Source organism: Muscardinus avellanarius (assembly GCF_963383645.1).
Source record: "Muscardinus avellanarius genome assembly, chromosome: 12".
NCBI lineage: Eukaryota > Metazoa > Chordata > Mammalia > Rodentia > Gliridae > Muscardinus > Muscardinus avellanarius.
Genome location: NC_137798.1, coordinates 79847308 through 79919146, shown reverse-complemented (window position 1 = coordinate 79919146; position 71839 = coordinate 79847308). Strand labels below are relative to the sequence as shown.

At 49.2% G+C, this 71839-nt stretch overlaps 1 protein-coding gene across 1 annotated transcript; it reads right to left on the bottom strand.

Annotated features, from left to right (window-relative positions):
* Positions 1-14064: 14064 nt before the first annotated feature.
* On the bottom strand, positions 14065-45325 carry JDP2 (Jun dimerization protein 2; the record flags this gene model as incomplete). Its single annotated transcript, XM_080708255.1, has 3 exons — positions 14065-14250; positions 22044-22148; positions 45125-45325. The coding sequence occupies 3 exons, from the start codon at positions 45323-45325 to the stop codon at positions 14065-14067; spliced, it is 492 nt and encodes a 163-aa protein (XP_080564381.1).
* Positions 45326-71839: the final 26514 nt, after the last annotated feature.

Genomic DNA, 71839 nt, shown 5'->3' with positions numbered 1-71839 from the left:
AGTCTGCTGTTGGACATAGCAGAAACTCAGACTCAGGCTCTGCATCAGTGGAAAGAGTGGGGGAGACCCACACTTAACACTAGATCTAACTCGTAGGACCTCAGGGATTACCACCACAGACCACCCAATCGTGGTGAACAGGGAGAAGTCAGACCAGACCGGCCCTAGCTGTGGAGAACAGAGACTCTTACATTGAGTTTGGTCTCAGAGACATCTGCCACCTATGGAGGCAGGGAGAGACTGAGACTCCACATCTGTGGAAAGTGTGGAGGATGACCCGCACTTAACACTAGATCCAGCCCCATTGATACCGGTCATCTGCATAGATTGAGAAAGACTCAGAACCAGGCTTATAGCAGGAAAGGTGCCGGAGGCATTCAGTGTCTGCACAGAGAGAGACTGCAAAGGCAGTCTGATGAATATTCATATATTTGTAGAGTTGCACTAATTTGTTGTTGGTATTATTTTGGTCTTTTGTTCTTTGTGTGTTTGTGTGTTTGTGAGTATGTATGCCCATTTGTTTACTCTCTTCCCAACCCCCTCCCAAGCTTCTTCCCCTATACATACCTACTCTCTTCTCTCTATCCCTTTTCTTTCTTTTTTCTTTTTTCCTTTCTTCTTTTCTCTTCCTTGTCTTATATTAAATATACTTCATATCACTATGCCAGGAACTCTACATTGGTCATTAGAATACTACTACATACTCACTATCTCTAATCTCTACTATATACTACCTTACCATACTCATACTCATTCTACTCGATCCTATCTGAGTTTCTACCCTATTCTTGGATTTACAACTTTACTTCCCTCCTCAACCTTCACTGTAAAAACAAGAACAAGACAAGATGTCCATTATCACCACTTCTTTTCAATATAGTACTTGAGACTCTAGCCAGAGCAATAAGGCAAGAAAAGGAAATCAAAGCAATACAAATAGGAAAAGAAGAACTCAAACTTTTACTATTTGCAGATGATATGATACTATACTTAGAAGACCCAATAAACTCAACCAAAGGCTTATAGAACTGATCAACAAATTTAACAAAGTGCCTGGATACAAAAATTAATCTTAAAAAATCAGAAGGCTCTCTGTATATCAACCATAAATCTACTGAAAAAGAAATCCAGAAGCAACTTCCACTCAGGATTTCCCACAAAAAATAAAATACTTAGGAATAAACTTAACCAAGGAGCTTGAGACCTCTACAAAGAAAATTATAAACATTGAAAAAAAGAAATCAAAGAAGACCTTAGAAGATGGAAAGATCTTCCATGTTCATGGATAGGCAGACTATATCATCAAAATGAGTATACTTCCAAAAGTGATCTACAGATTCAACACAATACTCATTAAATTACCAAGGTCATTCCTCACAGACATAGAGAAATCAGCCCATAAATTTATTTGGAACAACAAAAAAACTAGAATAGCCAAAGTAGTTCTTAGCATCAAAAAACATGCAGGAAGAATCACAATACCTGACTTTAAACTATACTACAAAGCCATAATAATAAAATCATGATACTGGCAAAAAAAAAAAAAAAAACAATTACATAGACCAATGGAGCAGAATAAAAGACTCAGAAACAAATCTGCACACTTACAGCCAAATGATTTTTGACAAAGGGACCAAAACATACACTGGAAAAAAAGATAGCCTGTTCAACAAATGGTGTTGGCAAAACTGGTTAACCATATGCAGAACTCCACTTTCTTACCCTGCACAAGAGTCAATTCAAGATGGATCAAAGACCTGAAAATTAGACCAGAGACTTTGAGGCTCCTTGAAGAGGGCACAGGTCCAATACTGCAATACACAGGCATAGATAAAAACTTTCTCAACAAGATCCCAAAGGCACAAGAAACTAAAAGGAAAATCAATACATGGAATTTCATTAAACTGATGAGCTTCTGTACAGCAAAGGAAACTATCAAGAACCTCAACCAAGAGCCAACAGAATAGGAGAAGAGTTTTACCAACTACTCCTCCAATAGAGGACTAATATCTAGAATAAACAGAGAACTCAAGAAACTCAGCAGTAAGAAAACAACCAAATAAAAAATGGGCAAGTGAACTAAATAGACATTTCATGAAAGAAGAAATTCAAATGGCCAATACATGCATGAAAAAATGCTCAATCAGAGAGGTGCAAATCAAAACTATCCTGAGATTTTACCTAATTCCAATTAGAATGCCAATCATTAAAAACACAAACAACAAATGCTGGCAAGGATGTGGAGAAGTGGGGACTCTAATACATTGTTGGTGGGATTGCAAATTAGTGCAATCACTTTGGAAAACAGCATGGAGAATCCTAAGAAAAATGGGAACAAACTTACTACATGACCCAGCACTACCTTCTGGGTATCTACCCAAAAGAATAGAAACCAAGCTGGGCATGGGAGGCGGAGACAGGAGGATCACACAGGTTCGAAGTCAGCCTTGCTGGCTTAAGAAACCCTGATTCTAAATAAAAAATAAAGACGCGGCAGCAGCGCCATACTGCCGGAGGCACCGGCGAATTCACGGGATGGCCACAGCAAGCCGAGGGGAGCCGCTGCGGAACAGCCAGGTGGGATTTCTCGGCGCAGAGGACATCTAAAGTTCCCAGTGTCTGAACTCAGCACACGCTGCAGGGATTCAGAGTGGAAATCAAAACCAAGAAAAAAAAAAAACGCCAGCCCAACAGCCGAGGGCAGAGCAGCGGCGCCATATTGCCACCGGCGGCAGCAGCACCGAATTCAGTACAGCTACATCTGCGTACTCAAGAACAGTGAGTCAAATTACGGGCCACAGCGGAGAAATCCCAGTACTGTACTCACTGGGACTTGACCCAGTGGGAGAGGGGCGGTGGCAGTGATATCACACCATAGGAGAACGTGCAACCTGGCACCCCCCACAGTCTAAAGCAGCCTCTATCGACTCTCTGGGTCGGAGACTCTGTGATAAAACCCAGTAAAGGAGTAGTGGGGTCTGAGATACTACTGACTCGAGATCCAGAGCACCTTAAGTGAAGTCATAGTGACCCAAGGGAAGAACCCAGAGAAGGCACAAACTTCCGAAATCATGGGAAAGAGGAATAATACTGGAGCAATGAATGCTCACAACCCCACAACATCAGAACCCGATAAAACAGAAAATCAGAGATGTCTAGAAGATCAAATCAGGAAAATAACTGTAGAAATAATAGAGGTGCTTCGAAAAGAACTCAGAGAGAGCCAAAAAGAGATAAAGGATGCAATTAATGAAGTAAAGGCCTCAATTCAAAGCACAAACAACCGATTAGAACACATGGAGAACAGAATCTCGCTCTTAGAAGATGATCAATCCAAAAATGAACGCATAGTTTCTAATCTAGGAAAAAATATCCGACAGCAGGAATCTGATATTGAAGAAATATGGGCCCATTTTAAGAGAGCTAACCTAAGAATAATTGGAATAGAGGAGGGAAAAGAAAGTGAAACCAAAGGGATCAACAATCTCTTCAAGGAAGTAATAGCAGAAAATTTTCCAGACATAGAGCAAGAGGTTGATACGCAGGTCCAGGAAACTTATAGAACTCCCTTTAGACAGGATCGGAGAAGAGGATCCCCACGCCACATAATTGTCAAAATGACCAATGTGGAAGCCAAGCAGAGAATCTTAAAGGCAACAAAAGCAAAGGGCCAAGTGACATTCAGAGGCAAACCAATTAGAATCACTCCAGACTTCCCAAACCAAGTTATGAGAGCCAGAAGGGCTTGGAGTAACATATTCCCAATTTTGAAAGAAAACAACTTCCAGCCAAAAATTTCCTACCCAGCAAAACTTTCTATCAAATTAGATGGAGAAATAAGAAGCTTCCATGACAAACAGAAACTGAAGGAATTTATGTCTTCAAAACCAGCACTAGAGAAAATACTCAAAGAGATTAACTACAAAGAAGAAATAGGTAACACACATCAGAACCAGAGAAACAAGATTTTCCATCCAACAGACAACTAAGATTGGTTATCTGTGGAGATTCATTATTTATGTTAGTCTGTTACCTATCTCTAAAGGGTATTGTTTGCCTTTATTGTTGTTAATTTTTAGGATTTCTAGTTGGAATATTAATATACCTGCAGATATAGCATTTGGAAATATTTTATCCCATTCTATTAGTAACTGTTAACTATGTTTACATTGTCTTTGGATATACAATATGTTTTTTATTTTTTAGGGAGTTTGTATACTCTTCTATTGCCTGTGCCATTGAAATCATAACCAAGAAATCACTGCCAATTTCAATGTTGTGAGGTTTTATGACCCAGATTTTCTCCTAAAAGTTTATAGTCTTAAGATTTATATTTAGGTCTTTTATCTATTTTGAGTTAATATTTGTATATGGGACTAGGTAAGGGTCCAATTTTATTGTTTTCCATGTAATTATTATTTTTCAACAATATTTAGTTAAAAGATTATTATTTCTACCACCAAATGTTTGTGGAATCCTTGTCAAAAATAACTTGACAATATAGGGAAGAATTTAGGTCTAGGCTTTTATTTAACTCCAATGGTTTATATATCTGCCTTTAGAATAGTACTACACTGTTTCAATTATTGTAGCTTTATATGGTTTGAAATCAGAAAATATATATCTTCTAGCTTTGTTCTTTTCAAGATCGTTTTGGGTACCTAGAGTCCATATTCCATGTTAGGATAGATTTTTTTTTCTGAAAAATAAATATATAAATATATGATAGTTTCACCTAAAAAATAGAAAAAAATAGATTCTCTGGTAAGAAAGAATGCAAAAAGAAATATTGAATTGTTATCTTTAAGTCATCAAAAGCTTGGTATCAGACAAATGAAACTGTTATGTGAGATTATCATTTTTAATTTTGGATAAATTGCTATAATACTAGATGTCAACTACTAAGCCAAGCATAGGAGGGGGGGATAGGGAGAGAACGGGGTGGGGATCGGGTGGGGGCTGACTGGGCAATGTGTGCATGTATGTCTACAAAAGTATGTATCCCACTATGATGTATGAATACAGTGCACCTATTAAAAATAAATATGAAAAAAAAGAAAAAATAAATAAATAAATAAAAAATAATATAAAATAGGTCTGGGAGTGTAGCCCAGAAGTAGAAGGGTTTCTAGGAACCCCGGTACCACCAAAAAAAAAAAAAAAAAAAAGACTGGAAACCAAACTACCAAACTAATGCATGCATATCTATCTTCATAGCTGCACAATTCACTATTGCCAAAGTATAGAACCAGTCAAGATGTCCATTAACAGATGGATTACAAAACTGTGGGATATGTACACAATGGATTCTTACTCACCCATAAAGAAAACACAATTACATCATTTACAGGGAAATGGATGGAAGTGGAGGACATTATGCTAAGTGAGATTATTCAGTTACAAAAAAATGAGAAATCAATGCTCTCCCTAATCTGTGGGAGCTAAAGAGAAAATGGGTCATAGGAGGAACTCTAGATGAAGAAGGAGATACTAGAGATGAGCAAATAAGGTGACCCAACTGAAGGAATGAGGGGCAGAGGGAAATTCTCTAATGCACAAGATGTGCTTTAACAAACATATCAATGTCAATCACTAAGCCAAACATGAGAAGGAGGAAGGGAGAGGGAATGGAGCGAGAATTGGAGAAGGGCTAACTGGGTGATGTGTGCATGTATGTCTCCACCATCTTGTACCCCATTAAGATGTATGACTACAAAGCACAAAATAAAAAAATGTTAAAAAGATCTAGGAGAGATAAGGACTGCACTGTTTGTGGTGTGACCCTGTCTGTCTTGCTTCTACCAAGTACCAACCATTCTGGAATCCACAATCCTCACTGGTCCCAGGAGCCCAGTTCTATGCAGCTTCTCCTCCTGCTCTGGCTGCAGAGGTGGCCAGTGCACAGCTCCTCCAAAGCCCTGGTGACATCCTCCCCAGCACATCACATCACTGTCATCTGAGTGGAAACTCCTCTTGCCTCTTGAAGAGCAGGGGCAGATGACAAATCCTTCAGCATCAGAAAGTAAACCCAGCCTGGACCTTCTGATTGCAGCTTAGCTCCAGCATCTCCCTCTCATTTACTATAACTTAGTATCATACATAAGCTTTGAGAAGCAATGCCTGCAATACTGGCAATGTCTAGATACATTTAAGATACATCCCAAGGCTGGGGGTGTATGTAGCTCAGTGGTGGAGAGCTGGACTAGCACATACAAGGTTCTGGGTTCAATCCCTAGCACTGTGAGTGTATATGTGCGTGTGTGTGTGCGCACACACACACACACACACACACACACACACACACATTCCAGGCATCAGTGCCATGACAATAAACCTTGAGTCACAGGTAAGTGCTCCCAAGTAAAAGAACTCTCTCCTTTCTAGGCTTTGGCCCAATATCTTCAAGATCGAACATTTCCATGTGTCTTCCCTTAGTTCTTGCTAATGTATTCAACCAGCACTTGGTGTTCCTCCAACAAATAAGCTATTTCTTTCTAGAGCAGAACTGTATTTCTCTGACTCAGACCTTGCTTATCTGCCTGGAGGTGAGTGTGGTTGAGATGGGTCCTGAGGATAAACATTGCTATAAGGCACCTTTTTATTGGGGGGGGGGGTGGAACTCAGGGGCATTTGACCTCCCAGATACACCCCCTGCCCTATTTTTATTCTTTATTTTGAAATAGGGCCTCACTAAGAAGCTGAGGCTGTCCGCCTCCCAAATGCTGAGATTACAAGTGTGCACCACCATGCCCAGCTGGCACTTGTTTAAGTGCAGTATATAGGGTCTCCAAACGAGGGGAGGCTGATCCCCTTAGTAAAGGATAGAGGGCTTTTTCCAACAGTCCAGAGGGTTCATGGGATTCTGGGGGTTCAAGATTCTCACTTAGCCAAATGTATTTTGGGTTTTGGGGTAGTACAGTATTCTCTTTTAGGGCCCTGACTTTAGCATACAAAATTCCCTGGGGTTGTAGGAGGTAAGTGTCTCCTTAAGTACTTCTAGAGGTGCATTCTGGTTTTAGGTTTTCACAGCACCCTTGAATTTACAGTTGGCTGAACTTTGATTAAAGCAGTTAACAAAGGGTAAACAAGAATTTGGGCCTTGTAACTTGCCCCCAGACCATTTGAGTGCCAAAGATACCACTTGACTTTCTACCTATGTCCTATCTCAATCGACATGGGAAACTGAGCATCCTTGCTGCTCTACAGGCCAGGCATTATGCCCACGCCACTGATCATCACTGTCGTCCAACCAGCGAGTCGGAGCTCAGACAGCCCCTTCTGAGGGTCTGCTTTCTAGGGACACTTCTGAATGTCTAGCCAGGGTTCCTTCAGAAGCAGAGCTCGAGGTGAACGCTTATGCTCAGGTAGCTTACTTGCGAGGAAGATCCTGCCTTGGGACTACCAGAATGAGATCATTCTCGCACACCTCCTCTAGCTCACCCCTCACAAAGGTCCCTTATAAGAAGAGAGCCCTTCACCCTAGGCATCTCGCTTCTTCTTGAGATGGCCTGATTCTTCCTTGAATGTGTATTTCCTACTTTCCTAGATAAACATCTGTTTGTGTCACTGACTGGTGCGTGCTGAAGTTCTTTTCCATCACCTTAGCCCAGGACCCAGCTGAGCCTGAGTTCCTAAGCTGAGGAACCAAACCATTGCCCCTGACTATCCCGGAGAGCAGAAAGAACAGGAGGCACAGACCAGGGAAGGAGAGAAAACCAATACAAGATGTGTCATTGAGCTGGGCTACCCCTGCAGCTCACCTCTACAAGTCTTTCTTGCTCTTGCAAGCCCTTTTAAGGGACCTTAGGAAACACATCTCAGAATTATCCCCCTGGAAGATAGAAAGCAAACCATTTAACCAAAGTCTACCTTGACACCAATTAGTCACAGAAGGCCCATTAACTCCGAGTCTCCAGATTGCATATGTGTGCCTGGGATGACCTTAGATGTCCCCTAAGATAGGAAGTGGTAGGTACAGGCTGTGCACCTGCCCAAAAGCCCTGTCAGGTTGCACCTGTTGCTCACTCCTGTTCAGAGCTGGTCATGTTATAAAGCTGGAGTTAGGGCATCATAAATGGAGTGTGATGGGTGTGCTTAACAGCCCACCCAGGTGAATATTGTCTTTCAGGGTGGTAGAGGCTGAGGCTTTAATGTAATTTTACTGCCCATGGTCCAAAGCATTAGAAGTTGCTTCTTTAGGAATTCTTTATTCAGACAGAAAGTAGCCACACCAGGGATGTCAACATTCTAATTCCTGACACTTGTGATTGTGTCACATGATCCAGGGAGGATCAAGGCAGCAGACTGAATTAAGGTTGCTAATCAGTTTCCTTAGAGAAATCATACTGAATTATCCTGATGGGCCCAGAACTAACACAAGAGTCCTTAAAATACAGAAGAGAGCTGGACCCAGTGGTGTAGGCTTATAATCCCAGATACTTGGGAGGCGAAGGCAAGAGGATCACAAGTTTGAGGCCAACCTGAGCAATTTAGCAAGACCTTGTCTCAAAAATAAGGGAGCTAAGCCGAGCGTGGTGTCGCACGCTTATAATACCAGTACTTGGGAGGCCGAGACAGGAGGATCGCACAGGTCTGAAGCCAGCCTCAGCTACTTAGTGAGGCTCTCAACAACTTAATGAGACCCTGTTTACAAATAAAATAGGTCTGGGAATGTAGCCTGGAGGTAAAAAGCCTCTGGTTCCACTCAGTACCACAAAAAGGGGGGCCTAGGGGGCTGGGAATGTTGCTCAGTAGTAGGACACATCTGGGTTCAAATACCCCCAAATACCCCCAAATAAATGTAAAAATAAAAATAAGAGAGAGGCTGAAGGGTCAATGTCAGGGTGATGGGATGTGAGAGTCTTGAGGGGCCATTGCCAACTTTGAAGATGGAAGGGGCCATGAATCAAGAGATGTGCAGGCCCTAGAAGCAGGAACAGGCCAGGCAATGAACTCCCTCCCCCCAGAGCTGCCAAAGGAACGCAGTCTTGCCAACACCATGATTTAGGCAGATGAAAACCATGCTAGGCTTCTGATCTCCAGAGCTGCAAGATAATTCAATGTGTGTTGTTTTAAGGCATTAAATCTGTGATAATTTGTTAGCAGCAACCGGAAACAAATACACCCACGACAACTGGGTTCGTGTCTTCTGCTCCTGCCCTTAGAGCACAGCACAGTGGGGCTGCGTCTCACACGGAGGCTGCTGAAAAGTCAGCAGGGGAGGTGGAAGTCTACAGAGTCCAAATTTACCTTGAACTGGCTTTAGGTGCTTATTAGTAGAGCTCAGGTGCCAGCAGCCACCAGGGAGCACATCCTCACTCCCCAAGATGTCCTCCCCAGCGAGCCCCCCCCCCGGGGGGGAACAGACCAACTCAGCTTCTTCACACCCTTTGAATTCTTTCTCTCTCCCTCTAGGCATATAATTAATTTTGCATAAACTCAGAGAGCATATGCTGCAATCCACTGTAATTTCAGATTGATTTTTATATCTTGAGTTTGCTAAGAGTAGATAAAACAATACTATTTGTACTAAGGCTTGCTCTCTTTTATTAGGAAATACACCAAACGTACAAGGAGTGTAAAGGAGAATACAACCCTCACCCATGTGCATGTTGCCCGCCCCTGGCCAATTCTGACGTTATGCTACATTTAATGATGATTTATGTATTGTATTTTATTTATTTGGTGGTACTGGGGTTCCTGGAAGCCCTTCTACCTCCGGGCTACACTCCCAGACCTATTTTTTATCTTTTATTTGGAAACAGGGTCTCTTAAGCCAGCGTGGCTAACTTCGAACCTGCGCGATCCTCCTGTCTCCGCCTCCCAAGCACTGGGATTACAAGCGTGCGCCACCATGCCTGGCTGATGATGATTTTTTAAATAAGTGAAATGTCACAGCTAGAGTTGAAATCCAGTATCTTACTTATTCCTTGTGAATGCCATCCCCAATATCCACTCACTCCAGGAACACACTCTGGCACTGATTTTGATATTTATACCATTCTTGAGTTTTGTTTTTTGTTTTTTTTTTTTCAATACTGGGGTGGAACCCAGGGGGGTTCTACCTCTGAGCAACACTCCAAGTCCTATTTTTTATTCTTTATTTTAAAACAGGGTCTCACTGAGTTACAAAGGGCCTCACTAAGTAGCTGAGGCTGTCTGCAAACCATGATCCTCCTGTCTCAACCTCTCGAGTGATTACATGTGCTCCACCATACCAGGTGATATTTATAGCATTCTTGCACATGCTTTTACACCTCTATTACCCAAATCTCTGTATACTCTTAAATAATAAAGTGTTAACTTACATATTTAGAAATTTACATAAATCGTATTCTCCTTTTGCAATTTGCTTCCTGGCTCTCCAGGTCCTAAGTAGATTTCTGAGATTTATTTGCATTGGTTCTTTTATTTTTGGGAGGTGGTACTAAGGATGAAACTCAGGGGCATTCTATCTCTTGAGCTATACCCCCAGCCCTATTTTGGTTTTTATTTTTAAAACAAGTCTCACTAGGTTGTTGGAAGTCTTGCTACATTGTTTGGGTTGTCCTCAAACCAGCAATCCTTTTGTCTCAGCCTCCCAAGTACTGGGATTACAGGTGTGCGCCACCACGCCTGGCTCTGGTTCCTTCTTTTAACTATTGAATAGTACTCAACTTCATAAAAACACCAGAGTTTGTTTTATCTGTTCTTATATTCACAGGTGTCGAGGTTGTTTCTGATTTTTCTTTACTGCAAACAAAAAATCTTTAATCCTTACTGCACATTGTCCTGTGCTCTGTGCTAGAATTTCTCCCATGTCTATACGTATGAGGGAATTGCTAAGTCAAAGGATGTGTTTGGCACTCCTGGTTATTGCCAAATTGCTTTACATGGTCGTCATGCCAATGTCCCACTGGCAGCATATATAAGTTGCCTTTAATCCACATCCTGACCAACACACATTAGTTTCTGCCCCCTGAAGGCTAAAAGGTCTTACACCTTTCAGGCTACAGTTGCACACATCACCTCAATTGGTTCTAATGAACCCTGGGCAGAAGTGGCACAGGTCTTGTTTACCACCACCTCGGGGTGGGGGGTACACCGAGGCCTAGGGAGGGGGCGACAGGTTCAACAAAGCTAGGGACCAGATATATGGTCAGAGCACATATTCTGCAGATAAAAAATAGTCAAGCTATACCATGTAATAAATACCAATAACTCTCCCCTGCAACAGAGGGCAGGATTATTAAAAATTTTAAAACTTCCATTCATTCTTTGATCCTGGCAACACCTCCAAAAGACCTGGGTTATTACTGTCTGCACTTTACAGATAAGACTGGATCTTGAGCCCCTCTCCTTCACGGTATGTCTATTTACGTACACTTGGAGGTGGTGTCTAAGGGCTGGGGATGCCGGTATGTACTGTAAGTGCGGGGGTGTCTGTGCCATCTCTCCCAGCCCCTGCCACCTCCCCTGGCAACTGAGGTCACACCACAAACTCAGCATTTCCTTACCTGGTGACACCTGTTGTCAACTTGCAACAGCATCCTGACTCTGCCACCTGCCAGGTCTGTGACCCTGGGTGAGGTGCCTCCTGTCTAGGCCTTGGTTTTCTCACCGACCTCCCAGCGAGGTGTCAGCCAGCTGAAGTAACACACGTACGGAGAGTGCCAGGTGCACAGAAAGCCCTCCAGTGCCAGCTGCTAGGAGGAAGACTCCAACTTGCGACTGTCCACAGGAAGGGCGGTGATCCTGGAGGAGGAAGACGCCATGGCAGTCATGGTCCAGTGAAGCTGCTGATTCTGGGAGCCAGTTCACCCACATCACCTGTGAAGTGTTCTATTGTGAAGGGCTGGCTCTTGGTACTCACACAGGGGACCAGAGGATCCACAGCCGGGGCAGCCAGTGGTCTTGCAAGAACATCCACCAGGTCGCTGGAGGGCCTTGTAAATTCAGGATGTCAAATGTAGGAGGGTTACAGCTTCCCGGGTGGGGCTCGGGGTGACCTACAGAGCAGAGCAGGTTGGGTGGAGGAGCCCGAGACGAGAAAGTGAAGAACTAAACTTCTAGTAATGGCCTAGTTTCCATTTCCATCCATCCCAGTAGGCCTGGTCCATGATTGGGGAAGTAATCCAAGGTCACCGGTGCTCTTGACACAATCCTTGGCATCAACTAGTTATCTGGCCCCAGTGATGGACAGAAGAAAACACACGGCAGGTAGAAGTGCTGGGGTGTGCCTCTTGCTAGCTGGGTGAACTGCAAGCTTCATAAGCCTCAGTGTACCAGGGAGCTAAAAACACCTTTCCTCTGCCTCTGAGGGTTGTAACAGAAAATGAGGACACACATGCTGGGGTCTTGGGAGCTGGGAATGCCAGGTGGATAGCAGTAGCTTCGTAAGGAGTTGGTCCACCCTGTGGGGCAGGTGAGGGATAGACATGTCCCTGTGTCAGAAACATATCCGCAAGGAAAGCTGGCTCACTCCACCAGACTTTATCCAGCCTTCTCAGAAATTAGACCTATAACCATGGCCTCCAAGCTTCCCATTCCAGTCTGAATCAGGTGAGCTATTCAGCCAAGGGACAATCACAGTCAATGGGTGACGGGCAGAGTTACACGTCTCTGGAGACAGAGTACAAATACCCGCTCTGACCCTAGCTACCTGCATGACCCTGGACAAGTTATCTGCCCTCCCTGAGTCTCAGCTAAGCCACTGGTAAGATGAAAGGATGATACCTATTTGGTGCTGCTGTGGGAAGTAAGTAATGTGCTTACTTAGCACACAGTAGGTCAGCGAGTGGCAGCTGCAAGTTTCATCTCCAGGGGCTTCAAATCCCGCACCTGTGAACTGGGAACAATCGCTGGTCCCTGGCCAGGCTGCTGTGTGGATGAGATGGGACGGTCTGAAGCAAGTCCATGATCATCACCATTGGGTCCATGGGGGCAAGACAGGTTTGGCGTGCCCGGCACACTCATGGTAGCACTGAGCAAACATCTGTCGAGTGAATGAATGAAATAAGAGCTCTCCAAGGGGTTAGTGTGCATTGCTTAACTTCTCTCAGCCTTGGCGTCCCCTTGTGTAAGATGGACATGTTGATACCTACCTGGGAGGCCGATGTGGAAACTGATGCCTAGGGCAGATGCTCCAACATCCTTGGGGCCCACTCCCCTGGCAGACACCACACGAGGCGGCGGAGTAAGTATGAGCTATGTTTACTGAGCGATACAGGACTGACTACTAGGAAGGGTTTACAAGGATGGAGTGCACCCCAGCCCGCCCCGGCCACCCCGACACCCAGACTACAGTACTTAGGAGTCACACACAATGGCCATAACTGGTGGCTGTCTGTCCATAACAAATGAACCATAGCATATTTATACTGTATCACATCGAGTGATTATAGAAATCCATATATATATTGCTTGTATAAAATCTTTCTTTTTGTAAAAAATATTAAAAAAAAAAAGTATAAAAAACATGTGCAGTTGAAGGCCCTGCCAGGACAGCCAGTCTGTAAACATTCAGTGAGTATGTGCTTTGGAAGGGCGCCCGCGCCTCAGTGCCCACAGCAGACTCCCGCAGGGCCGCCTCCGCGCTGGGGCCTCGCCCTGCAGCCAGCCCCTCTGCACCTTCGCCTCCGGGTCGGGGCAGGTGGGTTGCAGTTTCATGCTGAGTTCCATCCTCAGCTGCATTTTGGTTACAACTCATGGCTTTTCCTGGCTGCTCGGTGGTCCCTCGGGTGGGCGTCTGGGCCGAGAAGCGGGAGAAGCGCCCAAGGTGTCTGTTTGGGCCTCTCTCGGGCCCAGATGCCTCTGTCCTGCCTCCTTCAAGCTGGGCCCCAGGCAGGACAGCCCTACCCAGGTCAACTTTGGTCTCAGCGCTTGGTCCCTCTGGGTTTCTTCAGCTTGCTCTCCCCCTCGCGCGGCCCATCTGAGTGTCACAAAAAAGCCCGCCCCACGCTGGCAGTGCTTGTACAGTTTCTCATGCACCGAGGAAGGGCCCTGTGGAGCCCCCTCCTCCTCTCTCTTCTTCCCTCCTCCTCCTCCTCCTCCTCCTCCTCCTCCGCGTCCTCCTCCGGCCCAAGGTCACTTCTTCTCCAGCTGCTCCAGCAGCGGGTTGCCTTCGGACTCAGGAGTCCTGACGCTGTCGGTCCTCACGATGCAGGTGGGCCGGTGGCGGTTCAGCATGAGGATGAGCTGCTGCCGCTCCTGCTTCAGCTCCTCTATCTGGCTCTTCAGCTCGGCGTTCATGAGCTCCAGCCGCTCCGACTCCTGAGCAAACACAGACACACACGTCAGCCTTCAGGGCCGCGCTGGGAGAGGCTCTCGTGGTTGGCTGCAAGGCATCTGGGCTGGCGTTAGCACTGCCCGTGTGGGTTTCTGTCTGCCAGAACCGAGCCTCTGGGTTCGCTGACCCTGGCAGGCAGTGCCCCTCCACCTGTGACGTGGGCTTCTGCCACAGTGGGATGCGTCTGGGGGATGTTCTGGCTCATGTCCCCTCACACGCAGCAACCTCCCCCTTACTGCACAAATATGCCAAATATTCTCCTGCCTCGGGGCCTTTGCACAAGAACCAAAAGGTGGGCAAAGAATGGAGGCCTGGTGGATCGAGACAGGTGTGAGGGGCCCCAGGTGGCCGGCAGGGGCAGTGCCATGGCTAGTGTTTGGGCATGTGAATATTTTGGTGTTGTCATGTCATTGCTCCTGAATTATAAATTTGTTTAAACAATCTTTCCCATATTTCTTATAATCTAGAAAATTTATCCATAGAGAGGCAATCAACAGCCACCCTGCTGTGCTCATAATGAGGTTTTAAATAGACCTCAAGTGGGGTTTCCTAGGTACTCCTAGCTCAGCTGGAGAGGCTCTGGGGAAGGAAGGAATGTAGATGATTTGATGGGGGTGGGAGGCGTGTTCACAGTGGGGACAGGTGATGAGGGGTTTGGTTGGGGGAGGGGGTCAAATGGTGCAATAGAAAAGCATCTAAATGATTTTTCCTGAACTGTGTCTAAAAACTTACATTCAGTTTGAGAGCTGAAATTTATTCATGGGCTAGCAAAGTTCCAGGCCGGTGGTCCTCCACTGGGAGTGATTTTTGCCTCCCAGGAGACATCTGACATTGTCTTAGAAAGATTTTTTTTTTTTTTTTTTTTTTTTTTGCTATACTGGGGATGAAGCCCAGGAGCATTCTATCTCCGAGTGACACCCCCAGCCCTATTTTTTATTCTTTATTTTGAAGCAGGGTCTCACTGAGTTGCACAGGGCCTCACTAAGTAACAGAGGCTGTCCTTAAATAGCGATCCTCCTATCTCAGCCTCCCAAATGCTGGGATTACAAGCCTGTGCCACCACGCCCAGCTTCTGGTGAGATTTTACTGGTTGTCCCGGGTGGGGAAGGCTGCTACTGGCACACGCAGCGTAGAGGATGGGGACACAGCAAATACACAGCGATGCTCAAGGTGGCCTTGGGCACAATGATCTAGTCCAGCGATGCAGGAACTGAGCAACATCACCAGTCAGAGCAGCCACCACCGGCAAAGGACTCCCTCTTAGGTCTCTGGGGCCGCAGCCCCACCCCGGGGTGCTGTCTTCCTCCCCCTGCTGTCTGACTGAGCTGCTCTTTGTGCTCATCTTGGAGGTGACAGTACAAATCCCCCAGGGACTCAGAACTGCTGAAGGAGGCAGGCTGCGTGACCAGACGCCAGAAAAAAGCCTCAAAAAAAAGAAAAAAAATGCCCAGGAGGACAACAATAAATACCGGCTATGGTGGCTTCCGTTAGACAGGCGGAGACCTGGCCAGGAAACTCGCCTGGTCCTTGGTGCTCAGAACTGCGAGAGAAACCCGTCTTGGAGGGCGGGGAGGCCTCAAAGGAAACCTTGATCAACTGTGGCCCCTCTGTCTGGGAAGTGTGACTGCCTGGCCACCTTGGGAACTTTGCACAGACGCTCTGACCATCCCATCCTCCAGACCAAGGTGTCGACTCCATCGTCAAACTCCTGAGCCTCTGCCTCAAGGGGTCTCAGGGCAGCCCACCCACCCATGGCTATTTGCTGAGAACTTGCTCTTTATAGCAAATGCCCTGGGGAAGCCAAAGGCCTGGCGGCCTCAAAATGGCCCCTGTGAAACTTCTACTCTCAGGGAAAGAAGAAATCCATATAGCAAGACAAGCTTACTGGGGCACCATCAGCACAGGCTGAGCGGGGCTGGGGGCCCCAGAGAGGGCGACGGGGCAAGGTCTGACCTCGGGCTTGGAAGATGAACCGACTGGTGGGTAGAGAATGTAGGCAAGGGGCTTCAAGGAGGCAACCCTGAGTGAACGAGGACACAGACTGGGAAAGCGTTAGATGTGTGAAGAAGATAAAATTGCCCCCTGTGCCCACGGCTCACTATCACACACAGTGGGGCGTGAAGTAGAGAAGGTGGGTTCAGAGCCAGACTGTAGCTCCGGGAGGCCTGCAGGGTTAGAACTGGCATCTAGAGCAACTTTCTTTCTTTCTTTCTTTCTTTCTTTCTTTCTTTCTTTCTTTCTTTCTTTCTTTCTTTCTTTCTATTTTGGTGATACTGGGGATGGAACCCAGAGGCTTTCTACCTCCGAGCTATACTCCCAGACCTATTTTTTTTTTTAATATTTTATTTGGAAACAGGGTCTCACTAAGTTTCTAGGAGCCTCACTAAGTAACTGAGGCTGGCTTCAAACCTGTGCAATCCTCCTGCCTCAGCCTCCCAAGCGCTGGGATTACAAGCGTGCGCCAACACGCCCAGCTAGAGCAAGTTTGTTTCTTAACTTCTCTGAGCTTTAGTTATTCAACCTGTAAAAAGGTGATGATCAAGACGGGCGTGATGGTGCACATCTGTAATCCCAATACTTGGGAGGCTGAGACAGGAGGATTGCAGGTTCAAAGCCAGACTCGGCAATTTAGTGAGACCCTCAGCAACATGGCGAGACCCTGTCTTAAAAATTAAAAAATAAGCCAGGAGTGGTGGTGCATGCTTGTAATCCCAGTACTTGGAAGGCTGAGTCAGGAGGATCTCAGGTTTGCAGCCAGCCTCAGCAACTTGTGAGGCTCTCTGCAACTTATTGAGACTCTGTTATAAAAGAAAGCTAGGGGTAGAGCTTGGAGGTAGAATGCCCCTGAGTCCATCCCCAGTCCATCCCCAGTACTATAGACAGATAGACAGACAGATAGACAGACAGACAGACAGACAGATGGAGAAAGAAAAAAAGGGCTGGGGAGTATAGCTCAGATATAGGATGGATGCTCTTGGGTCTGATCCCCAGTACTAAAAAAGAAAAGGTGATGATCACAGAGATTAGATGAACTCACATGGGAAAGGCACTTTGTAAATCAGAAGGTTCAAGAGGCGTAAGGGGTTTTTACCTTAACCTGTGGGTGGGAGAATAGTATGAAGAATGCCTGGATTTGGAACATGAAGAAGACAGGGCAGAGCTGACCGTGAGCCTTAGGAAGGGCCCAGGAGTGGCGCCTGGGAGGGGAGCTGTTCTGGAGAGCATGGGCAGGGCATGGAAGAGGTTTGGTAGGAGTGAGTTTGAAGTCAAAGCTGGATATGCAAGAGAACTACCCAGGATTCAGTGGTACCACACACAGATCTACCAGTTCAAGTGACCACATGTCAAGCTGACCCTCCATCTGCACGTCTGATCATTCAGGACCAGGGAGGGGTGAGCACTGGCTTCCCACACAGCGGTCATGGAATAGTAGTCCCCTGTTGGCTTTAGGATGTTGGCGTGTACAGCTGGATCTACTGAACTCAGCCTGGCTGCCAGGAGGCAACTACTTTTCACTCTAATTCCCTCCTGTACCCAGAGTTATTGATGGGAGCTACATATTTAGTAATTGTGCAACTGTAAGTTGTGTTCAGAAGAATCGCCCCCCCCCCCCAGGGGAATTCTACCTCCGAGCTACACCCCCAGCCCTATTTTTTATTCTTTATTTGAAAACAGGGTCTCACTGAGTTGCAGAGGGCCTCACTAAGTAGCTGAGGCTGTCCACGAACCGCGATCCTCCGGTCTCAGTCTCCCAAATGCTGGGATTACAAGTGTGCGCCATCACACCCGGCTCAGAATAATCTTTTTTGAACTATGACTGTAGAAGTGGCTGGTGGCTTTTTTTTTTTTTTTTTTTTTTGGTGGTACTGGGGTTCCTGGAAGCCCTTCTACCTCCGGGCTACACTCCCAGACCTTATTTTTACATTTTTATTTGGAAACAAACAGGGTCTCCTAAGCCAGCGCGCGAGGTTGGCTTCAAACTTGCACAATCCTCCTGTCTCTGCCTCCCAAGCGCGGGGATTACAAGTGTGCGCCACCACGCCCGGCAGCTGGTGGCTTTTTATTAGCAATTGACTAATTTGTTTGCCTAATGAATGGACAAGGACCTGGCCAAGATCTTCAAGATCTTCAAGCTTATTGTTTTGACTTCTCTAGATATTTATTGCTCTAGAAAAATCAAAACCATTTGTTGTTTTAGAGCAGGAGTACTGCAAGTTAAGTTTCTGCCTCCTGCAGTGCAGTCAGCAAAGGCAGTACAAAAAAGTATAAGGCGAGGTCTGGGCGTCTTGTTTAAGTCATTTCTCCTCTCTGTCCTCAGCTCCCTCCCACAAAGTATGATTGGCCCAGGAGACTTTAAGCACTAAAGTCTTGACTTTACATTTCTTTCTTTATTTATTTTATTTTTGTGTGGAACTGGAGATTGAACCCAGAGGCACTGTACCTGCAAACTATACCCTCACTTCTGTTTTTAAAGTCTTTATTTCAAAACAGGGTCTCACTAAATTGCGGAGGCCTCAGTAAGTAGCTGAGGTTGGCCGTGAACCTCTGATCCTCCAGTCCTCAGCCTCCCAAGTACTGGGATTACAAGTATGTGTCACCACGCCTGGCTTGACTTTACATTTAAAAAAGAAGAAGAAATTACTCTATAAGGCACATGAAACAGAGTTCCACTAACATTTTACAAGAGTTGGGAGGCAGCCTGGTGTGACCTTCTGAGCCCAAAAGATGCGTCTGGATTAAAATGCTGACTCTGCTGCCGGCCAGCTCTGTCACCGTGAACAGGTTTTCTCATTTCTGTGAGTCTGGGCAACCTGAATCGAGTGCGGGGCAGCAGGGGAAGCCCTGGCTTCTCAGGCCACTGGCTCGGCCACTGTGTGACCCCGAGCAAGTCCTTAGTCTCTCAGGATCCTCATCCGTGGGATGGGGCTCCTGCCTCCTCCCAGAGTCACTGGCCATCGAGGAGAGAGTGGCTATGAGGAGCGCTGAGCCCCACGGAAGCAAGAGAACCTGTATTATGAAGCAGAGTTTGGCAGGGGTCAGCACTGCAGAAGGGAGAAGCTTTGGTCACTGCTGCTGACAGCAGACAGGAGGCACTGAGGGAGCTCTGGAGCCTGCAGGGTGTGGACCCGGCTTCTCCAAAGGTCTGCCTCCTGCCTGGGGCTCAGGGCCTCGGCTGGTGTAGGCAGACAAACTCTCCAAGATGCAGTAAGAATGTCTGAGGGGCGGATCTGGGTGTCCAGGGCTCAAGGGCAGGAGGGTGACTTTTTATCTCTCTTACACACACACCTCCCTTTGTATCTCTGAGCCTTGTAAACATTTTATCTATGCAAGAGTAAGTTATAAGCACATCCCCCAGGTCTGTAGGCACTGCCAGCACTAAACCTGCATTCCTGCCTAAACCTCACATTCAAACCCTGCGCCCAAGGCCACAGGGTAGGGAGGAAGGCAGGAGGAGGGGAGGGCTGGGCCCAGGAGTGCTGCCCAGAGCCCGGGAGACCCCGAGGCCACACGCCGACGTCACCTTCTCAGCCACATCTTCTTTCACTGGGACAACATGACACTATCTCAACTGCCCCAACCTATGCCCCACACTGCAGCCAGAGGGATCCTTTGACGATATGCCCTATCCTCCTGAAACCCTCCCGTGGCTCTCCACGACCTTATTAGTCATCATCCTACTACCTAGGCCAGGACAACAGGCAGAATTGTCCCCGGCCGCCGAGCAGATGGCGACCACCCTGCAATGGCAAGATCCGAGCCTGCCTGCCCCTGCCGCCTCCCCGTTACTCTGACCTCCAGCACACTGATGTTCTTCAACACCTTCACCATGGCCTGAAACAACAGCTCAGCCCTTGCATGTGCTGTTCCTGGTAGCCCCTTAACTCCTGCCCTGCATCTTAGTACCTTCTGCTCTTCTTTGATGTTGCTATGGAAACAGTCTTTCCTTAGCTGAGATTAGGACAGGGCCCCTGCAGTACGCTCCCACAGTGCACTGGGCACACCTGATCTCACTCACTTCCCATCTGCCATCCCACTGTGGTCAGGGCCTTTGTATCCACAGCGCAGGAGGTGGGGCAGACACTGGATGGACAGGTGAGCCGGCAAATGGGTGAACGAATCCCTGCCCTCCACTTGCTGGCAAGTAACTTGACCTCTCTGAGTTAATCTCTAGCATGGGAAAATTTACTATTGATTGCATTGGAATATTACAAGGACTAAAGGAGACATGTGAAATGCCCGGCACACAGTAGGTGCTCAGCAAGCATTACTGGAATGAAGAGCAGTGAGTTGGACACTGAGTGTTTACGGCACTGGTGTGCTGCTGCCTGGCTGACAGGCCCTTGGAGGCAGGAGCTCATGTGAGGTTTCCCCATCCCGGCCTGCCTCCCAGCTCTGTCCAGTGCTGCTGGAAATGAAGCAAAACACCCCCACTCATCCTGAAGCTGTCTCAGAAACTTCTTGAAGACCAAGTCCAGTGTTGTGTACCTTCTCTTCCAAGGTGCTCCCAGCTCTGAGTCTAACTCCCACTGACGGTAACTACTCCCCCGCCCTAGGTGCTCCCAGCCCAGAGGTCTACTCACGTCCCCACACTATCTACACCCAGGACTCTCTGCTGTGGCAAGCCTAAGAAGAGACCCCCAGACCCCCAAGGGCAACCCAGCCTCGTTTCCCCAAGTCCCCCGGAGAGAGTGTCCACTCCTGCCGGTGTCCCCAGTGGACCAGGCACAGCATGGGACACTCAGTACACACAGAAAAGCACTTGTTGAATCAGAGGATGAACAGAGGAACAAACAGACCAACCAGTGACTTAACTCACTCTGCCTTAGACTCCGCATCTGTAGCGACAATAAGGAAGGTTCCTGTCTCATCTCGTTATAGGCCAATAATACGAGATCAGGTACATACTGCGCTTGGTAGGGGGCCCAGCTTTACAAATGCTAGTGACTATTGCCGGTTATTGTATACAGCAGACTAGTAACTGCCATTATGTAATGTTATCATTATATATATATTATTACTGTTATTATTTAGTAATGAGCTAATGATTGGGGGTGGAAGACTGGTGGGTACTGGCCTGAACTGATCAGATTTCTGGTCATGTTCTTACGCTCCATTTACTATTTTTGAGATGCAGGGAATGTCTAAGAGACAGAGCTCAGGAGCGAGAAAGGACGAACACCTGCTTGGCACATTCCAAACACAAGGCCAATAGGGCCAGAAGGGAAAGGCTCAGCCAGCTGTGGCTGACCCCCACATGAAGAGCTGACCTCTGACCCTGGAGGCAGAAACCCAGCGCTCAGGCATCATCTTCAGTGGGGCAGGGGAGCAGCTGAGGGGGTGCAGGGCTGGACGAGCCACCGGCAGCTAAAGGAAGTAGCTTTTCTCTGCACAGAAGTAGCTGGCCCAAGTGCTATGTCCGCTGCCCACGAGCATGACATTACCACCTGGCTTCATTAGCACAGCCCCAGACAGGATCTAAATGGGTCGTGCCAGTCCTGGGCCACGTGGGCTGTCAGCACCCAGGATTTATCTCAGTGGAGGGCAGTGTGGCTCCTCTAGCCTCTCTAGGCCTCCAGGAGACCTGCGGCAGGAGCTGCTGTAGGCTGCCTTGCTTTTCTGGGTTTGGGGGGGTATCATATTAGCAGCAAGAAGGGCAGGGGGTGTGGGCATTGATTCCACAACATCCAGTGGCACCTCCTGGTGCAGAGAGGACCGGACCCTCCAAAGAACAGGTGGACGTCACTCCCCACCCCTTCCCGCAGGCTGCCCCGCTCACCCGCTGCAGAAACTCCGTGCGCTCCTTCTTCTTGTTCCGGCATCGGGCCGCTGCCACCTTGTTCTTCTCCCGGCGCCTTTTCCTTCGCTCCTCTTCCTCGTCTAGCTGTGAGGGCACAGAGCCACCGATTAGACACCGAGGCGGGCCGGGAGCCCAGCTTCTCCCCTGACACACAGACAGACAGGGAGATCGTTCCCCCTTCCTTACCCACATCTCAGCAGCCACGCTCACTGACGGCCAGCGCCTGGGCTCCCTGGCTCTGCCTGAGTTCAGGGGGCCAGGAGCCTGGGGAGTCCACTGACAGGAGGCGGCACCGACCCACCGCAGGCGGGCCAGCCTGTTCTCCTTGCCTGGCCCAGACCCTCTGGGCACGATTTTCCAGGCCAGAGGTTCCCAGGCACTTCCTTTAAAAATGTCTCAGGTAGGGACGCGGTTTCCCAGCCGCTCCACCCCCTTCACCTCCTGAACTACCTCAGCCCCGGCGCTTACCTTCTATGAGGATTTCAACCCTCACTGCCCTTCCACACGGACTCACCTCTCTCGAAGTCCCTCAAACTCTCAGACCCATTAGCCTGCTAAACGGCCTTCTAGCCTCCACCCAGCTGAAATGCTTTGCTCTGGTTTTGCCCAGCCTTTCCCAGGATGCCCAGCTGTGAGGAAGCGGGGGATCCCAGCGCACAGCCCCGGGGCCTCCCGAGTCTCCAGGCTAGCTTCTCTCCCAGGACATGTTGGGAAGTCACCACGCATGATCACCACCACTGCCCACCAGCCCTACCTCCAAATCCCAGTGGCACTCGTTAGATTTTCACTAATAATAACAAGAGCTGCCACCTATTGCATACTTTGCTAAATACTTCAAACACCCATCATTTTTTTTGTGTGTGTGTGTGCATGTGTGGTCCTGGGAATGGAACTCAGGGCCATTCTACCTCTGAGCTACACCCCCAGCCCAATTTTTTTATTCCTTATTTTGAAACAGGGATTAAGTTGCAGAGGGCCTTACTAAGTAGCTGAGGCTATCGGAAAACTTGGATCCTCCTGTCTCAGCCTCTCAAGTACTGGGATTACAAGCATGCACCACCATGTCCGGTTTAACACACATCATTTAATACTACAATCAAGTCTTATAAGAGAGGTGCTGTTAGTGCCCCACTTTCCAGATGCTAAAACTGAGGCTCTGTGGTTAAGTTTATCCAAGACCATACAACCAAAAAAAAAAAAAACAGCCCAGCCAGGATTCGAACTCAGATTTCGTCAGCAGGAAGAGCCCCTTCCTGCTCTTGACCACTGGCTCACACAGCCCCAGGGTGCTTGGTACAGGGCTTGTCGCTGTCCATTACCTACTAGGAAAATCTAGAGGACTCATAGGGCCAGCTGGGCTGAGGCCAGCTCAGAGTCAGAGGCCTCTAGAGAAGCTGTCAGATTGCCCTGAGCTTGCCAACTCTCTCACTTCTTGAGGGGGTTAGGGGGGCAGGTGCCTCTGGCAGCCCAAGGCTGTAGCAAGGTCTCAGCCCAAAGGGCCATTGGCCAGGAAAATAAGCAGCCTCTCCACACACTCCCAGCATGCTCTAGTTGCCTGGGACAGAGGGCTAGGGCCTGAGGACAACCACCAGCCAATGGCACAGGCCCTGGCCAGGAAGCCCTCTTCCTCCTCCCCACCACCTCCGGGCACCTCCCTGACCCACACTCACCCCAGGAGGCCACTGGAGAGGTGCCTCGTCAACACTGCCACACCCAAGCACCTCCCAGCCCCTTGGCCTCCTTTGAAACCAAACCAGAAGTGACAGCTCCTCTGGCTGACCTGCATCTGGGAAAATAGAAACCTGGCCGAAATTGATTCCGCCCAACCTCAGCCTCACCCCTGAGCAGGCCGAGGGAGCAGTGACGACAGGCACAGGGAAGGAACCGGAGGAAGTGGCTGGCAGTGCAATCTCCCCCCGGCCAAGAGGGTTTGCCCGCAAACTGCCGTGGTGATGTGTGCAGCCCGGCTCTGTGTCGCAGGCCCCCAGGCCTCTCCCCAGCCGCCCCAGCATGTAATCCTTCCTGCCCTGTACCTCACTCCACAGGAGCAAATGAAAGCTGCTTCTGCAGCGGCTGCTGCAGCTGGAAGGAAGCTTAAGAGATCGCCTGGGCCAGCTGGACACCCAGCATGGACCACTCCACCCCATGTGGCCTCGCACTGCCCTCCTGCCATCACCCTCCTCTCCAAAGGTCTCTTCTCCAAGCCAGCCAGCCCCTCCTCCCCTGACTCAGAGCACCTTCCCTTCCTATTTGGTAAAGTCACCTCTCTCAGAAGCCTCCTTTGACTCCCTGGAGAGAACCGGCTGCTTTTCTGTGCTCTGTGGCACCCGTTAAGAGCATGTCACTTCCCACCACATTCCGTGGCTTGTGTGGCACCTGATTCCCTGCTAGCCATGAAGACAGGGACCTGAGTGTGACACTTAGAAGGAGCTTAATAAATGTTACTCAGGAGAATGAATGGAATAAAGGATTCCAGAGAAAGATGGGTGGGCTTGGATTCTTTAGCTATAAAGCAATGTATTGCCTGTGATTGCATCTGCATAATCTTTTCACTGGGAGATGGCCTCGTCTCTGTCAGTAGGAGGCCAGCAAAGCTTAAGGATTGTGTCCTACCTTCCCCAGAAACAGAATGGTTGAAGACAGAGTCTAGATTCAGGGACACAGGCCCCTGTTGGCCATCACAGGTCTGCAAAAATCCCAAGAAGGCCCAGTTCCATAGCCACCACCAGCTTTCATGCCCATCCCAGGCCTTTCTGCAGCCAGACCCATCTTGGCTGATATCTCCCGAGAAAGCAAGACATTGCCTCAAAGCCTTCTTGCCACACCTTGCCCATTCAAACTGGATATGTCTCTCCTAAGTCCTCCGGCTGCTGCTTAAGAGCTTCTTAGAGGAGTTGCAGAAAACAGCTGTCAAGGTCCCTAGAAATAAGGCAGGAGTCGGCAGGGCACCCCAGCCTCCCTTCCCCCATGGCTCCACCGGCTCCTCTGATCAACACTGGCACCATCTGAATCCCAGACTGGGACCACTTATGGGCTCTCCCTGCCCTCCTCCCTTCTCTTCCTGTATCCCCAGAGCAAAAGCTGCTGCCTCCTCCTTCCAGAGGCTTCCAGAATTCTCTAGAGCATTTGGCAGGAGTGGGTGAGAGATGACAGAGCATTTGTACCACACACAGCTCAGCCATCTGAAGTCGGAACTCCAAATGGGAGAGGATGATGTTCCCTACAGACACAGCTGGAAGGACCAGGACGCCTGAGGAGGAGGTGTAAGAACCAGGTGGGGCCTGGGGAAGGGGAACATATCCTCCCCTGTTCTCACACTTGGTTCTGACTCTGTTGTTCCAAATTCCCAGGAGGGCACAAGGGCCAAGCAGCCTGTGTGCCAGCAGAGAGGGGTGCCCCATGCATACTTTGCACTGGAGGGAGAGAGAGACTTGGAGACCTGTGACCAAGAGGGTCCTTGTGCAGATCAGCCTCTCCCAGCCCCTACGTACCACCATGGCTGACTAGATAATGTACAAAAGACTGACCTGTGCTGGATATACTCATGCTCCTGGAATTTGAAACTGTACTAAAAAATACTGAGTGCTAGCCGGGCGTGGTGGTGCATGCTTGTAATCCCAGCATTTGGGAGGCTGAGACAGGAAGACCATGGTTCTTGAACAGCCTCAGCTATTTAGTAAGGCCCTATGCAACTTAGTAAGACCCTGTTTCAAAATAAAGAATAAAAAACAGGGCTGTGGGTGTAGCTCAGAGGTAGAATGCCCCTGGGTTCCATCCCCAGGACTGCAAAAAAAAAAAAAAAATACTGAGTGCTAAACTGGGAGACGTACAGGATGGACTTAAGCCATGTGCCCAGAAACGGAAAGATCAGGCTGCTGAAATATAGAGATGAACAGAGGCCAGAGAAACACTCTGTTACAGAAGGGAGTCAGAGAGACAAAGAAAGAGAGGCAAAGAGAGGAAGCGGGGCCTGGACCAGGGAGAGCGAGCGAGGTGCCCAGGCCCACACTGGAGGGGCCTTCCCCACTCTGAGGAGAGGGGCCGCACTGAAACTGAGTCTCTCCTTTACTGTCACACCTGGATGCCCACCTGTCACCCTGGACCAGGCAAAAAGAGAAGAAGAAGATGGAGACAAAGATGAGTAGGGAGAGACAGAAGGAGAGGAAGAGAAAGAAACAGAGACTTGACCAGAGGCTGACGGTAGAGCGAACAGGCAAAAGACATGCCCGGGGAAGGGGCTATCTTGATCATCTTGATCCCTGTCCTTGGGGCTCACGATAGATACCCCTGAACTTGTCCTGAAGCTTCCTCTTTGGGCCTGGAGAGTCTGAGAATGTTTCTGCCACTTGCAGAGAGATGCCTGGGTCACCAAGGCTCTCCCATGCGAAGGCAGTGGGTGCCAGGTGATAACGGAGGAGAAGACGGTCCCCAGTGACCTAGGAGAGAAACCCTTCCCAGAAGTAATGTTTCGAGAACCAACTGTTGGAAGACTGGCAGAACCTGGAAGCAGAAGGGCCGGTACACTGCAGCCCTAAAAAGCCAACAATGGGTACCCAACAGGGAGGGATGAGGGGAATGAATACCCCAAACGCTCCCTCCCCTACTGGTGCCTGCCATGGCCAAGCTAGAGTGGTCCACTGTGACAGGCCGCCTGGGGCACACAGCAGGGTGGAACCGGAATGGGTCTGATGGGCAAGAGAATAACCCATCCTGACTCTACCTGAGGCCCGCACAAGCCCACCACAGCACTAACCCCGTGAGGGCTGGCAGGCGAGAGGTCGGGCCTGTAGAGGGGCCGCAGCAGCTCAGGTCTCGCACAGCACAGATTGGCCTCACTCCAGAGCTTGTTAGAAATGCAGGCCTCAGCCGGGCATGGTGGGCACACTTGTAATCCCCGCATTCGGGAGGCTGAGACAGGAGGATCGCGGTTCGCAGACAGCCTCAGCTACTTAGTGAGGCTCTGCAACTCAGTGAGACCCGGTTTCAAAATAAAGAATAAAAAATAGGGCAAGGGGTGTAGCTTGGAGGTCGAATGCCCCTGGGTTCCATCCCCAGACCCACAAAAAAAAAAAAAAAAAAAAAAAAGAAATGCGGACCTCGAACCCACCCAAACCTATGGAACTAGAATCTGTCGTCTGAATCCCAGGTGACTGGCGTGCACAGGAAGTTTGCTCAGGAGGCCAGTAAGGGCTGCAAACAACTTTCCCCAATCCCCACCCCGTTGTCCTCATTTCAGTAAACACCACTTGGTTATTCAACCAAAACACAACCCAGGAGTTAGCCTTAATCCCTCACACAGTCATTCAGAAGGCTGCAAGGATTCCACCTGCAAAACCCATCTCTCAGCTGGCAGCCGTCCACCCACACCACCCACACATCTCAGTTCTTGTGGCCTCTGCCCTGGGCCAGTCCCCAGCCGGGCCCCCACCCATACCCTAGACCGCTGCTGTGCTCCCTGGGGCTCTCCTTTGCAGAAGTGTTAGTCAGCTCCTCTGCTTAAAACTCTCCATGGCTCTCATCACATATGGAAGAAACTCCAGGCTGCTTCCCGGGACCCACAGGCTGAGAAGACCCGGCCGCCAGCCCTTCCAGCCTTCCCTCACTTGAATTTTTTTTTTTTTTTTTTTTTTGGTACTGGGGGTGGAACCCAGGGGCTTTTCTACCTCCAGGCTATATTCTGAGACCTATTTTATAATTTATTTGGAAACAGGGTCTCACTAAATTGTTGAGAGCCTTACTACGTAGCCAAGGCTGGCTTCAAACCTATGCGAGCGATCCTCCTGTCTCAGCCTCCCAAGCGCGGGGATTACAGGCGTGCGCCACCACGCCTGGCTTTATAACCTGGCTCTTTTCTACCCTGAACTCCAACAACAGGGCAAGTTCCTCCCTGTCCCTGGGCTTTGCACTGGGCTGTCCTCTATGCTAGGACTTCCTGATGAATGCTTCACTGACCACCCTAATCTAAAGCAATACTAGCTGGGCACTTGGAAGGCTCAGACAGGTTGGGGGCGAGAGGTTGCAAGTTCAAAGCCAGCCTCAGTCCCTCAGTAAGACCTTATCTCAAAGTAAAAAATAAAGAGGCTGTGGATATAGCTTACTGGTAGGATGCTCATGGGTTCAATCCCCAGGACCACAAAAAAATTAAATAAATAATATAAAATAATTGTGCCTTCCCCACCCCATTATCACCTCTCTGTTTATTTCTATCCAGGTGCATTTCACTAACTGCACTTCCTTTTCCAGGCATGCGTCTGCCTGCCACTTGTCAATCTCCCCTAGGAATCTTAATTATTTGATATAAATATCACCACTATCATCTCCCAGCAACCAGAGCTGAGCACAGCACCAAATGGGCCTTCAATGAATATTAATGTCATGTTAAGTAAATCAAGGAATTTACTTCCCCATCTCCGTAAACAATCTAGGACAGACTTATTATCCTCCCTTCTTTTATAGATGAGGAAACCAGGGACCGCGCGGCCACTGTGATGGCCAGCGACACCACAGGATCCAGCCCAGGTCTTTGGCCCGAGGCCCTTGCAATCCTGGTCTTCTGCAGGTGGCCTCCGTGTACGCCCCACAAGCGTAACAAGTTCACTGGTCTCTCCAACTCTGTCCTCAGGATGGGAACGCAAATCGACAGCAGAAGCTTCCAACTCTAATGACTATCATCATTTTGCTTTTTCCTACTTGGGTCTTTTTAAGTAAAAAACAAAAACTGCTTACAGCACAATTAACACAAATGTGTAACCTTAAACTACGCTATTAAAGGAGGGGGCCCTGCCGGGCGTGGTGGCGAACGCTTGTAATCCCCGCGCTTGGGAGGCAGAGACAGGAGGATCGCGCAGGTTCGAAGCCAGCCGTGCTGGCTTAAGAGACCCTGTTTCCAAGTTTAAAAAAATATATAAAATAGGTCTGGGAGTGTAGCCCTAAGGGCTTCCAAGAACCCCAGTACCACCAAAAAAAAAAAAAAAAAAGGAGGGAGCCCCACCTAAGTCTCACCCCGGTCACGTTTCTCAGGTCCCATCTGCAGGCACAGCTCTGCCGCGGTGGCAACAGCAGCCCAGATGTGACTCTGAATTCTGACATTTCATAAGCATTTTCAAAATTATATCTTGCGAGATTCTCCAAGGGACAGAACAAGAAAAGGGGAATAACACATTCAACCCACAGCTCTGGAAATACAGAAGCTGTCACTTGGACAGAGAAATACGGGAAAAGAGCAATACAGTAGGTGGCAAGAGAGAGCGAGAGAGAGCACAAGCGCAGGCCCAGCACTTCCTAGCGGCGCAGAGGCACGAAGCGTTCACCTCCAGCTGAGAGCTGCGAGTGGGCAGAGAGAGGCAGGCTCCTCTGCGACTCAGGGTGTCAGGGTTGACAGCATGGGACTGGGAGCCCAGGACTGAGCTCCCCAGAAACCCTGCTGCAGACAGGCGGTGGGCTCCTGGGCCAGACACTCATTACGGGAAGGCCTGGAGGCCTGTTGCACTAGTCCCAAGCTGGAACTCGGAGGGTTCTCCAGACACAGCTTCCCTGCCCGCCTCCCCAGGTGAGCACTCACGCCCTCCTGGGCCCGCAAGACCTGGGGAGAGGGAGGAGTGGGGTGGGACAGCCCTGTTGCCTCCAAGCTGGCCCTGGCCTGGTGCCTCCAGGCCCACAACAGCACCACCCCATGAAGGAGCCACATTTCAACACCAGGGACCCATGAGCACCCTGGGAAGTAAACACCCAAATGCCAAACATACCAGACATTCCCCCACATAAACAAGCTGCTCTGAGCCAGAAGCTGTGGTCCCTCCCTCCATCTCAACAAAGTAGGGCAGTCCAGGGTGGGACCCTGGCCAGGCCCACAACCTCCTCTGCCTCCAGTAGGGAGGAATGAGGAAACCCGGGGGGCCTTCGGCCAGTGTCCTCGCTGACCTCCTGCTGCCCACAAGCCAGGCCCTTCACCAGCACCTCCCAGGGGCAGAGCTATTGGAACTGTCTGCCCTTGCGTCTCTCCCGTCTCTTCTAGTCAGAGGCCTGAGCTGCTTCAGGGAACAGTGGGCCGGGCTCTAAGAAAGAAACTGAGACATACGGTCAGTCTGAGGCTGGAGTTGCAGCTGGAGTCACCTCCAGGAGCCAGCAAGTCATTAATCGGGAGTGAAGGAGGAGCGTAGCCCCCACCCTACCCAGGGAGGGGACCCCGGCCAGCCCCACCCCAGCTGAGGTGCAGCCTCAGCGCTGCCAAATCTTCTAAATGTTTAAGACTGGCTGAAAATATGAATTTCTAAAGTAAAATCTCCCAACTTTGAATGTTGACAACTGATTCCATTCTGAAAGGAACACAGGAACACAGATGATCCAAACAGCACGTGTGTGGGCTGCATGGCCCGGGTGGCCAGACCAGTCATGACCTCCGGACCCAGGGGCCCCTGCAGGGTCAGCGGTCAGAAGCCTGGTTCTAGTCACCTCAGCGCGCTGCTCTGGGCCTCTCCAGACCTTTACTCCAGACAGTAGCTCCGGCTTCTGACCAGCTTTCACACACTTCTGAGGGGTCGAGGTGGATCTGGGGGCCTTAGAGTACACATGAGGAACAGCAGCTCAGCAAGTGAAGGAAACGTCAGCCTGAAGGTACCAGACCAGGAAGACAGAGACCCAACTCCCTCCTGCCAGCCTGCCTGCCATATAGTTGTTTGGAATAAAACCTCCTGAAGTCACTTCTAGCTCCAACCTGCAAGACCAGTGTTAACTTTATGGCTGGGGAGGAAGCAGGCTGTGGGAGGATGTATTCCACCCCTTTTTAAGAGGAGGCAAGCACCCTGGCCCAGAGATTACTAAACTCATCAATATAGTCCCCAAGACAGATCCTAGACCAATCGAGGGGAGCAGTAGTAGCCTCAGGTACAATCAGGGGCATTGAATAAAAATAAGGTGGGGTGTGAAGGTGTTCACAGGGGTGCTAAGTCATTTTTTTACTAAAAGAGGGCCATAAGCCAATAAGCTTAGGAATCTATGATCCTAGACCCTTCCCTAGGTTTTACACATGGGTAAACTGAGTACCAGGGGAGGAAAAGGCTTGAGGCTCATGGTTGAGGGCAAGGCCTGGTTCCTATGGGACAGGTTCAAAGAACACTGCTGACTTCATCCTCCTGGTTCTGCTGGCTGTGCTAACCTAATTCCAGGTCCTCTGACTTACCTCGCAGTCTCTTGCCCGGAACCCGCTTCCTACCTTCCCAGGCCCATCCCTGGGCTTCTGTTTTCTCACTCCATATACATGACCTCTAGCTCATTTCATCTGCTCCTGCAGGGGCACTTCCACCTGTCCAGAAATGCCAACCAAATGTTTATTTTCAGACCCTCACATCCAGCTGCCACCTGGATGCTCCACGTGGATGTCTCGATGTCTCTTAGCCCCTCACAGCTATTTATCTGCCACTGGCTCCTTCATCTCTATTCTCCACTCCAGCTGGCCCGCTGCCCATCCATTCCCTGGAGTTAGAAACTCAGGCCTCACCCCTCACCTGCCTTTCTCCTTATCTCCAACTCTGAACACAGAGGCGAACCGATTTCATACCCCAAATCATGCTCAGCCTTGCTCCTCACTGCCGCTCACCAGGCTCTCTGCTCACCAGGCTCTCTGAACCGGCATGGCCATCCTCCATCCTGATGATCTCGGAAGGATCTTTCCAAAATGCAAATATGAATGACCCAGTTACTGGCCTTTGGAGGAGGTGGGTGGTTCTTCTTACCTCTCAGCAAGACAAAGCATCTCTCTGACCTTGACCCTCCCAACCCACCTCTCCACTGGAAAACCCTTCTGGGTTAAGAGAACCTATAACACAATAGGCTGCCTGGTGTGGGGCTGGTTTATATGAACAGAACGGGGAAGGGCCATTCTCTCAAAAAGCAAGGGAGAATAGCCCGGTTGCACTGCTAAGAAAAGACAGTATTGTGCTTGGAACAAAGCCTGAAAAATCCTGCTGGGCAGGGTGACACCCATTTGCGGATGGCCCTGCTAGGGAAAAATATGTTACCATGAAAGCAAGAAAGGGTCCAGGAAAAATCACCTTGGCACAGGCAGAAAACCTAGCATCCAGAAGGAAAAGAGATGATAGCTGCCGGGAAATCCTTTGCCAGAGAAAAGCTACTTGGAGAATGATGAGTTTTGTTGAAATGTGTGTATTTCTGGCTTGTTTCCTATTTAGGGTTCTAGTGGGGTCTGGTTTTCTGCTAGACAATCATTCTATTTTATTGCCCAATGGACAAATCTTCAAAAGACAAGAAGAGAAACAGTACTCCCTCAAGGACTTTCCCTGCCCCCCAAAAGACAGGTAAGAAGCAGAATATATATATCTGACAGAGAAAACCCCATTTTCTTCTCTAGGAGTTATAATCTAGTTAAAACTGATCCTTGAACCAGGACAGCAAAGGGTGTAATATGCCTGGATTACACTGGCTCAAAAAACAGAGAGAAGAGCTTCTCCTGCAAAGCACTCTTACTACAATTAAATGAAAATGCGGTCGTTGCACTGAATATTTATGAACAGGGCTCTTCTGAAAGCCCCGAGTTGGCCGGAGTAGGAGATCATTTCAAGTGCCATCCTATTAGAGCCTCTGGAAGTCATTTGTCTTTCATCATGAAGGTGAAAAACAAGGTCCTTGGCTTAATTATTCTCCACCAAGGCAGTTCCCGTTTAATCTGTATGCAGGGTGTGCTGTTGAAACAGGGATTTGAGCCCATTTCTTTTAGACACAAGGCTAACAGATAACAGACAAATCACTGGGCAGAACAGCGACCTCTACATGGAGGGTGCTGCATGCCCACTTATAATAATCCCACTGAAGTGACATAGCCAAATGAGTTCCCCACCAGGTAGACCTGGCCTGGAGGATGGAAGAGTGATTTTTTACTACAGGTGATACAGGTAAAATATTTGAGTGCAATGCAAATTCAGAGAGGGGGTAGGGAAGGACTTGCCCACAATGAGGCAGAGGAGATGGAGCAGAGAGCCCCCATGCCCTTGCCAAAGGTATGGGGCAACTCCCCAGTTCGTGTGTGTGTGTGTGTGTGTGTGTGTGTGTGTGTGTGTGTGTGTGTAACCCAGGGGCTTTACTACCTCCAGGCTATGCTCCCAGACCTATTTTATTCTTTATTTGGGAACAGGGTCTAAGTTGCTGAGAGCCTCACTAAGTAGCTGAGGCTGGCTTTGAACCTGTGAGATCCTCCTGTCTCAGCCTCCCACTGGGATTATAAGCGTGCCCAGCCACTCCCCAGCTCTCAGATCCCAACAGCCAAGAACAGGTCAGGAACAGCAAATGCAGGCTTCTTTGGCATCAGAACCGTTTATCTGATTCTCCCTTCTAAAACAACAAAGGAGCCAGCTATCTGTTAGACCTGCGGCTGAATTAATTGGGAGGTTCCTTAGGATGCGGACACTGGCAATGCCATGCTGAAAATCTCAGGACATAAAGAAGTTGGAAGCTGGGACTCAGAGAGGGGCTCATGCAGTGCACACGCTCAGGTACTAATGCATTAATGAATACCCAGTGGATGGCAGAACCATCCAGGAAACCGGAGATAAGTTTGAAGAAAAATGTTGTTTTAGATCCTTGTAACCATCTTCAGATAGGATCTCTGACAGCCAGAGCTGGAAGGCACGATCAGCTCATCTAAACATTTGGAAAGAAAGCATGTGAACCCCTGGAGGGTCCATTGCATCATGGATTTCTGGGCCCTACCCTGTTCAGCAGCTGCTTCAGTAGGTTAGGCCAAGACTCAGGAACCTGGCACTTCAAACAAGCTCTCAAATACCAGCGCCACTGGTCTGTGGACTCACTTTGAGGGGCACGGATATCAACCGTTGGATTTTGGATTGGTTTCAGCAGTAGGGGCCTCTTGAATTCGAATGATACCATAAAATACTAAACTTAGATAATGGCAGGATTTTATTCAAGGGTTTACAATTTGCATCATACACTCATTATAGGCATTCAGTGAGAACAATAAGGTGTGTTTTGATGGATCTAAAACGTTCAACTCAGAGGTCACATGGGATAGTTGCAGGTTTCTGATAGCCTCGGCATGCAAATTATTTCAGCATGCAAATTACTTCTGTCCTTTGTTTTTCTTGGACAGGCAGATCACTACTTAGTTACAAATGGTAGGCAGGCAGGTAGGCGGGTGGATTATGCATCGTCAGCTGCCTTGCACTCTCGGGATGTGGGATGCGCATGAGTTAAAGATGAGTTTCAGGAAAGCTTTGTTCTGCAGTCTGCAAAATAGATTAGCCTGGTACCAGAGATCACCTTGGTGCGCTCTTCAAGGTGTTAGATTTGATAACTAATAGGTGCGAGCAGGTATGTGGGTCTTGCTTTCTTTTAAATAGGAGAGATAAAATTGTGTTTTAAAAATGAGACCCTGGCAGATGAATTCATCTCATTGGCCTCGGTTCCATAACAGCTAATGGTACCAATAATGCCTATCTCGCAGGGTTTGGGGAGCACATCAGAGAGTTCTTGTCTGCAAAAGAAGTTTGCAAACCATAAAGTGCACTGCCTGGATAAGCCACCTATCCTGAACACAGATGTCCTCGCCCCTTCAAAGACCTAGCCTGGCCAGGCATGGTGGTGCACACTTGTAATCCCAATACTTGGGAGGCTGAGACAGGAGGATTGCAGGTCGCAGCCAGACTCAGCTACTTAGTGAGGCTCTCTGCAACTTAGTGAGGCCCTGTTTCAAAAATTAAAAATAGAGCTAGGGGTGGAGAATAGTGGAATGCTCCTGGCTTCAATCGCTAGTACTACATGCACACGCACAAAAAGACCTAGTCTGGTGGGCAGGTTAGAAGCGCTTGCCAGCCTTGCCCAGATCAAATGCATCAGAAAGCTCTCTAGGGCATTCTGAAGAGTCGCAGTTAGAAACCACTGTTCTACACCCAATATTCCCTTTGCAGTTCTCTACTGGGTCTGTCAGATGCCTCTCTTTGCTTCTGGATGCCTACTAGAAATAAAAAGGGAAAAAGAGAAAGCAACCCTAAGCAGACCTGACTCCTTCACTGTCCCTGGCCTCAAAGGGGGATTTGATGAATAGCCAATGCTACTAATTATGGAGAGTGCGACACACTGGGCGATCTGCTGCATTATCCTTCTTACTCCTCCCCAGATCCCTGGAAGCCAGATGTTCTTCTTCCCCGTTTTAAAAACAGTTTAATTGAGATAAAATTCACCCACATCATACAATTTTGCCAGCTGACATATACAATTCAACAGCTTTTTGTGGTGTGTGTGTGTGTGTTTTACTAGGGATTGAATCTGGGGGCATTTTACTTCTGAGCTAAACTCCCCAGCCTTATTTTATTTATTTTTATATGTACGTATTTTTATGTATGTATGTAAGTATGTATATATGTTATGTATGTAGGTATGTATTTTTGTGGTACTGGACTAGCTCTGAGCTACACCCCCAGCCCTAGTTTTTAGTCTTTTTATTTTTGAAACAGGCTCTCACTGAGTTGCGAAGGGCCTCACTAAGTAGCTGAGACTGTCCGAGAACCACAATCCTCTGGTCTCCGCGCCTCCCCAATGCTGGGATTACAAGTGTGCGCCACCACGCCCAGCTTTATTTATTTTTTAACACAAGGTCTCATTAGGTTGATGAGAGTCTCACTACTTGCTGAGGCTGTCCTTGAACCTGTGATCTTCCTGTGTCAGCTTCCAAAATACTGGGATTAGAGGCATGAGCCACCATGCCTGGCCAACAGCTTTTAATATATACACGGATGAGCTGGGCGTGGTGGCGCACGCTTGTAATCCCCGCACTTGGGAGGCTGAGACAGGAGGATTGCACAGGTTCGAAGCCAGCCTCAGCTACTGAGTGAGGCTCTCAGCAACTTAGTGACCCTGTTTCCAAACTATTTTCCAAAGTGACCGTACCATTTTACATTCCCACTAGTAGTTTATTATTACAACTCTTCTACACCCTTATCAATACTTGTTATCCTCTCTTTCCTATTATGAACATCCTAGTGGGTGTGAAGCAGCATATCACTGTGGTTTTGATTTGTATTTCCTTAATAGCTATTGATATTAAGTATTTTTTCATGCGCTTATTAGCCATTTATATATTTTCTTTGAGGAAATGTATATCAAGGCCCTTTGCCCATTTTTCAACTGGGTTGTCTTTTTATTATTCCTTTGTAATCATTCTTTATATATTCTAGTCACAAGTCCTTTATCAGATCTATGATTTGCAAAACTTTTCTCTCATTCTGTGGACTGTCATTTTATACTTTATGCCCTTTAAATCACAAAAGGTGCCAGCCTCAGCTATTTAGTGAGATGCTCTGCAACTTAGTGAGACCCTGTTTCAAAAAAAAAAAAATAAGAATTAGGGCTGGAGGTGTAGGTTGAAAGTAGAATGACCCTGGGTTCAATCTCTAGTACCACAAAAAAAAAAAATCACAAAAAGTTTTAATTTTGATGGTGTCCAACTGATCTACTTTTTATTTTGTTGTCTGTGTCCGGGTGTCATATCTAAGAAACCACTGTTTAATTCAAGGCCATAAATATTTATAGCTGTTTTCTTCTAAGAGTTTTATAGTTTTGGCTCTTAAATTTGTCTTTGATCCATCCTGAGTTGGTTTTTGTTTATAGTTTGAGGCAGAGGTTTATCTTCCTCCATTTTTATTTTAAATTTCCTTTCAGGGAAACAAAAACAAAATAAATACAATCTTTTACTGAGTATAAAATGAGTCAATGTTGGGGAGTGAAATACCATATTTATAAGTGCAACCCCAACCATTACACTAGTCAGAGCTTTCTGACTACAGGAAGTCCTTGAGATGCCTGGGTTTGCATTATAATCTAAAACTTGCACTAAGGTTTTCTCATCTCTGGCCCACTGTGGTGACTTCTCCCCAGATCTTCCTCCCAGATGGCACTAATTAGACCTCTGTGCTTTTCAGACGTGTGGACTATTTACCTCATCACCTCTAGGAGCGGGGCCCGTGTCTCCAGCAACCAGAACCAGGAGGTGTCTGGGGAATCCATTTTGTGGACCCCTTCCCTCACCCCTCCGTAGCTTCCACTCTGATCTGGATTATTTGAGATCTGGGAGTTGTTGCCGTTGGATCCGGCATGTCCCTCAAAGGCTCATGGTTGAAGGCTCGGTAATATCTGGTAGCACTAATGGAGGAGGTAGACACTTTAGAGGGTGGAGCCTTGTTGGAGAAGGTAGGTTTCTGGGGGCATGCTCTTGAAGGGGACATCTTATTCTCCCTCCCTCTGTCTGTCTCTCTCTGCTTCCTGGCCACCATAAGGAAGAGAGCTCTGTTCCACCACTTGCTCCCTGCCATAATGTTCTGCTTCACCACAGACCCATACATAATGCAGCCAAGTGGACTGAAACCTCTGAAAATAATGAACCCAAAGGACTTTTTCCTCCTTTAAGTTGTTTTTCTCAGCTACTATATCACAGCAATAGAAAGCCAACTGACATAGTAGTCAAGTTTGAAGCATAATCTGGTATTCACTCTCTTGTCTTACATTTGAGAGTCAACTACCTAACTTCCTTCTTCTTTATTGCTGACCTGGGCAATTTCCCACAGAACTAAAAATCCTCCCTGCATCTACATGACCTTGTGTTTTATTTCCTCCCCTGTTTTTATAAGGGAGAAAATTGAAGCTCAAAAGTCCACTGATCTCTCCAGAGCCAAACTATTCCAATGTAGTATCTTGCTTTGCTGCGTGGATTCCAAAAAGCCCAGGGTCCTTTTCTTTGTTTGTTTTTGTACTGAGGACTGAACCCAGGGACATCCTACCTCCGAGCTACACCCCCAGCCCTTCTTATTTATTTTTTATTTTGAAACAGGATCTCACTAAATTGCTGAGGGCTGGGTTGTGGAGGCCAGGGAGAAGGGCTGTGGGGGCACACTATGGAGGTGGCTGTCATCCAGAGCACGTCCATGTACTTAGTAAAGGGGACCCTGCAGCCACAGAGCAGGGCACGGCCTTGGGAGGAAGCACACAGCCCTGAGGTATAGCTATGGACAGCAGAGGCCCGAGACCACACTCCCGGCACCTCCACAGCCTGCCTGAGTCCGTCTGTATATCCTTCTAGGTTTTTATGCTCAGACTTCAGGCCAAGTTGCTTTGTGCCTTTGGGATGCTCCACTGTCCATCCAGGTGAGTCTCACCTGGGAGAGGACTCCGTTTCCCAATCAGAGCCCATGTTGCCAGTGGATCTGGGGACACCAGGGTTAGAGGACTGGCACTGATTGGAGAGGCTGCTTCACAGGACTGCTGAAAAGCAGGTGGTTGGTGGGAATTCAGCAATGTCCTTACCCACACAGGAAACAAGATAAGGGTCACACAGGCAGCTGAGGGGGCAGCAGAGGGCCGGAGAGCCTTCCCGCTCACACCTCATGAAGACGCAGCTGCGTCTAAGCTGTGTGAACAACCAGCACCAGGAAGCTCAGCCGGCTTCCTAGATCCTCGGCCACAGCTCAGCGCCAAGGCCCAGGCTGCCAGTGAGAGTGATTCACTACAAACGCACCCGGTCCCAGCCAAGATTTACAGGCTTGATGCGCTGTAGTCAAGGTCATCTTTGCACAGGGCGCCTCACTGAACCGTCTCGATAAAGCTCTATGAGTTCCAGCTTCCGTGTTCAACAGATGAGGATGCTGACTGATGCGCCGAAGGTTGCACCGGGACGAGTGACAGAGCCAGATTTTGAACCTGGAAGCTTAAACTCGAGCCTAGCGCTCCTCCCAGGCCCCAGAGACAGCCCTCTGCCTAAGCAGCCAGGACGGTGCTCTGCTCCCAAGACACCTGGGCGCTTCCAAACATACAGGCAGCCCACAGCCCAGCATCTCCAGGGGCAGGGGACCCTCCAGGAAATGAAAGCCGAAAGAACGAGCTGTTGAATCAATTATAAAAAGCAACTCACATAATCAACACATTTGAAAAGTGAATTACAACCCTGCTCTGTGTGTGTGTGTGGTGTGTGTGTATTACTGGGGATTGAACCCAGGGGCGCTCTGCCTCTGAGCTATACCCCTCAACCCTTTTTATTATTTTATTTTGAGACAGGGTCTTGCTCGGTTCCTGAGGGTCTTGATACATTGCTGAAGCTGCCCTTGAGCCTGCGATCCTCCTGTCTCAGCCCCCAAGTACTGGGATCACAGGCATGTGCCACCATGCCTGGCTACAATCCTACCTTACATGTACATGTCTTAATAGCCAGGAATTCATTTCATTACCATAGCAATTCTAAGAGGTTGGTACTACTATATTTCCGTACCTTAAGATGGAAACTCTGAGAAACAGCCACGGGACTCATTCAACTTTTCTTTGTTATGGTAGTGAGGATTGAACCCAGGGGCATTCTACCTCTGGCTATACCCTCAGACCTATTTTATTTTTGATTTGGAAACAGGATCTCACTAAATTGCTGAGAGCCTCACTAAATTGCTAAGGCTGGCCTCAAACCTGAGATTCTCCTGTCTCAACCTCCCACGTACTGGGATAATGGGCATGCCACCACGCCCAGCTGTCAACTTTTGATTCAAAATTGTTTGATTTCTGCTGAGAACATAAGGATTCAGCCACATCCCTACTGCCATTTCTAAGGGCCCCTGTTCTAGGCCAGCGGCAGGTGTGACCAACCAACAATTGTAAATAATAGCTCCAGAGCCCTCTGAACAAGATTCAGACCCACAGGGGCCAATGTCAAGCACACTCGTGGCGGCCAGTCCCGATCACTCACTCTCTCTCAAACTTAATCGTTCAAAAACAAAAAAGCGAACCACTTTTAGAAACGTGCCAGCCAGTGACAACACTAAAGTGGAAATTCAGAATTTCAAAGAAAGGACAGACCGGGTCTTTCTGCCAACCAAATACAAGACCAAAAAAAGGCATCCAAGCCCAGAGGAAGAAAACCAATCTATTCCAAAGAGCCACAAATTAAAAGCCAATTATGTAAGGCTTGCTAAAAGATGTCAGTGGGCACTTGTTCATTTCAAGTCACTAAAAAACACAGGCAAACTTGGGCCAATGTTCACCCAGCATATCAACTGATTGGGGCAACTTTTTACGTTCAGGCTACCAAGGTGGATGAATGTTTTGGTCTCTTTAATGAAAAAAAAAAAAGTTTTGGGAAACCACCTGCAGCCAAGGAGGAACCATTTTCTGGCTACCTGATGGCCCACCAATTCCAATTTGCCCTTCACCCAAAGATAGAAACTCTCAGAATGTTCCACCGGGCCCTGGAGAAGTCAGAAAGTCATCAGTGTGAAATCCGTGGACAGCTCCATGTCCTCTCCTGCTCTGAACCTGATGAGAACGTGCTGCTAATCACCAGGCGAGGTATGTGCAGGAACCTGCGCCCAGCTGGAAAGGGCAGGGGCTGATGGCGCGCACACTGTCCCTCGAGGTTAACCCTTCAGCATGGGCCGACCAAGCTCAGCAGAGCCTGAGGACAGGGGTAAGTCCTTTAGAGTAACCTTCCCAGAGCACCTGAGTAATCTCCGTGCTACCGAGTAAATAAGTAGATTTCCTAAACTCTACCCTCAGACAGTCTGGTGCCAATGGCCTGGGGTAGCATCCAGATAACTATATCTTTACAAAGTTTCCCAAGCTGTTTGATGGTCAGTCAAGTTTGAGAATGATTGGTTTGATTTTCGTTGTGTTCTCTCTTTTCTGCCTGAAGTCATTTAAATTCAGAAACAGAAAACTGATGGCACAAAAACAGGGTAACAATCAAGGGACAGGAAGTTTAAGTCACTTCCCAAGTTGACACACATAATAATGTCCAGACCAATAAGCAGGTATAAAACATACCATCCATGAGAGGACCCAAATGCAGTCCAGTAGAAATCCAGTGGACGCAAGATGTAGTCCCTGCCCTTGGGTCAGCCACGAACACAAACCCGGGCTGTGACGCAGAGAGCGAGAAGTGGGCCAGGTACGAGGCCACAGGGAGCAGTGGGGATGTGGTGAAGACCACCCGGGACGCAGAGGGCAACGGCTCAGCTCCAGCCTCCTGCTGCATGCATGCAAGGACAGGGACACCCCACGAGGGTGGCCAGATAGTCCATCTCCTGCTTTTAAATATAGCAACTCATTCAGTGAGAGAGAGAGAGAGAGAGAGAGAGAGAGAGAGAGAGAGAGAGAGAGATTGACTGATTAGGAATAGGAAAGAAGGAAGGGGGAAAAGGAGCAAGGGAGGGAGGGAGGAAGAAAGGAATTGTCTGGACCCAGTGAGAACCAAACAAGCTTGATTCATCTCGCGGCTGATGCTGGCCTTGGAGTGAGTTTACAGCCTCTTTCCTGAAAGGCCACCAGACCAGCCGCCTTTGAACTCTTAAGCCCTTGGAGCAACAGAGTGGCCCAGCGGTGGGGTCCTGTCTGCTAGGGTAGGCAAGTGCCCGGCATGTGGCTGAGTGTGCCAGGGTGAGGCTCCTGTCCTCCCTCCCCTCCCTACAGAAAATACATTCTAGGCCCTGACACCGGGGACAGATGATCTGGGCAGGGCTGAGGCCTTCGGGCCAGTAGGGACTGGATGGTTCAGCTGTAAGAGGCTGCAGGACAGAAAGCGAAGGAAGGAAAAAGCTGGAAAAAGGCAGAGGGCGAAGCTGCCTTGAAAAGGAATAATGGAAAGGAAAGAAGAGAAAGACAAGAAAGAAGCAAGAGCCCTAAAAGTCCCATCACCCAGCCTCGCGTGTCCACAGAGTCCCTGGTGACCATGGGAGTACGCATCTCGTCTCTGTCTATCCCATTGGGCTGCCTGAGTTTTCCTCACAGGACTGACCACTACCTGGCCTTCTGCACTGTATATTAATTTGCTTCTTATTTTGACGGCTCTCACTACAACATATAGCTCCAAGAGGGGCATTCTGCCTATTTCCTTCCTACTTCTGGTCCCAGTTTCCGGCACAGTGCTTGGTAAGTAGTAGATTGTTTAGCAAATGGACCACAGGCACGCAGCACCAAAACAGTTTAACACTATTTCTCAACCCCATAATACTAACATCAGCACAAAGCACTTCAAAACTCACAAACATGTTGCTTAGGTTAATTCCTCTGATTTTCTTTTACTGAACCCCTTCATGCGTTTGGACACAGCCCAGAAGATAAGCAGGCTCTGCGAGGCAGACAACCCAGGAGCCCGCTGTGCCCGTGCCTGCACAGCAGCCTGGCCTGCGCTCTCTTGGGGTCTGGGAGACGGGGCTGCAGAACTGCAGGGCTCAGCACTAACCTGGGCTGTGTCATCAAAGTGCGCAAGCGCTCCGGGGCCAGGTTCATCTGGCACGCAGATCTCTGGTTAAGCTTGGAAGGGCCACGGACAGGAGACAGCATGGCTGAGGTTAAGGCTTTGGCACTTAAGTCATGCTGCCTGGGTTCACTCTCCAGCAGGTGACCTAGGACTTCTCTTAGCCTTGTTGACCTCATCTGTAAGGAGACTCTATCAACACCAATAAGGACTTTGTAGGGCCCTTGTGTGGGAGAAATGAGGCACTTTACACAGTGCCTAGTACCGTGCCTTCGGCCAAGCCGAGGCAAGAGAGATAGGGTGGTGACGTCAGAAGCACTGCCATCCTTACTCAGGCCCCAGCCCTGCCACGACGCAGCAGCATGACCCGAAGTCACTCAGCCTCCTTCCTGGACCTCAAACTCCTCCTCCCTAATATGGACAACCTGGTCCCCAGCATTGAGTAAAGAATAAACAACATTGTGCGGGTTAAACACTCGGCACTGGGCTGGGTATATATTGAATGTCTAATCGACTTGAGTTTGGAAGTTTGTACCTTATTGTTATTCAAGAAACTTTTACTAGTCTAAAAGGCCGATGTGAAAATCCGCTACAGGCAGTTTGCCATATGCAAATATATCTTGGGAACAGAGCTTCATCAGCTGCAAAGTTCCCTCCCGATTCACTTCGGGTTTGAGTTGCTCTGAGCAGAGCTGGCCTGCGCTGGGTCTGACCTGGGAGACGCTTGGAGAAGGGTTCCTAGTGTGGCGCTGCCTCGCCCAGCAGGCGCCCCATCTGCCTCTTCGCCCCCACACGCTGCAGTCTGACGGCGGCAGGAGAGCCAGAGGACATGCAAATCTGCCCTAAAAACGGCTTGTTATTTTCACGGCCTGGATGGTACACGTCTGTGGGTGCCCGTGAGGACAGCGCGTCACTATCGGGTACAACGGCATATGCCACCAGTTTGGGGGTGGCTGCAAAATGCAAAAAATACCCAACCCAAATAAAGGCCTTTTCCCAAAAAGGAAGCTCCTCCAAGGTCTTTTGGGAGGGGGGAAGTGGAAACTCAGCCCCCCAGACCATTGCCAGTGGGGCCAACCCCTGCCCAAGGCACTGGCTCTGTACCCCCACTCCCAGCCCCGGAGCCCCGATGAAACTGCTCAGCTGCAGCCTCTCAATGGCAACTGTTCTCACCCATGACCCAGAGGCAGCTACTTTCAAGTTAAGAGCCTGGGAAGGTGACTGGCAGAGCACCAGAAGAGAAGGGCCCTCCGGAAGGAAAACGGGACACTAACTAAGCCAGGAAGTGCTGTCCACCGCACAGTGGCAATGGACAGTCAACCCAGAAGGACGCAATCACAGTCAACTCTCATCTTGTAGCCGACAGTCTTTAAGTGGGCACCTCCGATGTCCCTAGCCCAGGTGTCTTGAACACAAGAAAGAGGTTGCAGGAGACCAGGCAGTGGAGGTGCAGCTGCTAGTAAGAAGCGCAAAACCAGCAGTGTAGGCCCGAGGCAACAGGGAAGTGGAGGAGCCTGGGCAAACCGGAGAGGAAAAGGCCAGGTGTCGCTCGTTCCCGCCCATTTAGCCACTGCTGTGCCCCACCAGGGCAGCGTGTGACCAGACCCTTCTGGGTTTAATTGAAAATCTGAAGTGAAATGTTGGTTCGAAATGCTTTGAAAATACTATGCAGGCCAAACCAAACATCTGAGAGCCAGATCTAGCGTGCCAGCGGCCAGTTCCCCACCGGCAGCCAAGCCCCCAGAAGCCCTTCTTTGCAGTTTTTCTGGTACTCATGGGGAGAGAGGGAGCTGACCCATAGTTGCACTACACAGCAGCCCCTACCCAGAGACAGTTCACTACTCAGGAGCCCCTTTTCCAGAACCTGCAGCCCTCCGTCCAAGCTCCATCCTGGGGGCAGGACCTCCAGCGGCTGTATGTTTCCCTGTGAGGGTGCTCCAGGATGGGCCTGCTCACAAATGCTGCTCTGCTACCTGCACCTTGCTCTCTCAGGCCTCTAAACAAGCCTCCTGAGGCCCTGGCCAGGGCAGACCTTGGGGCGAATCCCTAGCCCTGGGTGAGTGGCTGGAGCCGGCATGCACTGATACTCAGCCATGCTGGGGACTTCTGCTTCTCACCAGTCCCTGGGGACAAGCTGCCCTTCTGCAAGTAAGGCTAGTGAGAGCTGCAGGTGCCGGGGACGCTGGGGAGCGAGCGGGTTCTCCGAGTGTGAGTCCTGTGCAAACCCCGTCTCAGGCTGATGATGCTGGAGACAGGCGAGGCCTCGCTCTGGCAGCTGCTTGAGGAGGGAGGCCACGCCAGCCTTTCTCCATGTTCTCTCATTCGTCCTCAGACTCGGGCCAAAATGGGTGGATGCAATGATATGACTAATGAAAATAATTTTTAAAGATAACTCTCTCTCTGTCAGCATCCCCTTGTACAGTTTCCAAGACATGTGCACATTTCCATGATCCCTGCTGGTCCTCCCCCCACCCCACCCCTGAGAGGTCGCCAAGACACTATTAGTCATTATCACTCCTGTCGCTCTCCGCCTGTCCCTGGAGGGTCGAGCCTCCTGCCCAAGGCTGTGCCTCGAATGCCCCTTGGTGCTCACACATCCCAGGGGAGCTTGTTAAAATGCAGATTCTGACACAGCACGTCTAGGGTGGGGCCCCTCTGTAACAAACCCAGGGTTGCGTAGAGGCTACCGGTCCTCAGACCACACTTTGAACAGCAAGCCCAAGGCTCCACGGCGCAGTTAGGGCCAGAGCCCGGACTCAGGGTGGGGTCTCCTGCCCGTGGCTCTGCTGGCGCACGGAGGCTCGCTCACCTCACTTTTCACGGGTTGGGTCCTTTTGCCCAGTTTCACCTCCAGGAAGTGCAAAGGCGCGATCATGGCCCCGATGTTGCGGATGTCGGCGTACTTCAGCTCCTCCGTGGTCAGAGCAGAGCTGGGGAGTCCGGTGAGGGGCCCGAGCCCTGGCAGAGAGCCTGCCGTCACGGAAGGGTCTGGGATCTGCCCAGGCATCATAGCAGGAGTGGCAGGCTGGCCTGGAGTGGTGGGAGGAAGCAGACAGGGCGGTCAGCATGAGGCTCCCAGAGGAACTTAAGCCCCACGTTTCACAGGGACCTGTCCCTTCTCTCAGTGTGGCCCCGGGTCCCGTCGCCTCCCAAGTGCTTTTCCTATTAGAGAGGAAACCCTGACCAACTAATTCACTGAAGTCACCCATCCCTGGTACCACCAGAAATATGTGCCCTTTTGTTTTTATGGCAAGGCTTAACCCAATCATGGACCACATCTCCCGGGCATTTGCTCTGTGCCAGTCCCCACAGTAATCCTTCCATTTGCCCTATTCGGCTGAGCCACAGCCCCTGGCATGGAGGAAGAAGCCCAGGTTTAGAGAGGTAACTTGCTCAAGGTCGTGCAGTCACAAATGTTGGGCCTGGGATTCAAATGGCAAAGGATGCCTCGGAAGAGACTGAATTATAACGGTGGAGTCTCGAGCGCCCTCGCACCTGTTTAAGAGGGAGCTATTTTTGGTCTGGCATCGTGCCTCCCCTCAAATCACACATCCTATTCTGCATACTTGTGAAGACGCTCTGAATACAAGATGAAGCAGATCCAAGTTAGGGGTGAGTGTGTGCGCAGCTGATGTCTGTGAGGAAAACACTGAGGCAAAGGAGATGGAATTCGTGAGCGTGTGCGCTCCTGGGGGAGCCTGGAAGATTTCTCCAGGGTCTCTCCGTCCTCAGAACCAATGCAAACTCCAGTTCTGCTTGACCCAAGAGGTTTACAAGGGAAGACAGATGCAGGCATGAAAGAAGGACGCAAATGAGACAGGCTAACACCAAGGCCCTCCTTAGTCTTCCTTCCCTTTACAGGGGGACGCTTGCGGGTGAGAGGTGGTCATTTTTTTTTTTTTTTTTTTTTTTTTTTTGGTGGTACTGGGGTTCCTGGAAGCCCTTCTACCTCCGGGCTACACTCCCAGACCTATTTTATATTTTTGAAACAGGGTCTCTTACGCCAGCACGGCTGGCTTCAAACCTGCGCGATCCTCCTGTCTCCGCCTCCCAAGCGCGGGGATTACAAGCGTGCGCCACCACGCCCAGCGAGAGATGGTCATTTCAAGTCACAGGCAGCCATGAAGAAAGCTTGTCTGCCAACAAAGGCAGGCAACTCAAGTTCTTCCAAGAACTCCTACCCATCCATCCAACCATCCATCCTCCCACAATCCATCATCTATCCAGGCACCCATCCACCCATCTATTTCTCCCTCTCTCCATCCATCCATCTACCCATCCACCCACCCCATACTGACCAGTTCCTGTAGCCAGCACTAGGAATGTGGAAATCAGATATGCACTTTCTAGACCACTCCTGCATTCCACTCTTGGAAATCATTTCTCACTTTTCCCACCTCTCTGCATGGGGTCATAAAACCAAAACCTCCACTGTCTTAGAAATCCCAAGGGGAAATCTCCAGCATATCCTTCCAATTTTGGCAAGATGGGAGATGTGCTGGGCCATGCTTCTCTGTGGGGCAGAGTTACATACTCATATGGCCGTGCAGTTCTAGGCTCTCTGGTCTCACACAGAAGTGTTCCTGGAGGGTGGCTCGCGACCACCTGTCCTCATTCAGGTTCTCAGATCTAGAACTCAGGGGGGCGCGTCAGGGAACCAACTTGACCATCAGCACAAGCCACGCTCCATCTCCATTTCAGTTTCCTGAGTGAAGTCTGGTTCTCTGTCCTACTGGACCCAAGGCCTACTTTTGAGTCTACACTCTAAGGGGAAATGCGAATTGAACCTTCAAACCACAAAGACCTCCACTGGACATTACTTTGTTTAAAGAAAGGTCGTGTCAGCCAGGAGCAGTAGTAGCACATGCCTGTAATCCCAGTAACTCAGGAGGCTTAGAAGGATGATCACACGTTCAAGGCCAACCTGGACAAGTAAGTAAGACCCTGTCTCAAAATGAAACATAAAAAGGGCTAGAGATAAAACTCAGTGATAGGGCATTCCTGGATTCAACCTCTAACACCAAAATGAAAAGAAAGTACATGTGAGTGGGCGTTGGACCCGCCACTCCATCCTCGGCATGAACACAGCCTCTGTGTATCCAGCCGTATGCACACGCACCCAGACATGCACCTTGTCCTTCCCAACCCCCATCCTTTCTCCCCCTCCTAATACCCAGCGTCCTCTGGGCCACCTCACTCATTCACAGTGACTGACAGTCTCCGGGTTGGGAGAGGCCTGTGCTCATCTAAGCCACATCCTCATTTTGCCCATGGGGAAGCTGAAGCTCAGACAGCTTAAATGACTTGCCCAAGGTCACACAGACAGAGGACAGAACCGAGGCTAGACTCCTGGTCCCTGGATCTTAAGACCTTGACCTTTGGTTTTCCTCTAGGGTTCAAGACATGTGAAATGCCTCCAGCAGAAGGAAGTGCCTTTCCACGAGAACCTGGACACATAAGCCCCAAGGCGAGACTCATTCTCAGCAAAAGGATGGTCTACTTTACCTCCCATAGGGATCCAGGTCTAAGACATCCCCTAATAACCCCACGGCGGCCTGAGCGGGAGCCCAGAGAGACCAGCCCGAGACCCCTGTGAGCTGCGGTCCTCCCTGCAGAGCTGGGCCTGGGGGGCACAGAGCACTGCAGCTGCCCCACCAGGAAGCTGCTCCAGGGCACCCTGGGTGAACTGCCTGTGTCCCCAGTCTCCTCCAGGAGGAGAAGGTGACCAGTGCAAGGACCCACTCCCACGTGAAAAAACTGAGCGTGAGCCCAGCCGCACAGCCACCTGGCAAGAGGGAGGATGGTTTCCCCAGGGGCAGGCAGCAGTCCCAGCTGGTTGTCACTGGAGCGCCTAGCATCACTTCCAGCACAGAAAAGGTAATGGAGAGATATTTGTTAAAGAAATGAATGAATGAACAAATGATAACAAATTCGTGGCAGAGCAAACGTCAGCGAATAGGGTAAGGATCTGTATTCGGAAGCTTAGAAGCTCATTATCAGGCTATAATTTCACCTGCAGGTTATTCGATCCCACAGTAGACCCCAAGAGAAATACCCTAGAGGCTTCTGTGTTTCCCTGCCTCAGCCAGTGCCGGGAGATGAAAGCCAGACCCCCCTCTGCTCTGGGAACGACAGGCTCCGTGTGCAGCTTCTGTTTATTTTCATACAGATGGTATAAACGAGACACTAACAAATGTTCCCCAGATAGAATGAATTTTCTGCTACTGGGAACCCCCCCAGGAGGGTAGCTACTCCCTGGAAGTAGTGGCCCATAAATTCTTGCCATTCTGGCTCCCCCTTGAACTCTTCCCAGTAACAAGCCTCACCCAGGGAACCAGGTACCAGGCTTTCCTTTGTGGAAACAAGGATCCCCCTACCTCTCCTGTCCCTGCAAGGGAGCCCCGGACCTCTCCAATATAAACCACAAAGTCCTTAACACACGCCATTCCGAGGAGACGAGCTCAGCACTGACATTCGCCAGCAAGAAGTCATCCCAACCGGCGCTGGAGGGGGAGAAGGCGCAGGAGCTGAGCGGCCACCTTTGTAACCGCATCCTCAGTAACTGCAAAGAGCTGGCTGACCAGGTAAGGGTGAAAAGCAACTTTGGTGATTTGAAAAGTAAAACAATGTGATGTGATTTAGGAATCTATAAAAGTGGGGGACGGGGTTGGTGGTGGCAATAAATCGGGAACAGCTAGGAGGAACTAACCCACTTCAAGGAAGACATCGGAAAGATGACAAGAGGTGAAATCATCTCCCAGACTGGTTGTTCCATACGGAAACAATTTAGTGGGAAAAGGAGAAGTATGCACTAAACACTTGAGGAGAGGAACCCAGAGTTTTTCCCTTCAGGGCTCGGGAGGTCTGAAAGGCAGATAAACACCCTCCGCGTCTCCGTGAGTAACTGGGATGCGTATACATAAAGAGCAAGCGCCACACGCTGCTCCCCAAGTGAGAGATGAGGCTCCTGCCTCAAAATATAGGCCTAGAATCCAAAGAGACTTGGGCAATTTGGGACACTGACCAAGAATAGTCTGGAAGCTAGCCAAGGAAGAAGAGCTGGGAAGGCATAAATCCAGGATGAGCACTGACAAGCCGGGCGTGAACAAGAAAGGATTCAGACGGTCACTGTGGACCCTGGCTGTTGTTGATCCTGAGACAAGGGGAGATGCGTTGCAGCACCCTAAAAGCCAGTTGAAGAAAACAGGCCAGATGAATGCAAGGGGGACAAACTTTAGGAAAAAACCGGTATCTGTATCTCTACCCTGTGACTTCCCCAGGGATTTGTAGGGATCCAGCTGGGTGATGCATTGTACAAGCAGAAGAAAAAGCTACAAAACATTTCAAGTCCAAAAATATCTGCTGGCCAATAAAAAAATTTAAAAAAAATATCTGCTGGGAGATATTAACATGAAGAATTGAGCTGAGCGTGGTGGCCTGCCCTAGTAATTTCAATACTTGGGAGGCCAAGACAGGAGGATTGCAGGATTGAGGCCAGCCTCGAGAGCTTAGAAAGAGCCTCAACAACTTGGTGAGACTCTGTTTCAAAATCAAACATAAAAGCCAGGTGTAGTGGTGCAGCTTGTAATCCCAGCATTTGGGAGGCTGAGACAGGAGGACTGTGGTTTGCAGATAGCCTCAGCTACTTAGTGAGACTCTTTGCAACTCGGTGAGACGCTGTTTTAAAATAAAGAATAAAAAAACAGTGCTGGGGATGTAATTCAGAGGTAGAATGCCCCTGGATTCCATGCCTAGTACCACCAAAAAAAAAAAAAAAAAAAGAAATCAAATATAAAATAGCAAAAAAAAGGCTGGGGGTAAAATGTCCCTGGGTTAATCCTCAGTAGCAAAAGCAAACAAGAAGAATAATTTTAACCAAAAGAATAAAGGGCAGAAGCCACTTATTTAGATTTTCCCTTTTATTTTCTTTGCTTATATACTATGTACAAAGCTATGAAATCCCTTAAGTCTCTTATTTTTAATGGGAGTGTCTATAAATCATAGTCTTGCTTTGACAGTTCACACTTGGAATTGGCTCTCCTTATTTTGATCTAGTATAACAAAAAATAGGTTTTTAAGCAACAATAACAAAAAAAGATAGGTGAAGAGTAACCCAGGACCTGCATCATGAATTTTCTGTTCGTAGAGACAATGTTGAGGGGAGGCTATAAAATCCCCAGGAAGGCTATACAATCTCTATGGACAGGCAGGGCCCTCCCAGGCAAGCAGCTGTCCTGGGCTGGCAGGAATGGCCGTGCCTGGCTGCGGAGGCCTCAGGCTCGGGCTTGGTGCTGAGGGTGGAGATGAGTGCAGACAGGAGTGTGCGAGCTCACGGGGGCCCTAGGAGCAGAGGTGGGGCTGGAGGTTGAGGGCGGACAGCCAGCACCTGAGAATCAGCAAGAGGGAGGGCTGAGAGGTTTTAGGAACTGGATGCTGGGAAGATTCCCAGGGAAGAAGAGGATGCAGAGGGCAGAGTTCCCAGGGGTTGGAGGACGCAGAAGGTGTCAGGCCAGTGACCACAGAGCATGGGACCAACCATCACAAATCTTGGAGAACTAAACACCAACAACCCTCTTCTTAGAGCTAAGGAGTCATATGCTGTGATCTCTCTCCTGGAATCGCTCTACTGGTGATCTGTCTACTGAATGATGCAGGTCAACCAGCTTCCATAAAATGAGGAAACGCAGAGGACGAGGTGCAAAGGATGGAGAAAGCACCAAAGGGCTCTTCAGGAGCCCGTCCCAAGCCCTGCAGTCAGGCGGTCCGCCTCTCCAGTCGACCCCTTATTAGCTGTGTGACCTTGGGCGAGTTCCTTACCTCTCTGAAATCTCACTTTCCTCAACCTTCAAGTGATAATAATGTTATTGGCCCTGTAAGGCCGCCATGAGGAGTAAATGAGGCAATGCTTGGAAAGCACCTGAACCAGAGCCCGCACATGGCACGCGTGAAGTCACCGTGGCCCCGGCGCCTTCCTTCCCGCAGCGGCAGCATGAGAACTAGATGGCCCCTTGAGGTTCTTTCTGGATGGCTCCCATCTAACAACGGTCTCCCTTTCTTACAGCCATGAGGATTCCCCCCAGAGGATTCCCTACTGTCCAGATTCCCAGCTGTAAGCCCCAAAGAGGCAGGGCCATTCTGCATCCCAGCAGGATGTATAGAAGCAAAGGGAGCCGGGCCAGGGCCAGCTACAAAGGCACAGAAGTCTGAGGCTCCCTCATAGGTCACTGGGCACAAGGCAGCAGTGGCGGCTGGGTGTCCAGCCCTGGCCCAGAAGCAGGGGCTGGTAGCTCCTGCATCCTTCAATCCACTGCCTCCCTGTGCTCCTTGGAAGGGGTCACACCTCAGGCCTTCATCAGAAGAAAAAGGGGCAGCTGGGGTCAGAAGACACTATATGCTGACAGGTATGATCCCTGCATAGCTGTCTCCGCCATCGAAGATCCTGGAACCTTCCCCAGTGGACTCCTGCTCTTCCCAGGAGGGAGAAGAAATGCTTCCAACAAGGCCCTGCCTTTAAACACAGCTCTGCCTAATGTAGGTGCTCAATAAATGACATGAAGTCATTCCTGCCAGGAACCCACACCCCGGGACACAAGAAAATGGGAAAATGGGAAGGTACAGGCTTTCGCTCCCTGCCCGCCTCTCTCGCTCTGTGCCTCGGTGGCCAGGACAATACGGCACAGACACACACATGGTGTGTGATCATTGCATTGATCCTTTTTTTTTTAATGCCACTAGTCAGCTAAAGCTTTGGAAACAGAGGTCTACAACTGAATTCTATGGGCAGCGGCAAGAAAATAGAAGTAACAAACCAAAACGTGGGCTCTGGCAGGGCCTCCCAAGCAAACAATACGTGTAAAGAAACAGACTAAGAATTCCAAGCCCAGGTCATGAAGGCATTTGCCTCTGCAGAGTTTTGAGAGGACAAGCCACACACGCGCACGCGCGAACACACACACACACACACACACACATACACACGAGTGCACGCACACACACATGCATGCACACACATACACACAGGCACGCAAAGCTTGGCAGCCCCTACGTTCCAGAGCTGGTAACACAAGCCACGGAACTGACTGCCAAGACAAGCAACAGAACGAGCCAGGCCCAGTTTCATTGGCCACCATATGCTGCATATGGCCCGGGACGCAGCCAAAACAGTGTTCTCACCCTCCTCAAAGGCATAGGAGACCCTCTGTTTTCAAACACACCTCCACAGAGCCTTAATTAAAGGAAAATGGAAAAATAATGTGCCTGCTGCTCTCCCCCTGCCTGTAGAGGTATGTGCACACACATACCCATACACACTCACTCCATTTTTCTCTTCCTCCCATTTCGGTTCCAAACATAATTCATTCACATGGGGAAAAAAGCCAACTGCATCCTGCAGCAGAAAAGCAGAAAAGAATGTAGCTTGCCCTCAACCCTGGCTCTGATTGCTCAAGTTGTGCTGGGGCTGAATGAACACAGAGCAGCCCTCCCACCCTAGAGTCTGTGTTGGCCCCTTCCTTTCCAGAGTGGAGCTGGAAAAAGAGGAGAGAGAAAGAGGAGAGTCCATTGCAACACCAGTAGCCCCAGGACAAACAAGGCCCAGAAAGCCTAGCCCTGCAGAGGATTCTGAAGGTTGAAAAGGATGCCCACACATTCTGCAAACAGGTGGAAGACACCAGAGAAGCGTTCTCTGCTGGCTGCAAAAGCTGGCGGTGGATTCGTGGGGAAGACTCTTACCCCGATCTTTCCTAGAAGACGTTGTCACCCTGTGGACACATCTTGGAAGTGGCTGCAACTAACCCAGAGAAAAAGAACTAAAGGCCTGCATGCTCAGGCCTTCCTGCAGCCCTTCAAATCACACAGCAGCCGGCTCTTCAGGAAGATTCTGGAGCTGCCTGCACCTCTGAACCAAAGCCAAAGTGGAGGGGAAACAGAAGAGTCTTTGAGAAACCCATCCTCCCTCCGTTAACCAGCGCAAAACCTCAACCACCCAGAGGCATGAGAATAGATCTTGCTTCTCTTCCCTGGACCTGGAGTTTCTGTAAAATCAGGGCTTTGCTCACACCAAATACCAGGTTAAACTCTCCCCTAGAAACCTGCAAGGGAAGATAAGCCTTCCATCTGAGCAGCAGCCAGATATGCTAGAAAGGTGGTGAAAGCAAAGGAAGGTGTCTGTTAAGCTCGGGGAAGGGAGCTGGGGGAAAGGGAGAGGAACACTGTTTCTAGCAGGCCTTAAAGCACAGCAGATACCCAGACATGGTTCAGATCTTCAGTTTCTCATGCTCCTCAAACTAAGACTCTGGGGAGAGTCTTAAACCAGGGTACACACACCCACACCGTGCAAGCCCCTTCTGAGTCACAGACCTGAGCACATCTTCCCTGGCCAGGCCACAGCCCCATGCCCTGGGTGCACTGAGGGCAGTGGCACTTTGGGAAAGGTCAGGCAATCCTGAGACTGGAGGGGACCCAAGGGGTCAGTTGACTTCTCCTTCTACCATCCTCACCATCTCTGGCCCCCTGGATAGCACATCCATCCCTGCAAAAAAAAAAAAAACCAAGGCCTCCCGGGCTTCCTAACTCCACCAAGGCCCAGGCAAAACATGTCACCCAAAGTCCAGGTGTCCAGGTGGAAGGCCGGCCCAGCCTCCTTTGAGAGGAGGAGCAGAAGGGAGCCTTCTAAACTGAGCTGCTTACCTAGAGAAGCCAGCTCACCTCCTTATGTAACCTGGCATGGGAGACCGGGGAAGCCCAAGGAGGGACCGGGGTCACCCCGAAGCCCCTCCTGACCCAGAACCCCGGAGCAACAGAAGCCTTCTTCACTGGATTTTGGAAACCCGAGCTTTTCTCAATATCCTCCCGAAGTCCTCCGGGGGCTGCGCTTCCCTAACGGGCAGAGAGCTTCTTCCAGGTCCCGGTCATCCCCACCGCCCGCCCCGCAGCTCCGGGGCCTTCCACCCTCCGCCCCGGCTCCCCGGACAGTCTTCTCCCCAGCTCCCCGCCTTCCCCGCCGCCGGAGGGGCGCACCTCCCGGCAGCCGGCCGCGGGGCAGGGCAAGGCGGGGAGAAGCGGAGCGAGCCCGGCGGGAAGCCAGCGGCTCCGGACGGGGCGCGGGCTCCGGGCTCCGCGCCGCGCCGCACGGGGGCGTCCGGCCAGGTCCCGCCCGCCCGCCCAGCACCCGGCACCCACCGTGCACCGGCCGCGGGCGGAGGCGGCGCCCCCGGGGCCCGGGCCCGGCTGCGGGCGCCGTGCCCACCCCGCGCCGCTGCCGCCCGGCCGCGGAGCTCCGCGCCCAGCCCCGGCGCGTCCCGGCCCGGGAGCCGCCGCGGCGCCAGCGCCCCCCGTCGCGGCCGCCGAGCGTCCCTCCCGCGGGCTGTGGCGGGCGGCGGGACGGGTTGCATCAGCCCCGGCTATATAGCGGCCCCGCGGCGGGGAGGGGTCGGGAATGCGGAACCGGCGGAGCTGCCAGCTCCAGACGTCAGCGGGGACGGAGAGGAAGGGAAGGAGGGGACGGGAGGAGGGCGCGATCGCGCCGCACGCCCACTGACCTTCGCCTCCCCCGCCGCCTCCGGCGCCCTCCTCCCGCGGCGGCTCGCGCTCCTCGGCCCGCGGGGGCCCCGGCGCCCCGGCCCGGGCTCCGGCGCGGCCCCCCGCGCTCCCACCCCGCGGCGGCCGAGCGCGCGGGGAGGCAGGACGCGGCGAGCGGTTATGTAAGAGCATCCCCCGCGCCGCGCCGCCCGGCTTCCACCCCCGGGCCAGGAGCGCGGCCCCGGGGGGCAGAAATGGGAAGGCGGCGGCGGGGCAGGGCAAGAGCCCCACCAGGCAGAGCCGGTGCGGAACCATCTTCCTCGGTCCTCCGCGCCGTCCTCAAACCGAGAGAGGGAGCGGAGAGAGGGGAGGGGGAGGGAGGAGAGAGAGAATGGATTTCACCGCCGTTGTATCCCTGGTCACTTGAGGACTGAGTGGTGCGGAGGTGATCTCGCAAGCCTGGCTTATTTCTCTCTAAAGGATGGGCCGAGGATGAAAGCCCTTGGGGGCCTCTATCCATGCCCACTGGTCACCGCAGCGCCGCTACGTCCCCAGGCCACCTCTGGGGCTGCCGCTGTTTCTGTGGCCAGCCCAGCTTGACCTGAGCTCCTCACCCTATTGTAGCAGGCTCCTCCCCACTGACAGACACAGCAGGGAAACCAGCCCTCCGCAGACCCCAGGGGCCTTCCTCATCAGTAGGACTTCCATGGCCAGCTCCACGCCCACCTCCCACCCTCCAGAGAGGTGGATGGTAAAGGAGACTCCAGAGATGTGACATCATGGTGCCCTGTTCTCTGCAAAGTCTGAAACACAGAGCTCTCCAGCAAGCACTGGCCCCTGAGACGCGGCACCCTGGCTGGCACTTCCTGCCCCCAGACCCCCTGGCCACCCAGCCAGGCCCCCCTACCTTTCTGTTAAGTCCCATATGGATAGCAATGCTTATGCCCAGTGACCTTCAGCCCCCTCAGAGTGGTGGCAGGCCATCACCCATAGCAGAAAGGAAGTGAAAGAAAAAGTTCATGCCTTCTTGGAGTGCAGATGCTCAGAGTGAAAGAAACAAGGCTTGGGGCCAGATGGGAGGCACACGCCAAACCCGGCAAGCATGACTCCTCACTGTGTCTGGCACCTTCCTTCTCCTTGTTTCTTGGTTTTGGGGGCCCTGAAATCTTTCTGGATAAGAGAACTGGTCTTATGGAAAGACAGACCAAGTCCCGATGACACTGCCTGTCCATATCCGCCGGTTGCAACCATCAGCGACCTCCCTCACAATGGTGATGTAAGAAAGAAGAAAGTAAGGCCCTAAAAGTATACACATTGGAAACTGAGTAGTAATTTGATCGTCTTAGGGAAGAACAGGACTCTCAACCCCAGAAAGGCCAACTACACCGTTACCGTAGCACCAAGATCAAAGCTGGGCACTGTAAAACAGCTTTATGATGTTTCTTCCACATGACTAGGGTCTGGACGATTTTATGGAAGAAAACACTGAACAGGGGCAACATGGCTTCATGCATCTTCTGTTGGGACTTTGAAAAAACTAAACCGATCTGTGCGCAGGGACCAATAATGTGTGTGGCTAGAGCCGGTCCTCTCCAGGGCCTACTTTTGGCCATGGTTGGGCCACTGGCAATCCTACCGGGCCTTTGCTTCCCTACTAGTTAAATACGCTACAAGGGTGGCACTAAGGGGTGGGGGGTCTTTAGACCCCTCCCTCTCCTTATAATATCCGTTAAGTTTCCCTGGCTATTTGATGGTGGATGTTTTTCATTTTATATAGGATGCTATGCAGACACAGATCAAGACACATTGCCCCCTGCTAGACCTCTTTGCAGAGTTGCTGCCTCTGGGAGAGGCTGGAGGCAGAGGCCATAAACTGGGTCCTTTGTGCAGATGTTAGCTACTTCTCCCTGCAGATGCCAGATGTGACTGATCTCCCTCTGGCTCTTAGGGACAAACAGTGACCCAGCCTAAGGCAGAGTGAGTTTAAGTTTCCTGTCACTGGCAACTAGAAAAGTCCTGATTAAGACACCCAGGCCTGGCCAGTGCTGATTCAGAGATTGTCACACATTACGGGTGAAACTGATGAGACAAAGAATTTTGTGAATCTCTTAGGAAAAGTTGTCAGAAGCTAGACCTGAAACCTCTAGAAGGTGCCACATAAAAGACACAGTGAAGTTAATGCAAAGAAGAACCAAACCACAGAGGAAAAGATGGATGGAGGGCCAAGGACATTGTCCAAGTCTGCATATCCAGCCATCCCTGCCATCTTCCCTACCTCAGGCACTTTTAGCCAAAGAAATCGCAAACCTGAGGCTGCTTGAATCAGAGTGTCCTATTACTTGGGACTTGAAAAATCCTCACCTAATAACTGGGTTTTGTGTTACTGATTTATTTGGACTATTTTGTTTTAAAGTTTAATGGATGCTGATGAAAGCCAAGAGGATAAAGTAAAATGAATAGGCAAAATAATCATTTTGCCAGAACTGTTCCTCCAGCTTCTGAGGGGAGAAATGATAGTTCAGAGCAATCAACCAAGCAATTAGTATTTGTACTTGTACTTACTGAACATATGTTAACGTGCCTGCGAGGGACACAATGTTTAAGATACGATTCCTCGCCTGTCCCTGCCTCCCATCTAGTTAGGAAGAATGGCTTAAAAATGAATGAACACTTAGTGAGGTCCTCCACAACTTAGTGAGACCTTGTTTCAAAATAAAGAATAAAAAATAGGGCTGGGAGTGTAACTCGGAGGTAGAATGCTCCCCGGGTCCAATCCTCAGTACGGCCAAAAAAAAAAAAAACAAAAGAACAAGTCAGGTATGAAGGTATGATAGTGCATACCTGTAATCCCAGTACTTGGGAAGAGGAGACAAGAGGATTGTGAGTTTAAGACCAGCTTCAGCAATAGTGAGACTATCGACAATCTAGAGAGACCCTGTTTCAAAATATAAAATAAAAATAAAAGGGCTGGGGTGTAGCTCAGAGGTAGAATGCTGCTGGGCTTAATCCCCAGCACCAATAAATCAACAAATAAATAACAAAAAATAAGGCTGATGATATAGGTCAGAGGTAAAACACCTTGAGTTCAATCCCCAGTACCATACACACACAAAAGCCAGTACAGGCTAGGTTTTGCTGCAGGGGCAAATGTCCCCCCAAACTCAGTGATTTAACATGAGAAAAGTTACTTCTCACCTGCACACAAAAAACCTGTGCATCTTGGTGATTCTCCAGGGCAGCTGTCCTACTGATGGGGGCTCAGTATTGAACCTCCATATCAACAAATGCATACATGGCCACCATGACAGACAAAAACAAAAGAAGAGAGGGCCAAGTAGCAGCAGGAATCATTCCTTCTGGAGTGATACCGCTTTTGGCTAGCATTTCATTGGCCAAAGCAATTCTTAATTTTAGAGCCATTATTAATTTTAGAGCAGTAGAGAAACTTGGCCATCCATTGTACCACAGTAGGGAAGGGAACCAGGAATTAGTAAACAATAAATACCTGCCACAGCACGTGCCCTTATGGCCAGGATGGGCTAGAACCCACTAGAAGCTGCTACTGTGAGATGGTACTTACCCCAATTTGACACAATATTCACCAATCCTGCTTTAATCAATTACACAACTGCCTGGTTCCTGAGGGCTTTTGATTTTACAAGTCTTAGTATAAACAAAGCCAATCTCAATAACAGTCTTCCAGGTATCTTTGCTGATTCATGGAGTCATAGCCATGTTTTTAAAAACATAGATGTTGATCTGTTTTAAAAAAAAAAAAAACCACCTATAATTCCCTCTAGGGAATTCTTAGAATGTAAGGCCAGATGGTGTTGAACAATTAAGAGTTGAGGCCAGGTGTGGGCGCGCACACCTGTAATTCCAGTACTTGAAAGGCTGAGACAAGAGGATTGTAGGTTCGGGGCCAGCCTCAGCAATTTAGCGAGCCCCTCAAGAAATTAGTGAGACCTTATTTCAAATTTTAAAACTAAAATAGGGCTGGGGATGTAGCTCAGAGGCAAAACATCCTTGATCTCAAGCCCCAGTAACCATCCCCCCACCCTCCACACAAAGAAGTTGAGGCTAGCTATTACACATCCTGCAAACTGCAGAGACCAGTTTATGATGGTTTCTTCCTCCAGTTCTTCCTCTGATCAAACACCTGCCAAGAGAGACCAGGAGAAAGGGCCCTCGCACACTTCCCTAGGGAGCGAAAAAGTTACCTGATAGAGTTACCTGCGATAATCCCTTATGATGAGCCAGATACTGGGCTGTAATCCTTCCTCTAATCTTTCCTCTAATCCTTCCTCTAATTCTTGCTTCTTACTAGAGAGATTCAAACAGAAAGCAGGAATAGGGACACATAAGAGGTATATTTAGGGAAGTGGAGGGTTACCTTCCAGAAAAGAGTCTAGAATGGACCGCTTTCTGGAGCGAAGAGCAGCAAGTCTTCTGCGTAGAGAGCTTTCTCCTATCCTGATCTTTCCTCCTGGTGCATATGCTTTGGGGTCTGCAGGTCACTGTCTTTTTCATGCAACATCTCACTGCTTTTGTCATGTTGGAAGCTTTCCCACCGAGGTCTAAATGAAACCCTGCAGGGAGTTATGGGCGGAGTTAAGCTTAGTCTTCTGGAATTCCTGCAGTTTTCTATCTGCGGTTCTCTAACCGCAGCTGTGCAGGGTCCTACACTTCCATTTGCAGGGGCCCTGCTTAACTTTAGCTCAGGTCTCTCTCAATCTTGCCCACCTGCCCAATTCTAGCTACCCAACAAGTAGTGATTTGGGGGAGGGGTGTGTGTGTGTGTGTGTGTGTGTGTGTGTGTGTGTGTTTAATCACATATAGGTGAACATGTATACATATGGATGTATGTACATCTAGATTCAAGGCTGAAGGATTTGAGAAGAAAATTTGTGAGCTGGGAAAGGAAGGACTTCTTTATCTGATAATTACCAAGAAAAATTTTATGAAACTTGTCTAAAGTAAATCTGCACTGGTAGAAATACAGCCATTGTTGGGAAAAGCCTGGCAACTTTTCCTTAATCCCCTAACACACTAAGGCTTTAAGGGTGAAGAGATAGTAACATCTTTGGTTAAAATGCTGGGGGTGAGTAGGAAGAGGAAGAATGTGGTCAATGCTGTTGTTCTCAGCATTCCTTTCTTTGGAGAATCCCTCCCCTTCCTTCTCCTGTGGCCTGAAGGGTGTTAATTGTAGTGCCTTAACATCACCACCCAGGGGTAGGTGTGCAGCCTGATTTGGCCAATTAGAGCGCTCTATTTTCAAAGCCATGGCGATTGGATCAGGGATGGGCACATGACCCAAACAGGGCCAATCAGAATCTTCCCTGAGAATTTATATGTGAATGCTAAAGAAAAAGGGAGCTCCTTTCTCCTTAAACACAAGTGTAAGGATGTAGTTTGTGGCTGTCAGTAATCATTTTTTCTATCCTGTGACAAGCGTCTAGCAGAGAAAGAAACCCCCACCCAGGGGGAAAGGGAATCAGGACATGCAAAGAAAAAAAATAACCATGAGATCAAACGTGCCAGGTCAATCGGTCTTTGGACATATTATGATGGAGTCAAAACATCCCCTTTCTTTTTTCTTGCTGAGATCATTTGAGTTGATTTTTTTTGACACTAAACACCAAAAGAATGCAGAAAAAAATACATAAATAAAATGACCCAAAGTCAAGCTTATGAAAGAACCCTGAACTTGCACCATGGAATTTTATCTGTTTCTATTCTGGCCTTATTCATCAAACGCCACTCAGCCTCCAAGAGATTAACGTGGAATTGTACTGCACGCACAGCTCAGGAGTCAGCCAGTCATTTAAATAATTTAGACTGACAACCTGTTTGAATGTTTCCATGAGTCTGCACCATCCTTACAGAGGGGGCAAATTAAAAAGAAGATATCATCTGGGTGTGGTGGCACATGCCTGTAATCCCAGTTCTTGGGAGGAGTACTTGGGAGGATGAGACAGGAGGATCACAGGTTCACGCCAGCCTCAGCTACTTAGTGAGGCCCTCCGCAACTTAGTGAGACCCTGTTTCAAAATAAATAATAAAAAATAGGGCTGAGGGTGTAGCTCAGAGGTGGAATGCCCCTGGGTTCAATCCCCACTACTGAAAAAAAAAAAAAATTATCATTCCTGTCCCTAAAAAATGAGCCTAGAAGCCCAAGAAGATTGGTGATATTTATAAAAGTGGAGAAAAGAAGACTTGAGTGATCTAGGAAACACTAGATGCATTCTGCTCTGAAATATTATGTTTCCAAATAGGTCCTAAAAACACAGAGTGAGGAGCAGGGCATGGTGGCACCTGCCTGCAGTCCCAGCAACTTGGGAGGCTGAAGCAGGAAGATTGCAACCTGGGCAACTTAGACCCTGTCTCAAAATAAAAAATTTAAAAGGCTGGTAATGTAGCTCAATGGTATAGTACCTCTGGGCTCAATCCCCAGCACCAAACCAAACCAAAAATCCCACAGAGAAAGGATGAAAGACCCATGTTGGAGCTGCATTGTGTAATTGTTCATATATGGGTGGTCCCTGAAGTTGACACCGGAATTACAGATAGAACACTGAACTCCTCGGACCGGGCATACCGGCACACCTGCAGTTCTAGTACTTGGGAGGCTGAGACAGTAGGATTGCAGGTTCAAGGTCAGCCTCAGAAACTTAGCAAGACCCTGAGCAGTTTAAAGAGAACCTCTTTTAAAAAGAAATTAATGAAAAGGGCTGGGAAGTATCTTGAATATAAAATGTCCCCGGGGTTCAATTCCTAGTACAAACTTTTTTTTTTTTTAATGCTAAATTTTAGCCAGGCGTGGTGGCGCACACTTGTAATCCCCACGCTTGGGAGGCTGAGACAGGAGGATCGGCGCAGGTTCGAAGCCAGCCTCAGCTACTTAGTGAGGCTCTCGGCAACCTAGTGAGACCCTGTTTCCAAATAAAATAGAAAATAGGTCTGGGAGTATAGCCCAGAGGTAGAATGCCTCTGGGTTCCACACCCAGTACCATAAAAAAAAGCTAAATTTTACATCAAAATTGATGTCTTAGTCATATCAAATTTCAAATCATAGGTAATTAACAGATAAGTGTTGAGGTAATGAATGAGGGAACAGGAGCTGGTCTAGGACACAGTCTTAAAAGATACTGATAATTAAAGAAGTGAGGAAATAAGAAGAGACAAAAAGGAGACAAAGATGCCCCAGAAGACCAAAAAAGGGAAGGCCCAGCCAGCCTCCCAGGCTTCCAAAGCCTCCCTGGACATAAGCCTCCCTGCCCTCAGGTCCAAATGCCTGCACTCAACTAGAAGACAGAAAGAAGACCTGAGCTGCGTTTGTTGTATCTGCTTAGATCTGAAGGGCAGCTTTTAACCTTAGCAACATACAGCGGCCTTAAGCTATTTCTATGAGGGGATTCAATTTGAAAATGTAGGCAGACACTATACTCCAGTGATGTTCCCAGCTAAAGCCCACACTTCACTGCTTAGAGAGGGATTGGAACGCCTTCCCCATCTTCCTCCTTCTTCAGCCATCCCTCCCTCCTAGAATCTGTCAGTATGGATTGGTCAGATTCCCGCATAAGAAGTTTCGACCAGCCTGTCAGGATAGGAGGCTGAGACAGGGCCATCAGAGGTTTGAGGACAGCCTCAGCAAGCAGTGAGATCTCATCAACCTGGTGAGACCCTGTTTCAAAATAAAAATAAAGTAGGGCTGGGGGTGTAGCTTGAAGATAGAATGCCCCTAAGATCTATCCCCAGAAGCAAATAAAATAAAATAAAATAAAATAAAATAAAATAAAATAAAATAAATAGGCTGTGGGAGTAGCTAGCAGGTAGAACACCCCTGGGTTTCATCTCTAATAATACCATCAAAAGAGAGAGAGAGCCGGGCGTGGTGGCGCACGCTTGTAATCCCCCCCCCCCCCCCCCCGCTTGGGAGGCGGAGACAGGAGGATTGCGCTGGTTCCCAGCCTTGCTGGCTTAAGAGACCCTGTTTCCACATAAAAAAGTTAAAAAATAGGTCTGGGAGTGTAGCCCGTGGGAGTGTATCCCAGAGGTAGAAGGGCTTCCAGGGACCCCAATACCACCAAAAAAAAAAAAAAAAAAAGAGAGAGAGAGACAGACAGACAGACAGACAGACAGATGGACAGAGACAGAGAAAGAGAAAGAGAAAGAGAAGAGAAAAAGAAAGAGAAAGAAAAAGTTTAGATCTTGATTTCCTCCTCTGTTAAATGGGGACATAAAGATTAAACATGGTACTTACAAAACACCATACCAATACCTGCCGCATGCTAAGAGCTCAGTAAACCTGGCTGTATTCATCAGCACCACCACCATCATCATCATCATGATAACAAGCACTATTATATTTCAACCAGCGCAAGACCAACTACTCTGTGGCCTTCGAGCTCTGCTGAACCCACAGTGATTTTTCCTTCCTCCAACCTTGACTAGCCCCTCCCTTCTACTATCTAACCATATGCTTTATATAATTTTTTTTTTGAAGCAGGGTGTCATTCAATTGATGAGTCTCACTACTTGCTAAGGCTATTCTCAAACGGGCAATCCTCCCGTCTCAGCTTCTCAAGTACTGGAATTACAAGTGCGTGCCCCCACGCCTGGCTCACATGCGGTCTTAAATGTGGCTCCTTATTACCTAGATGCACTGTCATTGCAGTACACCTGAAGTTACCTTAGAGGTAGAAACAATACCTTTAATTTTTTAAAACTTCTATGATACCTGCCATGTGCTGAGCCAACAGTGGGCACTCAATGGGCATTTAAATAAATAATGGGCAGGGATCAGGAAATAATTTATTTTGTATTCTTGAGAATGTTGAAAGAATTCCGGGGCTCCTGGCACTTAAAGAACATGCATCAAATAGATGCCGAGCAGAGATATAATAACCAGTCGTACCTCCTACAGCACGGACTGGTAGAATATTAAAGCAAGGAAAGGGTCATAATTTATAGATGAGGAAATCGAGACCCACATTGACAACACTGATCTAGCAGAACAAAAGTTATGATGGCAATAATTCTCAAGACTCTTTCTGTGATGTGTTTTAAAACAACCACCAGTAAAAAGTTATTTTAGCAAATGTTTATTGAAGGGGAAAAGAAAGTCCCCTAGGTTTTCTGTGAGAGGTGACGTTTCCTCTCACACTCAACAGCCCTGGCGGTGTGGGGCAGAGAGGTGTGGGAAGGCGCTCTGGGCGCCTGTGACTGAGCCCTTGTGTGGCCCTGGCTGGGGGAGGGGTGGGATTGCCACTTCTAGGAAGCCTCTGAGGCTCCAGGCAGTCCGGCCAGGTTTGACGCCTGCATTTCTAAGCATAAAGCATGCCTTCTAGAGAGCCCCACCGTCCCAGCTCAGTAGTTGGCAAAGAGAGCCCCCGGGGTGGGCTCGTGAAATCTCAACCCCAGAAAGCCAGGTAGGTGCATGCCTGTGATCCCGGTGCTTGGGAGGCTGAGACAGGAGGATTGCAGGTTCAAGGTCAGCCTCAGCAATTTTGACACCCTCAGCAACTTAGCAAGACCCTGTTTCAAAATTAAAAAAATAAAAAGGGCTGAGGATATAGCTCATAGGTAGAATATTCCTGAGTTCAATCCACAGCCCAAGAAAGAAAGAAGGTGGGAGGAGAGAAGAGAGGGAAAGGGAGGAGGAAGAGGAGGGAAGGGGGGATGGGAGAAGAGGAAAGGAGAGGAGAGGAGAGGAGAGGAGAGGAGAGGAGAGGAGAGGAGAGATCAACTCCAGAGCTCAGAAATTGTTCCCACACTAGTTACCTGGAGAATCAGAAAATGAGGATAAAGTGTGCCCTGCCTTAGAAGGAGGCCTGGGCTGGCCTCCGGGCTGGGCACGGGGAGCCACAGGCCCTCTCTGGAGGGAGGCCCTGGACAAGGGCCTCTTTGGTAGCCCAGTTCACAGGCTCCCTTTCAGGTTTCAGGCCCGCAATTCCTCTGCCCTCTCCCACCTCCTGCTAGGGTTTCTCTATCTCTTAAATACACTCCCTAATCCTCTCCTTCCTCCTTTTTAAAGCCTGCCTTTCCTTTCAAATACTTCCTCAAATGCCAACTTGTTATTTTTGCTCTGGTCCCTTCAAACTCTCTCAGTAAGCGCTGACTAAAAGTATATTTCAGGGCACAAGGTTAGAACTTTACTCGTTCCTTCAACCAGGTGTTATTCATTCCACAAGTACTTGACTTGCTAGATGTGCAGGGCTGTTATCGTCATAAACGAGGCAATGGATAATTAGCTAAGAATTACAAAGGTAAAAGAAAAATTAGGAGGTGTTACAAGACAGAAAAACCACGGGAACCAACCTTCCTCAACTTTTCAGACGCTCTTATCCAAATCAGCGTGGCGTGCCATACTGGCAGCCAAGGGGCCCCACGGCTTTAGGGGCAAACTCCTACATTAACGCACCTCAAAGCGGTCCTGTCTTTTTGTTTCAGCTAAAATTCTTTGGAGGGATTAACAAAGCAGCAGCCCAGGTCCCAGAGCCACTCTGACATTCTTTTCGGCAATCTCAAGGAAACTTGGCTCATCATATGCGGAGTGTGCTCAGAGGCTTCGCTGTCTGCTCCTTTTTGAATAGGTGCTCACTGGATGACCTTGAACCAAGCACGCCCAGAAATGTTTCTGCCATCTTTCCTTTTCAAAGTGTAACTCAGAAACGTGCTCACCTGTACACAGGCTTTCCTGTGTGAATACGGATAGATTTCCCCAGTAAAATCCCCATGCTTTGTTTTTTGGGGGAAAGCCTGGCTTTGCAATACTACCCACTTCCGTGCTCTCCTTACTCACCGCGAACAACATATCTTTCTCCATTCTTTCATCTCCCGATTGTGCTTTGTGGCTCTGCACTCACCAAAACCCACTGTGTTTGGTTAAACCAGGGCTATCCTACTCCCTGGCACAAGAGCAGGAATCCTTCAGAATGCCTTTGTGGGGAGCCGGGCGTGGTAGCCCACACCTGTAATCCTAGTACTTGGGAGGCTGAGGCAAGAGTATTGCAAGTTTGAGGCCAGCCTCAGCAACTTAGCGAGACACTCAACAACTTATATAGAAATGTGCGTTTCAAAATATAAAAAATAAAAAATTTTACCTCCAGTCTACACCTCCAGACTAGAAGTGTAGCCTGAAGGTAGAATGCCCCTGGGTTCAATCCCTGGTTCAAAAACAAAACAAAAACACCTCCCTGGGGCCTTGTTTTGGGTGGAGGAGCCTCCTTCCACTTTCCTCCTTTCCTTAGGTTGAGGTTAGGGCGCTGCAGAACATCTCTGCAGACCCCACTGCCCTTCCACGTGCTCCCAGATCCATCAGCCATCCTGCCTGGGGTTGTCATCAGTAGCCACACATGCGGTTTTCATCTGGGGTCCTGGCCTTTTGGGATGAGCTTGTCATCACAGTGGTCCAGAGTGCGGGCTCTGGGACCCCGCTGCCTTGGTCTGCATCTCATCTCTGACCATGCTAGGTGTGTGGCCCTGGGCAAGTTACTAACCTCTCTGTGTCCAGTTCCATGATCACTAACGGGGAGTGTGGGCGCAGTCGTATCACACAGAAGTACTATAAAGGTGTCGTGAGTTGTTGCCCACTTGGACTGCTGCTGTTCACACAGTAAGGACCCAGAAAGGCCGCTCTAAGAGCCTGTATTAGGACGCTCCTCTGTGGTGTCTCTCGCCATGGCTCCTAGCACCCAGACGGGGGCAAAGCCTCAGGCTGCTGCCAGCCTGGAAGGAGAGGCTGGGACTTCACTCCAAAGGGACAATCTGCTAGCAACACTGAAGACGACGTGGAACCCAGCTAGACTCGGGCGCCAAAGCCACTGGATGCGCAACATGTTGATTTTTTTTTTTTTTTTTTGAGGTACTGGGAGTGGAACCCAGGGGCTTTCTACCTCTGAGCTACACCTCCAGCCCTATTTTTTTATTTTTTATTTTGAAACAGGGTCTCACAGGCCTCACTAAGGAGTTGTCCATGAACCACGATCCTCCTGTCTCAGCCTCTGCCACCATGCCCGGCGTGATCTTTATTCTTTAATACCAGGAGCAGCCTTAACTGTCCACTGCTCAGACGATGAGGAGGGAGCCCGAGCCTGGTGGCCAGGACCTACATGAACTTCTTATGTGGCCCTAGACAAAGTTTTTATTTTTATTTCTTTTAGTACTGGGGATTGGACCATCTCGTATCTCTTGGGGAAAGTGAAGGCTGGATGGGGCTCAGCAGGGGCATTTCCCGGGGCCACATGACGCGTGGTGATCCCTTTCTTACTTTCTTCACTAGCTGGCTAAGAAAAGTACACAAAGAAACAAAAGAAAGACTTCTAAGATAGAAGTGCCATGTAATTGTTCTGCTCTGTTAATGTTAAGTATCCAATTAAGACTTACTAAATCCATTGGGCAGTTGGCCAGGGCGTTGAGAAACTAAGGGGTTAATGTCTATATGTAAAAACCTTTGCCGGGTACAGTGGCGCATGCCTATTACTCCAGTACTTGGGAGGCTGAGTACTTGGGAGGAACCTAGGATCAAGGCCAGTCTCAGCAATCTAGTGAGATTCTGTTCTACAATAAGAAGTAAAATAGAGCTAGGGATGTCTCTTGGAGGTAGAATGTCCCTGGGTTCAATCCCCACGAGGGAAAAAAAAAGGAATAGATCTAACATGGCTTTGAAGCCAATCAGTTGGTCCAAACTATGCCTCTTACCAGCTAAAAATACTTTGAGTGTGGGTGGGGCCAGGCGTGGTGGTGCATGCCTGTAAGGGTGGCTGAGACAGGAGGATCACAGGCTCAAGGCCAGCCTCAGCAACTTAGTGACAACTACTTCAGAACAAAAAGTAAAAAGGGTTGGGGGTGTAGCTCAGAGGTAGAATGCCCCTGGATTCCATTCCTCCAGTACAAAAAAAAAAAAAAAAACAACTTTGAGTGGGACTCAGCCTCCAAGCACCCCAGATTCATTCCTTAGGCTTATCAAATGAGCTAACTTACTTAATGGTTATGCAGACTTTAAGGTGCACACTACAGGGCTTCCTCTGTCACAGCTCGTCAGGGTGGCTGCCATGATCGAAGGTGGTAAGATCCCGGGAAGGCTGTCTATTCTAGCACAGAGCTTTCTTCCCCAGAGTAAGTTCAGAAACAGAATAGTGCTTGGCTGGTTAGGAAAGAATGGGGACGGGGACACTTGCTCGGTCACCCAGGCAAATGAAGCACCGGTATATTGCTGGTTTTCCCGCGGGGTCCATCACAGTGGTCCCATTGAGAGCATTTCCTTCCAATCTCAAGACCATGTATGGGGAAGGGGTGGGAGCGGGGCAGGAGCTGGGGGAAGCTCACCAAATGCTGTGTGCAAATCACTCTCAATTACATTGTGATGTGAGACAACAGTGCACCAATAACAATGTGCATTGCGTGCGTGCGTGCGTGCGTGCGTGCGTGCGAAGAGAGACATTTTCTCTGGGTCTCAAAGCATGTGGGCACTTGAAAGCTCTGAAACCAGGAAGCCAGGTCTGCTAGCACATGCCCTTAATTTCAATACTTGGGAGGCTGAGACCAGAGGTTGGAAAGCAACCCTCAGCAACTTAGGGAGGCCCTTGGCAAGTTAGGGAGGCCCTGCTTCAAAATTAAAAAAAAAAAAAAAAAATTAAGCAGGGTTGGGGCTGTAACTCAGAGCTAAAAAAGCCTTTAGGTTCAATCCTGATACCACCAAAAAGGAAGGAAGGAAGGAAGGAAGGAAGGAAGGAAGGAAGGAAGGTTGGGGAGGGAGGGTCTGGATATGAAAAAAGACGCTCCCACACTCCCCAGTGAGGATCAAGCACTCAGCAGGCATCCGATCGTCTGCCCCTCATGTGAGGGATTAATATGTCCAAAAGGCAGGCACGGCCAATCAATTGGAAACAGCTTCTTAAAGTTCACTCTTAAATAGTAGGTAATATTGATTGTACTCTTACTACGTGCCGACCCCTGTGCTAAATGCTTTAGATTTACTAACTTAGTCCTCTCTGAAACCCACAAAACTGGCGTTATCGTTATGGCCAGCTCACAGATAAAAACACCAAGGCACAGAGGGCTTAGCTAACGAGCTGACCGTCACAGCTAGCCGGGGAGCAGGGTCAGGACTCAAAGCCAGAAAGTCTAGGTAAAGCACACACTCCTAACCATATATGATTTCCTTTTTCTCGTTTGTTTTTACTTTCAATAGACTTTATTTTTTCAGGGCAACTTTAGGTTTATAGCAAAATTGAGTGGAAAGTACAGAGATTTCCCATACACCTACTGTCTCCCCACAATCATTCCTCGCCCAACACAGTGGATGAATCCACGTTGACACACCATTAGCACTCAAAATCCGCTTTTTTTTTTTTAATGTGGTACGAGGGATTGAACCCAAGGGCATTCCACCTCTGAGCTATACCTCTAGAGCTTTGGAAACAAGGTCCTGCTAGGCTGCTGAGAGTCTTGTTACACTGCTGAGGCTCTGGCTTTGAACCTGCAGTCCTCTTCCTCAGCCTCCCAGGTACCGGAATTACAGGTGTGCGCCACCACATCCAGCTAGGGTTCACCTCTGATGTTACATTTCATAGGTTACGTAGGACAAGCGTATCGTGACAGGTACCCACTGTTGTAGCATCACACAGAAGAGTTTCACTGTCCTAAAAAACTTCTGTCTTTTGCCGACTCATCCCTTTCTCCCCCCAAACCCTGGCAACTACAAATCTTTCTACTGACTCTACAGTTTCACCTGTATCACTTGGAATCACATTACGTAGCCTTTTCAGACTGGCTTCTGTCTCTTAGCCATGTGCATCTATGGCTCCTCTGTGTCTTTTCATGGTGTGCTAGCTCATTTCTTTGTATCACTAAATAAAAGCCTGTTGTCTGGATTCACTCACCTACAGAAGAATATCTTGAATGCTTGTGAGTGTGAACAATTAGGAATAAAATTGCTATGAACATCTATGTGTACACTTTTATGTGGTCATAGGTCTTTAATGCCTTTGGGTAAATACCTAGGAGCATCACTGCTGGATCACATGGTAAGAATATGTTTTGTTTTATAAGATACTGCCAAGCTGTCTTCCAAAGTGTACCGGTTTGCTTCCCCGCCCCACCCCAGCAGTCCGGTTGCTCTACGTCCTCATCAGTGCTTGACGGTGTCAGTGGTCTGTATATTAGCCATTCTAATGGATGCACAGTGATATTCATTTCTTTCATTTCTCATTTCCTTGATATAAACAATGTTGAGCATCTTTTTTCTTTTTGTGGTACTGGGGATGGAAGCCAGGGGCATTCTACCTCCAAGCTACACCCCCAGCCCTATTTTTTATTCTTTATTTTGAAACAGGGTCTCACTGAGTGGCAAAGGGCCTAAGTTTTAGCTGGGGCTGTTCTTGCACCATGATCCTCCTGTCTCAGGCTCCCAAATGTACCACCATCTGGCTCTCTCTCTTTTTTTTTTATAATATGCTTGCTTGCCATCTGCATATCTTCTTTGGTGAGGTTGCCTGTTCAGACATTTTGCCCATCTTTTAACCAGCTTGTTTGTTTTCTTATTGTTGAGTTTTACACTACAGCTTTTTTTTTTTTTTTTTTTTTTTTTTTTTTTTTTGCGGTACTGGGGATGGAACCCAGGGACATTCTACCTCTGAGCGACAACCCCAACCCTATTTTTTATTCTTTATTATGAAACAGGGTCTCACTGAGTTGCAGAGGGCCTCACTAAGTAGCTGAGGCTGTCCACAAACCTCCTGTCTCAGCCTCCTAAATGCTGGGATTACAAGCGTGCGCCACCACGCCCTACACTACAGCATTTTGACAGGTGTAGGTACAGATTCTTAAGAGTCTCAGGGATGGAAGGACCTTAGAAATCATCCGGTCCATTGCTCTCATTATGTGGAAAACAGGGCCCAGAGACACGCAGACATGGCAGAGCTGAACCCAAAGCCCAGAGTTCTGCGTCCGTCACCACAGGCCATTCCCTTTGTGAGCAGTTAGCTTCGGAGGATAGGAGTCGCACCTGACCGTCTATCTGTCTTTCCCCCACACGGTGCCTGGCACTCGTTCTGCAAGTGTCTGTGGAGGGAAAGAGGGAATGGCCTTCCTCTGGTGTCTGTGCACCTTTCCAAAGGGCAGCCCCTCAGACCTCTGATCTGATCTGTAAGAGAGGGAGGAGAAGAGAGTCAGCCTTCGATGTCTGCCCAGTGGGGCCAGTCGGTGCGATTCCTAACCCTGGCGGTGTATCGCCTCACCTGTGGGCTTGTTAAATACTGATGCTACAGCCCCATCCCCAGCAGTCTGATTTCATATATTGCTTCTGTGTTTGTTGTGTACCATTTATACACATCACCCTAGCTCATCCTTCCTCCTGTGAGTCTATGATGTGGGCCTTGTCATCACCCTCACACTGTAAATGAGGAGGCTGGGGTTCAGGGAGGTCAGGAGTCCACCCAAGGTCATGAAGCTAGTATGTGCTCCCACCACGGAGACGTGAATAAAAAATCTAGCTGTGTTCTGGGTTGTTGGCCAGCCTGTGTCTTGCACATGTCGGTTCATGCATGTACACACACACACACACACACACACACACACACACACACAGAAGCCTTTACACACAACCCTGTGTAAACCCTACATTGCGAGCCCCAAGAAGCTAATGACGGGGAGTGCTAGTCCCCTAGAAGGCTGCCACGGGGAATCCCATGGCGGGGTGTCACACAGCAGAAGCTCCTGCCAGATCCCCAAGAACACTGATGAAGGTCAGGTCAGAGCCCATCAGCTCCACCAAAACAAAGACAAGGGACACCAGCACCTATGCGCTGACTCCCACAGCATTCAGAAGAGCCCCTACTCTTATTTTTTAGTATTTATGTGATTTGTTATTGGTATATAACAAACACACAAAACAGTGCAAATTCTTCTTCCTTCTCTCCCTCCCGTTCTTCCTCCCTCTTTCCTTTCTTTCTGTCTCACTGTGTTGTCTATGGCTGGTCTGGAACTCCTGGGCTCAAGGGAT